The 70,815-nt window shown below is 48.0% G+C and overlaps 2 protein-coding genes across 3 annotated transcripts in view; both read left to right on the plus strand.

Annotated features, from left to right (window-relative positions):
• The first annotated feature begins 6,263 nt into the window (after nucleotides 1-6,263).
• LOC139159725 (major histocompatibility complex class I-related gene protein-like) lies at nucleotides 6,264-38,517 on the plus strand. Of its 2 annotated transcripts, none has more exons than XM_070737082.1 (9): nucleotides 6,264-6,375; nucleotides 23,770-24,045; nucleotides 31,118-31,393; nucleotides 32,795-33,076; nucleotides 33,814-33,918; nucleotides 34,408-34,440; nucleotides 35,683-35,715; nucleotides 37,295-37,331; nucleotides 37,601-38,517. In XM_070737082.1, the coding sequence occupies exons 1-8, from the start codon at nucleotides 6,306-6,308 to the stop codon at nucleotides 37,312-37,314; spliced, it is 1,095 nt and encodes a 364-aa protein (XP_070593183.1). In that variant the 5' UTR covers nucleotides 6,264-6,305; the 3' UTR covers nucleotides 37,315-37,331; nucleotides 37,601-38,517. The 2 variants fall into 2 exon arrangements, with proteins under 2 accessions (XP_070593183.1, XP_070593182.1); XM_070737081.1 differs by lacking the exon at nucleotides 6,264-6,375 and adding an exon at nucleotides 20,290-20,511.
• Nucleotides 38,518-49,187: 10,670 nt separating this feature from the next.
• The window catches only part of LOC139159719 (BOLA class I histocompatibility antigen, alpha chain BL3-7-like), a 27,420-nt gene continuing 5,792 nt past the window's right edge, over nucleotides 49,188-70,815 (plus strand). The window contains exons 1-4 of the mRNA XM_070737071.1: nucleotides 49,188-49,353; nucleotides 60,047-60,322; nucleotides 67,327-67,602; nucleotides 69,956-70,237. Coding sequence (XP_070593172.1) covers nucleotides 49,212-49,353; nucleotides 60,047-60,322; nucleotides 67,327-67,602; nucleotides 69,956-70,237 — 976 coding nt within the window. The 5' untranslated portion in view covers nucleotides 49,188-49,211. The remainder of the gene's footprint in view (nucleotides 49,354-60,046; nucleotides 60,323-67,326; nucleotides 67,603-69,955; nucleotides 70,238-70,815) is intronic.

Genomic DNA, 70,815 nt, shown 5'->3' on the forward strand with positions numbered 1-70,815 from the left:
AAACACTGACTGGTCCTCACACCTACAACCATTACAAAGTCCCCACTGTCATACCATTGTGATTCAAGTGCTTGGCAATTGTTACACACCTATAATGGTTTTCCTGCTGTCACATGACTGCTATTTGTGACTTTCCAGCTTTGGTGTAATTTTGTACACAAAAAGAATGGAAGGGTAGTAGTAAAAGTTATGGGAAAATAATATGGAATAAGAAAAATGGAATATAAGTATGAATATATTTATTTGTATTGAATTGTACGATACTCCAATACCACACCATTCACAGGATGATAGGTATAAACTATACAAAATAAAAAAACTTGATTTTTTTTTTAAAAAGATGCTATTGGTCATTGGCTAGCAACAGAGTAAATGTTCTGATGAGTGACAGTTGGCTGCAGCCTACACAAGAGTATTCTTTTTGCGGGAAGCAGTATTTGGCTCAGGTATTTATACTGTATAATTTCAGTCTTGAACCTTAGACTCTTGATAACAATCTTTTTTTCCCCAATATATATTTATTAAATTTTTCCATTAAAAAAAAAATACATTATCATATTTACAGATGAATCTACATCATAGAAGCTGGTAACTACAGGCCAGTTAGCTTGACATCAGTTATAGTTAAAATGATGGAGACTCTACTCAAAAAGATGATAAATCAGCACCTAAAAAACAATAACTTATTGGACCCAAACCAGTGTGGCTTTACTGAAGGCAAATCATGTCAGACTAATCTCATTGATTTCTTTGACTATGTCACAAAGGTGTTGGATCAAGGTGGTGCCGTGGATATTGCCTATCTGGACTTCAGCGAAGCCTTTGATACGGTTCCATATAAGGAGCAGATAGATAAATTAGTGAAGATTGGACTTAATCCCTGGATAGTTCAGTGGATTTCAAGCTGGTTGAAGCGTAGACATCAGAGAGTTATTGTTAATGGTGAGTATTCTGAGCAGAGACAGGTTACAAGCGGTGTGCCACAAGGGTCTGTTCTGGGTCCTATTCTTTTTAATATGTTTGTGAGTGACATAGGGGAAGGTTTGGTAGGGAAGGTTTGCCTATTTGCCGATGACTCTAAAGTGTGCAATAGGGTTGATATTCCTGGAGGGGTCTGTAATATGGTAAATGATTTAGCTTTACTAGATAAATGGTCAAAGCAATGGAAACTGCAGTTTAATGTTTCCAAATGTAAAACAATGCACTTGGGGAAAAGGAATCCTCAATCTGAGTATTGCATTGGCAGTTCTGTGTTAGCAAAAACTTCAGAAGAGAAGGATTTAGGGGTAGTGATTTCTGACAGTCTCAAAATGGGTGAGCAGTGTGGTCGGGCGGTAGGAAAAGCAAGTAGGATGCTTGGCTGCATAGTTAGAGGTATAACAAGCAGGAAGAGGGAGATTGTGATCCCCTTATATAGAGCGCTGGTGAGACCACATTTGGAGTACTGTGTTCAGTTCTGGAGACCTCACCTACAAAAAGATATTGACAAAATTGAACGGGTCCAAAGATGAGCTACAAGAATGGTGGAAGGTCTTAAGCATAAAACCTATCAGGAAAGACTTAATGAACTCAATCTGTATAGTCTGGAGAACAGAAGGAAAAGGGGGGACATGATCGAAACATTTAAATATGTCAAAGGGTTAAATAAGGTCCAGGAGGGAAGTGTTTTTAATAGGAAAGTGAACACAAGAACAAGGGGACACAATCTGAAGTTAGTTGGGGGAAAGATCAAAAGCAACATGAGAAAATATTATTTCACTGAAAGAGTAGTAGATCCTTGGAACAAACTTCCAGCAGATGTGGTTGGTAAATCCACAGTAACTGAATTTAAACATGCCTGAGATAAACATATATCCATCCTAAGATAAAATACAAAAAATAGTATAAGGGCAGACCAGATGGACCATGAGGTCTTTTTCTGCCGTCAGTCTTCTATGTTTCTATGTTTTCCTATCGATATTATCTTTTAATTGTTTTTAAATTAATATTTTATTTCAATGCTTCTTTTAAGTTTCTTTTTTTTGTCCATTGGTACCATTTTGTCCAGGTTTCATAATACAGTAGTCCGATTCTTTTCGATTATTAAGCTCCATTGTCAATCTGTCCATCTCTGCACAGTCGTATATTTTCTTCATGATCTCATTGTCTTCAGGTATTTGCGGATTTTTCCAGTTCTGTGCAAATACAATGCTTGCAGCTGTTGTAATATGCAAGCTTAAATATTTTACATTTTTAGAATAGGTACCTCTCATAATACCCAGTAGAAAAAATTCTGGCGTATATTCTATTTTTGTATTTGTTATTTGACACAACCAATTATTTATTTTTTTCCAATATTTTCTTGTCTCTGGACATAACCACCATAGGCGAAAGAAGGTGCCTTGAGTGTTATTACATTTCCAACACATTGGACTGTAATTTTTGTGCATTTTGGCTAGTCTTTTGGGTGGAAGATGCCAACGGTATAGCATTTTATATTGGTTTTCTTTATATATTGTGGATTTTGTTAATTTGATATTTCTCTTCCAAATCTGTTCCCATTCCTCTCTCTATATATATATTGTGGCCAATGTTTTTCACCCAGGCAATCATTGTACCTTTGACTATCTCCTCTGGTCTTTCATATTCCATTAGATATTTATATATTTTAGATATTGCTTTTTCTTCCGGGCCTGTCAATAGTTTGTCTAGTGGTTGGGTAGTTCTTTCTATACCTGATTGTTCCATATCCTTTTTATATCTAGATTTGATTTGTAGATATGTCCACCAATCTATATGTATGTTTTGTATTATTAATTATTCCCTGCTTTTGAGTTTACAGTTCATATCTAATATTTCTTTATATTTGATTTTTTTTGTCGTTTCTATTGTATTTGGGTATATTAGAGCTTCCATTGTGGATAGCCAATTTGGTATTTTTATATAATGTTTATGTCTTATCTCTTTCCATGTTTTAAGTAAAGATTGTCTGATTAGATGTCTATTAAAATATTTTGGTATTTTATCTCCTATGTCCCATAAGTAGGCATGCCAACCTTTCTCCAAATCATGGCCTTCCAATTGTAAAATTCGTTTATTATCAAGATTGATCCATTCTTTTATCCACATCAATGAAGCTGCTTTATAATACATTTTCCAATCTGGCATTCCGAATCCCCCTCTGTTTTTTATGTCTTGTAAATCTACTATCTTTATTCTCGATTTTTTACCTTGCCATATGAATTTGGATATTATTTTATTTAATTCCTTAAAAAATTTAGTTCAATTTTATTGTTATGGTTTGAAATAGATATAGAAATTTCGGAAGTATGCTCATTTTAATTGATGCTATTCTTCCCATCAATGACAATTGTAGGTTACTCCATTTTCCTAATTCTACTTTGGTTTGATTTACTAGTTTTATATAATTGTCTTCTTTTACTTTAACAATCTTAAGCTGGCCCTTGGACCATGATTCTTGTAAGGTTTTGTATAGTATAAAGGCAGACTAGATGGATCATGAGGTCTTTTTCTGCCATCAGTCTTCTATGTTTCTATGTTTGCAAAACAGGTTTTGCATGCAAAGCTTTGCTTTGGCTAGCATTGCTGGGGACATTTCTATTAGCTGAAAATAAAATTAACATAATGTGTAGTTTTCTGTGGAACTACATTGACATGGAGGGAGGTAAGCTGTGGGATGCCCCATGTTTTAGGTCCAGTATTCTTCAATATCAGACTGGCAGGAGTAGCCAACACTCCAGAAGATAGCCTCAAGATACAGAAGGATCTTGACAGACTTGAACATTGGGCGCTATCAAACAAAATAAAATTCAATGGTGAAAAAAGTAAGGTTCTATATTTAGGCAAGAAAAACAAAATGCACAGGTACAGTATATGTGGTAGCGTGCTCAGTAGTAGTAATTGTGAGAGGGATCTTGGAGTCCTAGTGGACAACCATTTAAATATGAGCCAGCAGTGTGTAGCAACTGCTAAAAAAGCCAACACAGTTCTAGGCTGCATTAACACAGGGATAGAATCAAGATCATGTGAAGTGTTAATACCACTTTATAATGCGTTGGTAAGGCCACACTTGGGATACTGCATTCAGTTTTGGTCGCCACGATGCAAAAAGGATGTTGAGGCTCCAGAAAAAGTACAGAGAAGAGCAACAAAGATGATGAGAGGACTGGAGGCTAAAACATATGAAGAACAGCTGCAGAAACTGGATATATTTAGTTTAATGAAAAGAAGGACCAGGGGAGACATGATAGCAGTGTTCCAATATCTCAGGGGTTGCCACATCTAAGAAGAAATCAACCTATTCTCCAAAGCACCTGAGGGTAGAACAAGAAGCAATGGGTGGAAACTAAACAAGGTGAGAAGCAATTTAGAGCTAAGGAGAAATTTCCTGAGAGTTCGAACAATTAATCAGTGGAACAACTTGCTTCCAGAACTTGCTTCCAACACTGGAAGTTTTAAAGAAGATTTTTGGATAACCATCTGTCTGAAGTAGTGTAGGGTTTCCTGCCCAAGAAGGGGGTTGGACTAGAAGACCTCCAAGGTCCCTTCCAACCCTTTGTCGTTGCTGTTGTTGTTGTTATAATTATAATTATTATTGTTTTAAGAGAATAACAGATAGTAGGGAATTAATGTCTTATATTTGCTAAGCTTAACACCCCCCCCCCAAAAAAGATACACCTTCATTTTGAAGATTCCACAAGAGCGAAGCTCATTTGGGGTTTCTGACCTGGAACACAGAATCCTTGGGCTGGAAGCAGTGATGGGCTCCTACGGATATGGTCAGGTATGCAGTACCAGTAGCAAAATTTTGATTTTTTTTTTCTTTTTTTCCCTTCTGGGCTCTGGGTATGCTATTCCCATTCCAGTAAAAGAGTTTAAATGTGTATAATTTTAGAAAAACTGTGTGTGTATGTGTGTACATACAATATAAAGTAGATAATCAGGGGTGGGCTACTGCCCCTACGGGGGAGAATGTAGTGGGGTAGTGAAAACGGAGCTCCACCCCAGAGTACCCAATGCATAAGCCACGCCCACAGTGTGGCAGTAAAAATTTTGGTAGCCCATTGCTGGCTGGAAGGTTTTCTAGTCTAACTCTCGGCTCAAGGAAGGAGAGACCTTATACCACCCCAATCAAATGGTTGTCTAGTCCATTTTTGAACATCTCCGGTGATGAAGCACCAACCAGCTCCAGGAAGGAAGCTATTCCATGGATCATCACAGATAATCCCCACTCTGTCAAGGACCTTGGGATACTAATAACTAAAGATCTAAGTGCCAAAGCCCACTGCAACAACATCGCTAAGAAGGCCTCAAGAGTTGTTAGACTAATCCTATGTAGCTTCTGCTCTGGAAATCTCACACTACTTACCAGAGCTTACAAAACTTTCGCCAGACCCATCCTCAAATACAGCTCATCTGTTTGGAACCCATATCGCATCTCAGACCCTTGAAAATGTTCAAAGATACTTCACAAGAAGAGCCCTTCATTGCTCCCTTCAAAACAGAATACCCTACGAAACTAGAATTACAATCCTGGGTCTTGAATGCTTAGAACTATGACACCTTAAACATGATCTAATTATTGCCCACAAGATCATATGCCTGTCAAAGTCTACTTCAGCTTCAACCACAACAACACAAGAGCACACAACAGATTCAAGCTTAATATTAACCGCTCCAAACTTGACTGCAAAATATATGACTTTAGTAATCGGGTTGTCGAAGCGTGGAACTCATTACCAAATTCTATAGTACCATCTCCTAACCCCCACATTTTACCCTTAGACTATCCATGGTTGACCTCTCCGGATTCCTAAGAGGTCAGTAAGGGGCGTACATGAGCGCACTAGAGTGCCTTCCGTCCCCTGTCCTATAGTCTCTCCTATATCTCATATTTCTTCTCTACTATATCCTCTATAACCTTCATTGTGTATTATTTGAATGAATGAATAAATAAATAAATAAATAAATAAATTTCAGGGTCGCTTCACTGTGCCTCTACACCCCCCCCCCGCACCTCACAGCGCCAAATAAACCTGCCACTTTTCCCAGCCCCGCAGTTCTACCCTCTCAGTCCCCAATAGGCGAAATCCCTGATGGTACTTTCGCTTTCTCCCCCACCTGTTGCGCACCTGGACACTTGCCAAGCAAATATAAGGAGACGGGAATACTTTTTTTCTATTGGTTGAGCTTGGCCAATCACCAGCCGGCTCTGGATTGCTGAACGGTTGATCAACAATCAACTGCCTTTTTTCTTTCTGTGCCACTTCCGCAATCCTGGGCACAGGTGGTGGATCGCCGTCAGGATGGCCCCGCGCCCCGCGCCCCTCCTGTTCCTGGTGTGGGTAGCGGTGGCATTCCCGGGGAGCAGCTGTGGTGAGTCTCTTTGGTGGGCGTCGGGGATTCCGCCCCTTTCTCCTGCTCAATCTCTTTTTCTCCCCCTCCCCGAAGGATTAAAGGGAATCTTGATTCGGTCCTCTTTCTAGTCCGCTCCCTTTTCCGACCTCAGAACTGGCCTTAAAGGCTGATTGGACTCTGTTGCCCCCCACCCCCAAGCACAGCGCCCCTGGGAACAGGGCAAGGGTCGCCCCTCCAAGGGGCAGTCAAGTCTACCTGGGCGACCCCACGCGCAGTTCTTTCCCTCTTTCAAAGTGGAGGCTGCCGGAAAGCAGCGTTTGCAGATCAGGTCGATTCACACACCCCTGGCTGCCTTCGCCACCCCAGCCCCTCCGCCTGGGTCGTCTTTCCTGCCTTTGGGGGTGGGGGTGGAGGGACTTTCTGGTTTTTTTCTCCCCCCTGACTTCTGGCGCTGGGAGGACCCGACCCGTGTCCCGGAACACTCGCGTATTATTTGCAGGCTTGGAGGTTGCAGTGTGAATGCTGCAGGGTCAGAGTCTAGAGAGAAACGGACCTTGGAATAAAAGGAGTGCCATAAAGATGTGCATTTGCTGCTCCTCGGCTCATAAAAGGAGAAATTCAGCATGTTGAGTTTCGTTGGTTCTCTATTTATGTTGCCTCCAAAGTGAAAACTCAGAAGAGGGGAAACACTTATCTTAAATTAAGTCTTTGGAAGGTGGGAGGTGTCTTCTTAGCTGAAATGATAAACATGGGGTGGGGGATAATACTCCCTCTTGGCTATGGAAGCAATGCCAAGCTTTCTGAGACAACCCAAGACAGGGATCTTGGGGTTTTGGTGGACAGCTCGATGAAGATGTCAACCCAATGCATAGCAGCAGTAAAAAAAAAAAAAGCATAATTCGGGGTTTTTGGCGTCAAGCTGTTACCAGGCAGCCTTCCTTTTCTCCGGGGGTTGTCCTGGCCTTTCGTGTGTTTTTTTGGTGCTTAACGGCGATCACTGACCTGGAGAGATGGTGATTTAATAGAGGAACTGCTTGTGTACCTGAGGGAGGTCGGCGGACCCACCAGGAAGCAGGGAAACCCCCTTTGCCAGCACACGAAGAATTGATCTTCAGATCGGCCTGAAGCTGTGACGCTCCGACTCCATTAAGGAATAAGTGAAGAGATTCCCTTTGATCGATCGTTGTTTGTGGATAATAGCAGATGAAAGACCCCCTGTTGTGTCCTTTGTATTGTTAAGGAAGAGTGCCAAAACCTTTGAGAAAAGCGGCGACTGCGATCCTTAATTGGCTGATGGCGGCAGAGAACAAACAAGACTAGGCAGATCGAGCAGATGTGATTTAAAACCTTATACCAACTGAACTTTTTCTGCTGGACTCTGTTTGTGACTTTGCAGTGAAAGATTGGAAACAACGTGTGATACACAACATTTGGGGGTGAGAAAGTTTTGGATGTCTTGATGGTAAGAGGAAGTTTTGAACAGATTAAGTGGATTAGAACGAACTGAGTCGGTGACAAGCCACAAAAATCGGAGGTTTTTATATACTTAATCTTTTTCCTTTTTTTTTTTACCCTCTCTTTCATCTCCTCCCCTCTGTCTAACCCCACTACTTCACCTCACTTTTGATTGCATATTGACTCTGCATTGTTGTTCCAGTTGTCAGAAAACAAACAAAAAATCTACAAACTTTGAACTTTGATTCCCTATTAACTCTACAACGCTGTTCTCTTACTGATAGACTGTCAGAGATTGTCAGAGACTTCCTTAATCATAGAGACTCTCAGAGACTGAACTGTGAACTGTGACTCAGCGCTATTGCATCAGCCCAAGAAGAGAGAAAAAGAAAAGGAAAGAAAAACATCCCTCAATATTATCTGCTCCTTATTAATTTCCTTCCCACTCCTGAATATTCCTGTCTACTGTTACTCTCCTTTTTCCAGTTACAGTTATCTTTCTTTTCTGAATACTCTATATGTGATTTGTTGCAATGTTGAGAATAACCCCTTGATTGTTTGATTTTTGAAAACATTCTACATTGATATATTGCCATTACATCTTTATACTGTCATTGATAATACTTTATACTGTTATATTATCATCACTACTAGAGATCTATTGAATCTATGAATTAATTGGATTACTGAGCTAGATTTACTTACGGATTTATATCTAAACTAATAATTTATTTATTTATTGACCTATATACATATATGCTGATGCGTTAACCTATTTACTTATTATATACTTATTTACCTATCTATCAATATAAACACTACAATTTGTCAAACAACTGTATTTAACTATTATAACTATTAATTATTATATATTAATTGAAAGTTATTTTTCATTACCTATTACTTACTCAACTCTTCTAACTTACCCTAACCTTCTTGAATACCCATATCTAGAACATTAATAATACTTATTAGATATTGATATAGAACTGTATATTGACATTTTTGAGTCTTAAGAATTGGATTATAGAGCCTATTATAATATTATTATAAGCTATCCTACTATAAGTTTACTATAAGTTATTCTATTAAGATTAATATAAATCAATAGTATCGAACATTTTGAGTATAAGCTAAACCCATATTTCTGTATCTCTTACTATACCCTGTCTGACTTTCCCATAAATATTCAAAATGTCATCTACTAATACAAATACAAGTACTAAAGCTTGGAAGAAGGCAGCACCTCAATCTTCAACTCCGACCATCCAGCGTAACTTAGAAAACTCTTCTACTGACAAAACATCAGCTGTACAATCAGACCAAGCTGCACCCATCACCCTAGCTTCCCTACAAGAGATAATGATTAATATGCAGAAATCAATGGATCGGAAGTATGAATTAATGATGGAAAATATGGGTGCAATGAAGGAAGAGATCAAGGAAGAGATCAAGAAAATTGACGATCGTGTTGGACATCTTGATGAGAAGATAGCGATGATGCATGGAACCCTCACAAAGAATGATGAAAAAATTCAAAAAATTGAGGAACAAAATGATAGAATGGAAACCAGGTTGCAATACGCAGAAAGTAGGACAGAATACATCAATACAAATCTGGAAGAGGCCATTTTAAATCTTGAGCTTGAAAAATCAGCATTCTTCTTGAGGTTCCAGAATATTAGCGAATCAAGTGAAGAGAACCTGCCTCAGATTATGTCAGAAATTCTTGCACCCATCACAAATAAAACCCCACAGGAAATGTATCAACAAATGGATGAAATTTACAGATTATCTACAAGTTACGCAAAAAGAAATCGCCTACCCAGGGAAGTACATATTAGATTCACTAAGCGTACTATAAGAGATGAAATCTACAATATGTCAAAGGAAAATCCTCCATCATATAAAGGAAAAGAGATCATAGTCCTTCGTCAAGTTCCTAGACGAGTGTGTGAAAAGCGAAAACCCTATCAAACCCTAGCTAATAAACTCAACAGAAACAAGATACCATTTAGATGGCTGACACCTGAGGGCATGCTTATCTCCTTAATTGACAAAAAATACAAAATAACTTCGATAGAAGATGCAAGGGACTTTTACGATCAAGTCATCAAAAAGGTAGATGAGGAATGTATTAGGGAGCAAGAATCAAAAGATAAATCTAGCCTGGATGAAATCAGCTCTGAAGACACTCTCGCAGATAAGGAAACTGGACTTAAATTAACGGAAGAATATGGCAGAGACGGCCCAACAACAAGATCTCAAGCGGAGGCGAGAAAGGAGAAAAGAAGAGAACCAGCAAACTAACTTACATCACAAAAAACCCTTACCGAATAATGAAATAAGACTATTCTCTATCAATATCAACGGCCTCAACTCTCCTAGTAAAAGGAAAAAAACATTCCATAAAATTGAACAACAAAAAGCAGATATAATCTGTCTCCAAGAAACGCATGTAAAAAAACAAGACCAATTAATCTTAAACCATCCCAAGCTTGGAGAAATCTTCTCATCCCTTGCTGAAGTCAAGAAAAGAGGAGTAGTACTATACATTAAACCTAAACTTAACCCTAAATTAATTTACACAGACGACAACGGACAGATATTAATAGTACAAATTACATCAGGAACAAAAAAAATACATATAATCGCAATTTATGCTCCCACAATAAATCAATCCACTTTTTATGCAAAGCTACATCAAAAAATCACAGAATTAAACTTAACAAATATAATAATAACAGGCGACTTCAATGCAATATTAGACAGGAAAAAGGATCATAAAAGCACTAAGCAAATGAAAAAGAGAAAACAACTACCGACAACTTTTGAACAACTTACAACTGAATTAGCACTAAAAGACATATGGCGTCACTTTAATCCAAACAATAGACAATATACTTTTTTCTCTTTTCCTCACAAGTCATGGTCCCGCATTGATATGGCCTGGGCGGATTTAGAATTTATCAATGAAGTAACAGACATATAAATACTTCCAAACTCCTGGGCAGATCACAACCCCATATTGTTAAAATGGAGAGATTCAACTAATAACCATTCAAGACGATGGACTATGAACCAAACAATATTTAAAGAAGAAAACTTTCAAAAAATGTTAAAACAACAATTGGGTGAGTTTCTCCAAATTAACAATGATGGTAACACTTCCACACAAAACCTATGGGACACAATGAAAGCTTATGTGCGAGGAACCTATATTGCATACCAAAACAAAAAGAAAAAACAGAAACAAAACAGCCTATCCACACTAAAAATAAAACTTCAGAACCTTGAAAAAACCCTACAAATGAAACCAGACAATGCCGAAATTTTAGGAGAATTGAATATTACAAAACATTACATAAACCTGCAAACTCAAGAAGAACTCTCACATAAATTAAGGATTGCTAAACAAAAGCACTTTGAATTTGCAAACAAACCTGGGCGATGGTTAGCCTCAAAACTCGCTCACCAAAAAGCAGATAAAATTATAGAGGCATTATATGATCATACAGATGCTTTAAAAACAACACTCAGCGATAAAAAACAAATAATTAAATCTTTCTTTGAGGAATTATATAAAAAAGATGACGTAAATGAACAATTAATAAATAATCTATTCAAGAACTTAGAAAATATAGAAAAAATAAATAAGGAAGATCAGGATATGCTAAATGTTCTATAAACAATTTCAAGAAATTCTGGAGCCTATAATGTTACCCCTTGTTAATGAAATTCTCGAGGGTTCAAAACTTCCTTCCTCCTGGAACAAGGCCTACATAACTTTAATACCTAAAGATACACAAAATAGAGCTCACATTCAAAATTATCGTCCAATATCCCTGCTTAACTCAGATTATAAAATCTTTGCATCCATCATAGCCGAAAGATTTAAACAAATATTAACTGTTAGAATACATACAGACCAAAATGGCTTCCTTCCGGCAAGAAACATAACAACAAACACAAGGATTATTTTGGACTCTTTAGAATACTACAATAAAAACATAGATAAACCAGTAGCATTCCTATTCGTAGATCTACAGAAAGCTTTTGATAGTTTATACTGGCAATTCTTTACAACACAAATAGCGTCAATGCAATTTGGTAATAAATTTACAGAACTCATTAAAACTATATACTCAATACAAACAGCCAAAATATTGATAAACAATGATATGACAGAAACAATAAGTATAAAAAAAGGAGTGAGGCAGGGCTGTCCCTTAGCCCCCCTAATTTTTATCTTTGCACTAGAAGTTCTACTAAATAAAATAAGACACAATAAGGAAATCCAAGGATTAAAAATTAAAAATGAACACTATAAACTTCAAGCTTTTGCTGACGACATGGTGTTCATTGTACAAGACCCCTTAAAATCTGCACCTATCCTAATTAATGAAATAAATAAATTTGGAGAGATTGCTGGATTAAAAATTAATAGAGAAAAAACAAAAATGATAACAAAAAATATGACAAAACAGCAGATATTGAAATTAGAAGAATCCACTAAAATAAAAACCGCCAAAAAAGTTAAATACTTAGGATTATGGATTACCGCAAATTGCAGCACTATCAAGAAAGACAATTACGATAAACTAATCAATGAAATGGACAAAGATTTTTGCAGATGGTCAAAACTCCCACTCTCTATAATGGGGAAAATTGCTGTAATTAAAAGCAATATACTTCCTAGATTTCTATACCTTTTCCAAACTGCACCCATTAAACTAAATAGGACCTTTTTCAAAAACGTACACAAAAAAATTCGCAAATTCATATGGACAAAAAAAAAGGCCAGGATAAAACTTAAGGACCTACAAGACCATAGGTCAAGGGGTGGATTTGGGTTACCAAACATGGAACTATACTACCATGCCTCAATTGTAAACTTACTGAAAGAATGGATAATACTTAAAAATTCTAGAATATTAACACTTGAAGGCTATGACCTCCAATCCGGGTGGCACAAGTTTCTGATGACAGACATAGATAAAATACCAACATATTTCAGATCACACTACATCTGAAAAACCTTAATTAACACCTGGCACTTCATTAAAAAAACCCACTACCTCTGCATCCCAAAATGGATTTCACCAACAGAAGCCATTATATACCCGAATGCATTAACCCCTGATAAAATTATAACATACGACCAACTACTAAACGAAAATAATGAGCTAATCCCTAAGCAAAAACTCATGGAAAAAGGTATTAAAGTAGATTGGCTACACTACCTACAAATAAAATCAAAATATAATGAAGATAAGAACAAATCAGACTTCCAAAAAAATAACCCCCTCGATAAAATAATTTTTGGTCCACAAAAAAAGCAAATATCAAATATATACAATATCCTCCTTCAACACGATACTGTTGAAGAAATAGTTAAAGGATCTATGATAGCGTGGTCACAAAACTTTGGGTACACAATTTATTTAAACGAATGGGAAAAAATTTGGACTGCTAACTATAAACTAACGATGGCAACCGCATATAAGGAAAACCATTATAAAATGTTCTACAGATGGCACTTGCCACCTGCTAGACTTGCAAAAATGTATCCAAATCTATCACCATTATGTTGGAAATGCAGAGAAAAACCAGGTACATATTACCACATCTGGTGGACATGTGAAACCACCCAAAAATATTGGGAAAAAATTAAAACTATACTAGAACAAATTACTTCTCAGACTATCCATGCGAAACCCGAACTATTTCTACTAGGAATCACAAGACAAAATTTTAGTAAAGAAAACAGATATATTATAATCCATATTATTACAGCCGCACGGATTTTATATGCACAATTTTGGAAGCAAGAAAAAACCCCAACTACTCTATCACTCTTGATTAAAATAATGGAATGCGCAGAAATGTCCAAACTAACAATGGAACTGCAAAACAAAGATGAGACAGATTTCTACAAAGCTTGGGATAAATGGTATCTCTGGTTAAAAAAAAGGAATTATCTAAAAATTACTCATCAAGAAAAATATCCAACAAAAACAACCTGAAAAAATAGCAATTTACATCACAAATCATAACATCAAACTGAAACAACAAACTGTAAACATCGATCGACACGAACTCCAACTTTACAAAGAAAATAAACCCCTAAATCAATTATACATATTGGCACTAAAAACTACATTCAAAACATATCGATAAAGCCTTAGGGTAAAACACACCAACTACGAGCTCAAACTACAGGCCGCAAATCATGAAAGACCCAGCTCTAACGCTGGTTTTCGCTTCTCTATCCCCCCCTCCTTCTTTTCCCTATCCCCCTTCCTTCTATATCTACTTCCCTCCCTTCACAACTCCCTTCTCCCACTCCCCAATTACTACATAAGTAGAGTGTAAAAATGTACAATATGCATATCTCTTTTGTCTTTTTGTATTTGGTTTTTATTGTATATATTTAATAAATTTATTTCTTAAAAAAAAAAAAAAGCATAATTCCATTCTTGGCATGATTAGGAAGGGAATAGAAAATAGGTCAGCAAGTGTTGTGTTGCCTCTGTACAAATCAATGGTGAGACCACAATTGGAGTACTGTGTACAGTTCTGGTCACCTCAACTCAAGACGGATATAATGGTACTGAAAAAGGGCAACAAGAATGATCAAGGAAATGGAGCACCTCCCTGAAGAAACCAGGTTGCAACGCCTTTGTTAAGTCTGTAAAAAGAAATTCTGTAAAAATACTGTCTCTGTCAATTTAAAATGTGAATAAATCAAGGTCGCGTCTGATTGGTTAAGACGCGCGGCCGTTTCTTTTAGGCGCGAGCCTTTAAAGTATAAATAGGGCTGTTTTGACACTGACAGCCAGACGCGTTCCTTGCTGAAGTCACTTGCAAGAGAGCTGAATAAACGGAACCGTCTTTAAGGATTCCTGTGTGGTCTGCTTCATTTCACTGGCGACGAGAGAACGACGAATCCACGTGTCAAGCATGAATAACCTCCAGATCGGCCGGGCTCCCGACTACTTCGACCCCGAAAAGTCATCATGGGACGCCTACATGGCAAAATTCGAGATTTTCCTCGAAGCTGCAGGAATGGGAGAAGCCGAAGCCGACAGGAAGCGGGCGATTTTTCTCAATTATTGCGGTACAGAAATTTTTGACCTCGTCCAAACGTTGACCGACCCGCTCCCGGCTAAAGCTGTTCCGTGGGACGACCTTCAAGAAAGACTCGCCAATCACTTTAAGCCAACAAAACCTGCCGTAGTCTACAGACACCAATTTTCCAGAATGACACAACGTGAGTCGGAATCCATAAACCAATTCGCCATTGCAAGAGAGCTGAATAAACGGAACCGTCTTTAAGGATTCCTGTGTGGTCTGCTTCATTTCAGCCTTGGTCTCTTCAGCCTTGAAAGGTGGTGTTTAAGGGGTGACTTGATTGAAGTGTATAAAATCATGCATGGGATAGAAAAGGTGGATAGAGAAAAAATCTTTTCTCTATCACGCAATACTAGGACGAGGGGGCACTCCCTAAAGCTCATAGGTAAATAAGTGAGGACAAATAAAGGGAAATATTTCTTCACCCAGAGGGTCCTTGGTTTATGGAATTCACTTCCAGAAGAGGTCGTGACAGCTGTCAGCCTGGATAGTTTCAAGGCAGGATTAGACAGATTCAGGGATGCCAAGTGTATCGGTGGTTATTGAAATGGATGTCCAAGTGCCGCCTTTATGTTGGTTGAGGCAGGCAGGATTCCCTTGGGCCCCATTGTCGCCAGTGTTATGTTCTGGAAGTAATTCACCAGCTGTGCTAAAAGGAACACAAGTTTATTACAATACAAGTAAGAAGCATGCAACAAACCACGATGATGCTCTATAGGCACCTATACTAAATGAGGTAGCCAATCGTGTTCAGTCAAGGGTGTGGCTAGCAAATGAGAGCTGAGGTTGGCTAATTATTCACACCCTAGGACAGGGGTAGGCAAAGTTGGCTCTTCTATGACTTGTGGACTTCAACTCCCAGAATTCCTGAGCTAATCATGCTAGCTCAGGAATTCTGGAAGTTGAAGTCCACATGTCATAGAAGAGCCAACTTTGCCTACCCTGCCCTAGGACATTACACAAATTTCCCCCCATTCTGTTAAGCTTACTGAGTGACCAAAATTTTGGGCCCAAACAATCATGTTGCCTTTAACTTCTTCATCCAGCAGTTCCTATTGTAGTAAGAAATTATATAGTTTCAATATTATTTGTTTATCTGCACCCATTAGAGGTTTGTCTAGACTCTAGTGTACTTGTTTTTTGAAAACCATATTTTACCTTATCTTTATTATATCTCGATTGAATCTGAAAATAGTGATACCAGTCCAAATTTATAGCTTTTTCTTGAAGTATTTCTTTTGAAATTAATTGGTCTTTTTCATCCATTAATAGGTCATATGTAATAATTTTGGTTGGAACTAAGGTGTTTGGATGAAATATGTTGGAGCGAACCATTTGGGCATTTGAATGTAATGGTACTTTCTTATTTGGGTCCTTACTCTAGTAAAGTTTTTCTAAAGTAGTGTTGTTTGAAATGTGAGTACTTTTTATCTTTATCCCTGAAAAGGAAAGCATGCCAGCCCATGTGTAGATCCGAGCCTTCGAGAGTTAAAATTCTTCTGTCTCTAAGAAGGATCCATTCCCTCAACCAGGTTGGAGCTGCTGCTTTGTAATATATTTCCCAGTGAGGACGTCCCAGTCCACCTCTCACCCTGTGGTCTTGCATTAATTTTAATTTTATTCTTGCTTTCCTTTTCAGCCAGAGAACTTGTGTATTATTCTGTTTAAGTCAGTGAAGAAAATTTTATTTAATTTGATTGGAAGAGTCTGAAAAAGAAATAATATTTTTGGAAGAATATTTATTTTTACGACAGCTACTCTGCCCATCAGAGAAAGCTGGAGTCTGGATCATAATTCTAGATCCGTAGCTATTTTCTGGATTTGAATATTATAATTGTCCTTTTTAAGAGAATTACTTCTTGCGGAAATTGTAATTCCTAGATATTTTACTATTTTAACTATTCTAAGACCTAATTGCGTTTCTAAACTAGCACTTTGATTGGGAGTCATATTTTGGGTTATTGTCTTTGTTTTGGCCTTGTTAATTTTTAAGCCAGCCACTTTGCCATTTTTTTCAATCTCATTGGTTAAGTTTAAAGCAGATTCTACTGTGTCCTTTGGACGAGTGTAGACAATGGGGAAGCCAGCTTCACTTAACAACTGTGTTACTAACTTAACAATCTCAGTGATTCACTTAACAACGATGGCAAGAAAAGTCGTAAAATGGGGCAAAACTCACTGAACAAAAATTTCGCTTAACAGAAATGTTCATCTTAATTCGGATCGTAAGTCGAGGATTATCTGTACCGGGCTAGAAACCAGGAGTGAGTTCAAGTCCCACCTCGTCTCCTCCTGTGGGAGGAAAAGGAAGGAGTAGCAACTTTGACATGAGAGCATCTGCAAAGGGAGGGATACAGCTGGCTACTCGGTTTTGACCACCAAGCTCTGGGGCAAGAATTAAAAGTCCTGTTTGAATGACAAATTTAATTTCCTCAAAAGGATCTCCGTGCCTTTGTTGATGGATGGACCGTGTGTACGGATGAGGCTGGTGTGTGTGTGTGTGTGTGTGTGTGTGTCAGAGGAAGGCACCTATGTGGAGATAGGACCCAGGTGTGGGTGTAATGGACGTGAGAGTGAGGAATATGAATTCTGAAAAACATCCACTCTCCAGGACGACCGTATTCTCCTTTATTGGGGCCCTCTGGATGCTAAGCAGGGCCACAGCTGTGGGGTCCTTGGTCGCTCTCTGAGCCTGGTGGCTTTCCTGCAGACGGTTCATTACCAGGTAGTCCTCGAATTATGAACACAATTGAGCCCAATATTGATGTTGTTGATACTTGTTATTAAATGAGGTTGTGCCATTTTACACCTTTTTTTGGACAGAGTTGTTAAATGAATCATTGCAGTTGTTAAGATAGTAACCCAGTTGTAAGGCGAATAGCAATAGCATTTAGACTTATATACCGGCTTCACAGAGCTTTTACAGCCCACTCTAAGCGGTTTCCAGAATCAGCCTCTTTCCCCCAACAATCTGGGTCCTCATTTTACCCACCTGAAAAGGATGGAAGGCTGAGTCAACCTTGAGCCGGTGGCGAGATTTGAACCGCTGAACTACAGCTAGCAGTTAGCAGAATCAGTTAGTTGAAGTAGCCTGTAGTGCTGCACTCTAACCACTGCGCCACCCCGGCTCCCCTTGACTTTGCTTGTCAGGTGGTCACAAGAGCAAATCACGTGACCCCAGGACACTGCAGTCATCATAAATACGAGTCCTATGAATTTTGATACTGTGATCATGGGGATGCGGCAACAATGGTCATTAGGGTGAAACGGTCATAAGCAACAGTCATAATGGTGAAAAATGGTCATGTCATTTTTTTCAGGGCCGTTGTAACTTTGAATGGTCATTAAGTGAACTGTTGTAAGTAGAGGAGTGCCTGTGCTTGAAGCAAAGGTGACATTTACTGGTAGTCCATGATTTGGAAACGTTTTTTAGTGACTAATATTACAACCGCACTGAAAAAATGGCTTATGACCATTTTTCACACTTATGACTGTTGCAGCATCCCCATGGACGCACAATCAAAGTTCAGACTTCCTTGGTAAATGGTTCATATTTATGACGGTTGCAGAATCCTGGGATCACGTGGTCACCTCTTGCGACCTTCTGACACGCAGTCAATGGGGAAGCCAAATTCGCTTAACGACCATGTTACTAATTTAATAGTTAGAGTGACTCACTTAACTGCAGTGCCCAGAAAGGTAATAAAATGGGGCAAAAATCTCTTAACAAATGTCTCGCTTAGCAGTGGAAATTTTGGGCTCAATGGTGGCCATAAGTGGAGGACTACCTGTATTCAAGAGGAAGGCACTGGCAGGCACAAGTGTCGAAGGCACCCACACATTCTTGTTTTGAAGCACTTTCTTCTTGTACAGGAAGTCCTTGACTTACAACAGTTCACTTAGTGACCATTCAAAGTTACAATGGCACTGAAAAAAGTGATTTGTGACCATTTTTTCACACTATGACTATTGTGGTATCGGCAGCATGTATAGATAAAAGTAATGCAGAAGAGAGAAAGAATTTCTCGTCCTCCGCAGCCGTCAATATTGCCTCCTCTCCCTCCATTTAATGGAGAGTTTGAGTTGCTGGTGACTGGATGGTTAGTGGGGAATTCTGGGAGCTGAAGTCCACACCTCCTAAATGTCCATGGAGATTCTCAGAGAAATTGAAGTCTGAGCAACAAGGAAGGTAAAATCCTTTGTTATTTCCAACTTCCCCAAACAGGAAGCAGTTGGACAAGCCCTCTTCTCCTTCTACAAAGGCCTGTAACCCCTCCCCCCTCCTAAAACTCACCCAGTCTCTCTAGAACCCATAAGAGATGAGTCCATGGGCTGTGTGTGGGCCACACTTTTGGTCACTCTGCCCTACCAGATTAACTCCCTTTTCCAAATTCAGACCTAAAACCCCATTGTAATTTTTTATTTTCTGTTACAATAGCTATGCTCTCCCCTCCTCCAGGTCCTCCTCTCCCCTCTTCTCTTTCCCTCCTCCTCTTCTCCACTTCCCTTCTTCCTTCTCTCTGCTCCTTCCCTCCCCTCCCTCCTCCTCTTTCTCCTCTCTCCTTCCCCCTCTTCTCCCACTCCTTCCCCCTCCTTTCTTCCTCTCTAGTCCTCCTCCTCCTCCTTTCCTTTCCCCTCCCTCCCCTTCTCTTCTCCTCTTCCCCACTCCCTCCATCTCTCTCCTCCTCTCTATACCTCTTCCTTCTCCCCTCTCCCTTCAACCCCTTCTCTTCTCCTCCTCTCCCCTCAGTGCATCTCTCCTCCTCTCCATCCATTTTCCTTCTCCTCTTACTCCTCTCCTCCCCTCATTTTCTTTCCTCCTCTCCCTTCCTCCCCTTTGCCTTCTTCACTCCTCCCCTTCTCTGCTCCTCTCCTCCTCCACTCTAGTCTTCCTTCTCCTCTCAGCTTCTCATCTCCTCTCCCTGTCTTCTCCTCCATTTGTTTGTTTGTTTATTTATTTCGATTTATAAGCCACCCTCTTCTGATGGACTCAAGGCAGGTTACAACAATAAAACCAAGTACAAAGTTTAAATGGGCAAAGCCAAGTTTTTAAAGCCTTTTGAAAGGCCAGGAGGATGGGGGCAGTGCAAATCTCTGGGGAGAGTGGATTCCAGAGGAACAGGGCGGCCACCGAGAAGGCCCTTCCCTGCAGTCCTTGGACATTGCTCGGCTGGCGGGACCTGGAGAAGGCGGACTCTGTGCAATCTAATGAGTCGCTGGGATGTGTGAGGCAGAAGATGGTCCCGTAAATAATCTCCCCTCCATCCCCTCCTCCTCTCTACTCTCCCTCTTCCTCTCTTCTCCTTTTGTCTCCACTCTTCCTCTCCCCCTCCTCCTCTCTAGTTCTCCTCTCCACTTCTTCCTTCCCCTCCTCTCCCCTCCCCTCCCCTCCTCTTTTCCTGTATGGTTGATCTGTTGATTGCACGTGGGGCACCTCTTCCTCCGCCTGCGACTTCAGGAGAGCGGAGCGGCGCTTGAGGATGGCGGCCAGGATGGCTCTGCGCCCTGCGCCCCTCTGGCTCCCGGTGATGGTGGCGGTGTCTCTGCTACGGGGGAGCTGCCTTGGTGAGTCCTTTGGGGGGGCTCCGGTCCCTTTTCCTTCCAGGGAATCTTCCTCTCTCGCTCGTCCCCAGAAAGTTTAATCCCAGAAATAGAAACCCGATTCAGTCCTCTTTCGAGTCCGCTCCCCCTCCCCCTCCGGCCACCGTTTGATTAGGTCCCACAGCGTTGATGGGACTCTGCTGCCCCTCCCCCAGGAGAGCCCCTCTGGGGACAGGAGGAAGGTCAATCCCCGGGTGTCAGTCAAGTCTATCTGGGCGCCCCAAGCGCAGTTCTTTCCCTCCCCCAATGTGAAGGTTGTCGGAAAGCGGCGTTTGCAGGTGATCAGGTCAGATGAAGAACTTCCTGGCTGCCTTCGCCCAAGCCCTCTGCCTGGGTCCCCTTTCCCGCCTTGGGAGGGGCTATGGGGCTTCTGGTGCTGGAAGAACCTGGATGGTTTCTCTAATCGGATCCGTGTCTTGGCAGATGCTGGTGTAGTGGATCAGTCCGGGCTAAAGTCCTGTGAATACAAGAGTCTGGAGAGAAGGGCTTCTTAATAATCTTCCTCAAGATCCCTCCTTCCTGATTGTTACTTTCTCCTGATCCCCCCCATCACTTGGTCCTAAATGAACCCCAATATCTCCAGAGCTTTTTTGGGGATGGGGCAGGCAGAGATTTGCCCCCCAAGAGTTTCCATGAAATGAGCCGCTTGGTTGGACACAGACAGGCCCAAACTCACCAGCCCTTCCTGACTGGAGGCACATTCAGGATTGTGAGGATGCCAAACCTATGCAAACCTGTGTTACAGTCACACGTGTCATTTCTGACTTGAGGAGGATTCAGGATTGTGAGTTACATTCACACGTTTCTCCTCTCAGGCAGACTTCAGCCTTGCTCATTGCTCAGCCCCACAAGGGAAAGAAGCGGGTTCTGGATCACGGAGGGTCCAATCTGATCCATTTGGATTCTGAAATCTCCCCAGAGCAGGAAGTGGATCTGGGGATCCCCAAAGGTTCTGAGCAGCCCCTGGGATTGTGGGGAGGAGCAGGAAGGAGGAGGCCCAGGCCTTTGCCTTGAACTGGGAAGGACTGGGGGACCATACTGGAGGGAATGGGCAGAGGGACTGTTTATTTCCTGTGTAGACGCAGGTTCTGACCAAATAAGTCCTGTGAATGATCCTGAAAGTGATCTTTAAAATATTTAATGCTCTGGAAGGATTTTTGCCCTGAAGAGCTTTCAGAATAGACACCAACAAAGGGGCCTTGGAGATTTCCCAGGCGTTTCTGGGGTGAGGGGAATTCTGGGAGTTGTAGTCCACACTGAAGCCCAAGTGGCTGAGTTAGAGAAACTCTCAGTTAAGACTTGAAAGTGGCTGGTGGATAATTGAGATGACCGACAACTTCTGCACCAGAGACAAATTCCTTGTTTGTCCAATAAAGAATTCTATTCTGTTCCATTTTATATCCTATTTTATTCTTATTCCTATACACACCGTCCTCCCAAGTTGGCTGACAAAGTTCAGGATCAGCTTCAAAACAGGAAAAGTGTCAGAGAAATTGAGATTCAGAATAAATCTGGTGCCTTTCTTGCACCTGGGAATTATGGCTTCTGACCCTAATTGGGTGGCTGGAATTCTTCATTTATTCTCTCTTGGGATAATCACAGGTTTTCTGTGGCACAGCAAGAGCACCAGCACTTAGACTTATATATCTCCCCAACTTGCAACCATAACTGACCCCAGAATTTATGTTGCTAAGTGAGAAATTTGTGCGTTTTGCCTCAATTTATGACATTTGTTAAGGAAATCACTGTAGTTGTTAAACTTGTAACATGGTTTGTAAGTGAATCTGCTTCTCCATTGAATGGTTGTCAGAAGTTGCAAAAGGAGATCACATGATCCCCAAGACACTGTGACCGTGATAAATATAATTGATCATGTGAAGAACATGGAGATGCTACAGTGGTCGTAAGTGTGAGAAATCACCATCAGTTAGTTTTTTCACTGATGTCATAACGTTAAACAGTCACTAAATGAACTTTTGGAAGTAGAGGACGACCTGTAGTCCACTTCATAGTGTTTTTAAGGCCACTCAAAGCTCTTCGAAATTTCAGCCTTTGGCCCCAACAATCTGAGTCCTCATTTTACCAGAAGGAATCGACCTTGAGCAGGTCAGGATTGAACTCCCAGCTATGGGCAGAATTAGCCTGCAATGCTGCATTCTAACCAGTGGGCCTCCATGGCTCAAGGTGTGGGGTTCAGCCCCACTGAGTCCTGGGTTCAAAGCCAAGTCCTGTTCGGATTCCTGAACTCTGGGATGGGAGGGGGAATTTCCCAGTCGGGGGGTGGGGGTGAGGGGGAAAATGCTCCCTTCGCTCCCCCCTTTGCCTCCCCATAACTCATAGGGAAAGAGTTTGGGTTTCCTGTAAGGATCCCACGGCCTCTGGTCTCACCCCAATTCCCCCCTCCCTCCCCCTATTTTATAAAATCCCCCCCTCAAATCTGCACCTATTCACAATCCATGTTGGGTCTCACTGAAGTCAGAATGTTATTTTCTTTCTCTTGGGGGGACCAGATGGGGATGGAGCCCCCCTTCTTCCTGTGGGCCCCCTGCAGCCTCTCTGGGACAGAGACTGAGCAAGGCAGAAGGGGGAGGGGGGAGGGAGGCCTTGCTGGAAGGGGGGAAGAATTGGAGGGAAGCACATAATATTTGGGGATCCTGCTCTCTCTGTCTCTGCTTTCCCTTCCTTTCCTCTCTGCCCCCCAACCTCTCTGCCCCCTCCACCTCTCTGCCCCCCAACCTCTCTGGCCCCCCAACCTCTCTGCCCCCTTCACCTCTCTGCCCCCCAACCTCTCTGCCTACCCAACCTCTCTGCCCCCCGACCTCTCTGCCCCCCGACCTCTCTGCCCCCCCAACCTCTCTGCCCCCTCAACCTCTCTGCCCCCCCCAACCTCTCTGCCCCCTCAACCTCTCTGCCCCCCCAACCTCTCTGGCCCCCCAACCTCTCTGCCCCCTCAACCTCTCTGCCCCCTCAACCTCTCTGGCCCCCCAACCTCTCTGCCCCCTCAACCTCTCTGCCCTCTCAACCTCTCTGCCCCCCAACCTCTCTGCCCCCCCAACCTCTCTGCCCCCTCAACCTCTCTGCCCCCCAACCTCTCTGGCCCCTTCATTTTCTCTTCTTCTTCCTCCTTCTTTCCAGACCTGGGAATGGGGCCTTCCGTGCCCCATAGAGCATCAGGGTCCTTGACTGAAGCCCCCTAACTCTGCCCCTCTGGGTCCCTTCCAGGTGCCTCCTCCCACTCCATGAAGTATTTCGTCACCTCCATCTCGGAGCCCAGTCAGGGGCTGCCCCACTTTGTCGAAATGGGGTTTCTGGATGGTCACGTCTTTGTTCACTACGACAGCCACAGCCGGAAGGAGCAGCCTCGAGTCTCCTGGATGGAGAAGGTGGGGAAGGAGGATCCCCAATACTGGGACAGAGAGACCCGGAGAGCTCGTGTCACTGAGCAGGTGTTCAGACATCACCTGGAGACTCTGAGGAATCGCTACAACCAGAGCGAAGGTGAGTGATGGGTGGGGTGGCTCCTCCGGCCCCATATTCCCCTTCCCCGGAACCAGAGGGGGGAGAAAGGGGGGGTCCCTTCAAAGGGAAAGGCTACACCTTTTAAAAAGTATTTCTTTTAATTTTTATTCTTTTTTAAAAATCCATATAAATTGTCCTTGCCACTATAGCTGACATGTTCTGTCAATTGCAGTTAATGAAAACTTGCTTAAATTTATCCGTCTGTCTTTCTGAATGTTGATATTGATGTAAACTGAGATAAAGAGACTGAAATCTCCCCTCCCCCCCATGAAAGTTGGAGGGTCTGACCTCAGTGTGTCTCCTGCTGTGGGGGAGGAAGGGAATCAGAGGTCTCCCCCCACCAAAAGGCAGTGGATCCTAATTAAATTATACAGCAAGGAGGTCCTCATCCTTTTCTCTGTTTCCACCACAGAGAAATAAGGGATCAAGTGCAGATCCACCTGGGATGACCAGATCCCTTCACCCCCTTTTTGGAGGGACGAGAGGGCTCCCCAAAGGCCGGGAGGTTCTGATCACCCCCCCAGTTGGAAGGAGGGGCCAGGAAGACCCAAATGGGGTGGGGGCTCTTGAGGGAGGGGCACAGGGCCAGGATCCTCCCAATCTTGAGAGGGAAAGACAGAGAAGAAAGGATCCTCCATTTCGGGCCCTTCCAGAGTCTCTCAGAGCCTTCGTGGCTTCCCATCCTTGGTCCCTCAGGCTGAACTCCTGCCCTGCGCTCTTGGTGGGGCTGCCCTGGAGGGGGGGAGGCCTTCTTCAGCAGCCCCCCCTTCTGCCATCTTTGGGGGACAAGATTCACCTTCAAGGAACCTTGTTTGGGGGCAGGGGCTGAAAACACCTGTGGGTCTAGTGGGAGCCTCCTTTCCAGGCTAAAGAGCCCCAAATGTCCCAACCTTTCCTCAAAGGGAGGCTGCTTCCCCCCTCCCCTCACCTGAGTCGCCTCCTCTGGACCTTCTCCAGCTCCCTCCTCTCCTTTTGGGGGTCTCTGGGCCACAACTGCTCCCAGTATTCCAGATGTGGTTGCTCTGCCTTGATTCATGTAAAGGCTTTGGGACATCAGCCTCTCTTGGGTTCTCAATACAATTTTAATGATACCTTCTTTGCCTTTTAAACATTTGAATATAATTTGCATTAAACCTTTTGAAAAAAAAGATAAAAACTAGTAGAAGGTAACATAGCAAAAGGAAACTGATCAAAGAAAATCAGGGAATCTCCTCTCTAGGGAAGGATCAGGCTGGAGCTCATGAGGATCTTCCTCTTCCTCCAAAGGGAAGATCTCTGGCTGAGCAGAAGATGCAGAGAAAGGATCCCCTCCCCCGACATTCCTGGGTGGGGAAAGGGAGGGAAAAGGCTGGTCAGTTAGTTCAAGTGTACCTCCAGGTGATTTTTCCCTTAGATTTAAGAGTTCCTGGCGTCCTCCCTCCCTCTCAAGCTCAAACGGGAGTGAAAACATTTCAGGATTTCTTTTTAGTTTTTTTTCAAACATTCAGTTTTCTTTTAAATCCAAAAATCTGGTCACTTGAAGTCTAAATATCTTCTCCAGGGCCTTGCAAAGACTGTGGACTTCAAGCTCATTTAAAAGGCCAATAACCCTTCAGGTGTCCAGATCAGACTGGGTCACTTGCTGCTGTTGCTGAGGAAAATATTCTTTTGTGGCCCTTCAAGGCTTCATTCCCACATTGCACTAAACCATGGTTTGTTTCTGGTTAGACCAAAGTGGGAACCACCTCTTGTGACTTGATACTATTTGTGAACACAGACCAAGATTTATGGTCACAGGGATCCCTGCAAGCTTTTAGGTCGATCAGTCATATCCTCTTTGAGACCACAAGATTCTCAGTCCCTGTTTGCAGCCGCAGATCCAGGCTCCTATTCCCTCTCTGGGATCCCTTCCTTTCCCCCCAGAGGAACAGCAGAGAGAAAGATGGAAGGATCTCCGTCCCTCTGTTTCTTTTCCCCCTCCTCCTTCTCTCCGTCTCCCTTGGGATCCTCTGCTGCCTTTTCCAGATTCCCTTTTCCTGGGAAGGTTCAGGGACTCCGTCTGGGGGGAGGTGTTAAATCAGGGGTTGGAGGCCGATGAAGAGGACAACAGCTCTTTATTTAATAATCAGGAACATCTAAAGTGACCCGCTCACAGGCAGGTAGCGATTTAGGAAACAAGCGGCCACAACCGCACCTTATATACATTATTACTAGCGCAGGGATTGGTGACAATGTTTCAAGACTTCGTGCTGGAGCTTCCTATTGGTTGAGCCCGGAGGCTCCTTATTGGTCGTGCCCAGGCTTCCCATTGGTTGTGCTAGCAGGCTTTTTATTGGTCGCCCTGCTCCAATCAGCGATCACCTTTATTCTAACAACTTGCAAACATAACACCCCTCTCCCCATAGGTCGAAATGACTGTCAGTCATTTAGGTAGGTTATGTAATCCTGTAACCTGATTGGTGGCTTGGTTGTTCGCCCAGACCTGCGCAGTTCAGTTTGTTGGGAGTTGTCCTCCTGGTTGGCTGGCTCCTGTGCGGCTCCCTCCGGGTAAAGGTTGCCTTGGCCTATGGACGACGATGCAGCCATACCAACGCCAGCCGCCAGGGCTCCAGGACAGCTGTCGCTGGATGCCTGAAGATGTTGCGGTGAGTCGAACGGTTGTTCTTGTTGGTTTCTTGTGGTGTGATCTGTGGGGAGAATGTCATTGTTATTTTGGGGTAATTCTGTGGGATGTCGTTTTCTTATTTGGTCGACGTGTCTTCGCCAAATCCTCCCATTGTGAAGGAGGATTGTATAGGATTTGGGACTGGTTCTATGTTCTATGGTCCCCTCTCTGCATTGGAGGTTGGAGTCAAAGTCTTTGGCATACACTGGGTCGCCCGCTTTAAAAGTCCTTTCGGGCTCCCCCATTGGTTTGTCTCTTTCTTTGGTGTATTCCGGGTGAAGTCTGTCCAGCTGGGAACGGAGTTTTCTTCACATGAGAAGTTCCGCTGGACTTTTCTTGGTGCTGGCCGAAGGGGTAATGTGTTGGGCCATCAGGAACTCGTCCAGCTGTTGTTGCCAGTCTCCGGGTGCCGATCGGTGGAGGGTTTCTTTCGTGAACCTCACCATGCGTTCAGCCCGGCCGTTAGTAGCCGCGAAATGGGGTGAAGTTAATGCATGGCGGATCCCCCGTTCGGCTAGGAAGACTTCCATTTGCCTGGATGTCAGTTGTGGGCCGTTGTCGGAGACCATGACGTCAGGTAGGCCGTGTGTTGCAAAAATTTTGCGGAGTGCCTTTATTGTAGCTGCCGTTGTAGTTGAGGTCATTAGAACAACCTCCAGCCATTTTGAGTAGGCATCAACTATGATTAGGAACGATGGGCCTGCTAATGGGTCTGCAAAGTCTATATGAATACGCGACCACAGTCCCTTTGGAGTTTCCCACTCCGTTGGCTTAGTCTTGGGCGGGTTTGGGCGAGTTTGTTGGCATGGATTACAAGTTGCCATCCATGTTTCTATGTCCTGATCCAAACCCGGCCACCATAAATGGCTCCTAGCCAGGCTTTTCATTCTCACCATGCCTGGGTGACCCTGATGCAGCAATTTTAATGCTTTCTTCTGTAGTTTGCTTCGGAACTATTACCCGGTCACCCCACAATATGCAATCTCTTAACACGCTTAATTCCATTTGTCTACTTTTAAATGCTTGACAAGTCTCTTTTGGTATTTCTTCCGGCCACCCCCTTAGAACCCATTGTTTGACTCGGGATAACACGGGGTCTATATTTGTTTCTCTGGCTATTTTGTCTGCGGATATTATCGGGTTTTCCTGCATTTCAATTAGTAATACATCTGAGGCTGGGGCTGGGTCTTTTACCAAGTCTGCCTGGGAGCATCTGCTCAGGGCATCCGCATGGCCAATTTCCTTCCCTCCCCTGTGCTTCAGGACATAATTGTAAGCCGCTAAGAATATTGTCCAACGGGTCATCCTTGGGGAGAGGAAAGTGAGGGTCTGTCTATCCCCCGCTAAAATTCCCAATAGGGGTTTATGGTCCGTAATTAATGTAAATGAGCGGCCGAACAAATATCCATGAAATTTTTTAACACCTGCAACCAATGCTAGCGCCTCTTTGTCTAATTGAGAGTAATTCCTTTCTGCCGGAGCCAGGGTTTTTGAATAAAATGCAATGGGAGCATCGGTGCCGTCTGGAAATGTATGACTGAGGACGGCTCCTATCCCGAAGGGGGAGGCGTCGCATGTTAAGGTTACAGGCATGGTAATATTATACTGTACAAGAACACTGTCTGATGAGAGTACTTTTTTAATTGCTTGGAAGGCATTGTGTTCGGTGGGTCCCCATGTCCAGACTGTGCCTTGTTTAAGTAGACGATGGAGAGGCTCCGCTACCGTGGCTTTCTGTTTGAGAAATATGGAATAAAAGTTTAGTAAGCCCAAAAATGATTGTAACTCAGCCTTGTTTGTCGGGACAGGGGCATTTTTTATTGCTAGTACTTTCTCTTCTGTTGGATGGATACCTTCCTTGTCTATGGAGAACCCTAGAAATTCAACACTGGGGACTGCTCACGAACATTTATCTGGTTTTATGCAGAGACCCGAATCCTGGAATTTTGTTAGTACTTGTCGGATTCTTTCCCATAATTGGGGAGCTGATGTTGCAGAGATCAGCACGTTGTCGAAATATGGCACCACCCCAGGGATTTTATTTAATAGGCGCTCCATTAGGCTTTGGAAGATGCCTGGGGCGATTGCAACTCCGAATTGTAATCGGGTGCATTTAAACGACCCCCGGTGCGTTAGTATTGTTTGAATTTCCGCTGTTTCCTCTGAGACAGGTAATTGCTGGTATGCCTGGGCTAAATCGATTTTTGCGAAAATGGAGCCATTTCCTAATGTGTTCAATAGATGTTGCACTACTGGTATAGGATAGGCATTGTGTTGCAAAGCTCTGTTAATCGTTGCTTTGTAGTCAGCACAAATTCGGACTGAGCCATCTAGTTTTAAGGGAAGGACAATTGGGGTCTCCCATTTGGCGTGATCAATCGGTACTAGGATTCCTTGGGCAATTAATTTGTGTAATTGTTGGTCGACTTTTGGAAGCAGCGGTAAGGGTACCCTCCGGGGTTTGAGATGAACTGGGGCCACTGTGGGGTCAAGATTAAATGAGATTGGGGTGCCCTTGTATGTGCCCAGCCCTGGTTCAAATACCTAAGCAAATTCCCTCATTATATCCATCGGGGGTAAATTCGAGTTGGCAATGGAGTGAATTCCCGTAATGCCCACACCAAGCGGCTGGAACCAATCTAATCCCAACAAAGTATGTTTAGGCCCGTGTACAACAATTAGTGGCAACATTCCATTAAACCCTTCACAACATACAGCTACATTGATAGACCCCAACACAGGAATAGCATTTCCCTGAAAATCTGAAAGTCCGGAAGTCCAAGGAATTAATTGTTCCTTTTGGATGTGTGGCAAGTATAGGTGAAATTTATGCCACACCATTATGGAATGGTGGGATCCCGTATCAATTTCCATTTTGCAGGGTCGATTGTTAATCAAAAGTGAGGTAAAAAGTTTCCCCTGCGTTGGTAAAGAGTTATAGTTAATGGTGAATGGGGAACTACCTTTGCGGAATCCTGGGCGGAAACCGGTGGTCTGTTTGAAGTTCCCGTGTTGAAATTTCCAGACGCGGTTGGTTGGCGCTGCCAGGGTTGGGCAAAATCCCCTGGCGAAGGTACTCGGCAAACCTCAGCGATGTGCCCCTTTCTATGGCAACGACGGCAGAGGGCATCCTTGAATGGGCATCTGGATCAGGCGTGTGAGCTGTTGCAACTGAAGCATGGAGGAAAAGGTCACCTTGGGTTGTTGTATTGCGGTGGGCGGCGAATCTGAAGACAGTAGTCCTCCTCTGTCGCTGGGTCGGGAGGTTGTGCAGGAATGTCTTCGATGGTTGTAGGGTTGTTTTCGGCTACCTTCTTTACTGTTGGTTCTGATCGCTTGAGTTCGGCGGCAGATGCGTCGGAGACTTCCGCGGCTTTGACAGCTTTTATGATGTCTTGTAAGGAGGCGTCCTCATCGATGAGGTATTTTTTGTGAAGATTCAGATTGCTCATGCCGAAGATGAGACGGTCGATTAACTGTTCTTCTGGGTCTTTGTATTTGCATTTTGCAAGTAAGGCCTGTAGTCGGGTGACAAAGTCATTGATTGACTCACCTTCAGCCTGCTTCAACTGGGAGAATTTGTTTCGGCTGATGCGAGCAGGAGTCGTTGGCTGGAAGTGGTTCGCGAGTTTTTCCTGCAGAGCCGTCCAGGAGATGCTCTCGATGGATTCTTCATCTGCGAGCGTAGTAGCTAGGTTGTAGATCGCTGGACCGCAGTAATGGAGGAATATAGCTCGTTTTCTGTTCTCCAATGCGTCGTCTAGGTTGCTTGCTTGGAGGAAGATGCGAAATTTGGACATATATTCCGTCCACGTATCCTCATCGGGGTTGAAGAAGGGCAATGCGTGCGGCATTGCTGAAGCCATCTCTGGAATGCGAAGGCTCGAATCCCTCATCGCCACTGTTAAATCAGAGGCTAGAGGCCGATGAAGAGGATAACAGCTCTTTATTTAATAATCAGGAACATCTAAAGTGACCCGCTCGCAGGCAGGTAGCGACTTAGGAAACAAGCGGCCAAAACCGCACCTTATATACATTATTACTAGCGCAGGGATTGGTGACAATGTTTCAAGACTTCACGCTGGAGCTTCCTATTGGTTGAGCCCGGAGGCTCCTTATTGGTCGCGCCCAGGCTTCCCATTGGTTGCGCTAGCAGGCTTCTTATTGGTCGCCCTGCTCCAATCAGCGATCGCTTTTATTCTAACAACTTGCAAACATAACAGGAGGGGAATGCAGGGAGGGAGGGGGAAGGAGGGGAGAAGGGAGGTTAGTGATGGGGGCTTCGTTTCCCTTGAACTCTAGAGGGGAAATGGGGTGTCAGTGCCTCTGTCAAAGTCCCTGCAGGAAGGGGGGCAGCTCTGTCTATCTTCAGGATTCCGGAAACCATCCTCCTCTCTTGTCTTTCAGGCCTTCACACATGGCAGTGGATGTATGGCTGTGAGCTCCGGGGAGATGGGAGCAAAGGAGGCTTTATGCAGGATGGCTATGACGGGAAGACCTTCCTCACGTTCGACAAGAAGACCCTCACTTGGGTGGCTCCCGACCCCCAGGCCCAGATCACCCAGAGGAAATGGGATGCTATTCCAGGATATAATCAGAGAGAAAAGGCCTACCTGGAGGAAACCTGCATTGAGTGGCTGGAGAAGTACCTGTCCTATGGGAATGAGACGTTGCTGAGGACAGGTGAGCATCTGAATGAAGACTGGACTTTCCTCCTTTATGGCCTGATCTCTTGGACACATTCAGCCCCTTTGAGTCCCTGGTCTATGGCCTGTTTGCCCTGATGGGAATCCTTCCCCCCCTCCAGCCTCTCTCCAGGACACGGGAAGCTCTGATTGGTTCTCACTACCAGGCAGCCATTCAGTGGACCAGGAAATGCAGCCTCTGCCTGGCAGGTGTCTGGTTGGGTCAGGCAAGAAAAGCCCTTGAGGGTGTCCTCTTCACTGCCCACAAGGAGGGAACCACTTGGGGCCATTCAGTGAAACCTCCAATAGCCAAACTGTAGTCAAGAGTGGTGGGCACCCTTAATTCTCCCCAATTAACTCTGCTTCTCCCCACATCCCATAGGGGGCTCCCTCCCTGCCTTGCACCTGATGGTCCACCTCCCACCCCCACCACTAGAAGGCTCCACTTCTACCATTAAGAAGATATTATCAGTGTCCCCACTTCGGCAAAAAGGGCCATGGATGAAGGGTTATTTATTTTCTTTCTGGGGGGTGGGGTTAAAGGGGGAGCAAAGTTTCTGTCAATCTTTCTTTTAAGCCTCAAACAGATTCCCACAATTCTCAGTCAGCCTTTCTCAAAACAACCCCCTCCCCACCTTCAGGAACCCCCCCTTCCCCCACAGGGGGACTCACATTATAATCTTTCCCAAGGACTTTTTATTAATTTACCATCTAGAACACCCCTCCCCCCTCAGTCTCTCCCTTCCCCCCTGGGGTCCTTGATCCCTCCAGGATTACCTGCATGAGATTAGGATCAATGGGGGAATCCCCCTCACTGATTATCACCAACAGCCCCTCTCTGCTTGGGGAAGAGGACCTCCTCTCTCTTCCCATTGACATCAATCTCTCCCTGCCCCCCACTCTTTTCAGAGACAAAATCTCTTTTCCAAATTGATGAGTGTGAGATTCCCTTTGATATCTCTTCCCCTCAAAATTGGGGTTGTGTCCCTTGGAAAGAGGCCTGGAACAGCCTCAGATTCAGGGGAGCAGAAGAGGATGCAGAAAGTAGAGAGAACCTTCTGTGTTGTGGCTGTTTTGAGAGGGAACCTAAGAGACCATCTCCACTCTCCCTCCCCTGAAGGAAGCAGCCCAAGATCAGCCAGAGTTCAAAGCAGACAGAGAGGAATTTCCTTGGACCCTCAATTTGCTGCTGGAGGTTTTTCAGGCTGAGTCCCTGGGAAGGACTCAAAATCAGGAGTTCTTGTGGTTGAGCGTTTTCCAGATTGGGAGCATTTCCCAAAACCCCTTGAGATGCTTCAGGTGTGGAGGGGGAAATAGGGGGAGAGTTTCCTGCCCCTGATTTTCTCACCCCCCTTTCAGTCTCTGGAGGGGCTCAGAGTCAATTCCGGTGTTTCCGCAGAGCCTCCAGTGGTGACGATGAGCAGCAGGACGGAGGTGGAGGATGGGATGGAGACCCACATCTGCCGGTTCTACGGCTTCTACCCCAGGGAGATCGATGCCTTCTGGACGAGGGACGGGGAGGTCTGGCTGCAGGACACCTTCCATGGGTTTCTGGCCCCCAATGTGGATGGGACCTACCACTACTGGATCAGCATCCAGATCGACCCCAAAGAGAGGGGCCGCTATCGGTGCCACGTGGAGCACGACGGCCTGCAGGATCCTCTGGACGTGGAGCTGAAGGGTGAGAGGCTGCAGGGAGGGAAAGGCCGGGCTCTTTGGCAGCCTGGAGGGGGGTGGGAGAGAAATCTGACCCCAGGTGTGTCCAGATGTGAACATACCTGAGCTTTAATACATTGGTTTTTCCATTGTTTGAGGTTGGTGAAGCTGCAGGGACCAGACCCTAGAACTGACTTCAGGGGATAGAAAGGAAACTACAGAATCCCATCACAATACTTGGCCGATCCTGATGAAACGTCCTTAGATCCTCTCTTAGGCCTCCCCTGGTTCTTCCTCCCAGCAGAAAAGCAGCAGTTACACTGAGCACCAGAAATAGATTTGCTTTTGTTTATAATTCCTAAAGTAGAAGAATCGGGAGGAGTCTGGTAGCCTCTTTTCTGAAGGCAGATTTTGGCTGGACTGATGGACATCAGGAGTCAGAAAAGAGGCTCCCAAGTCTGAGCTTTTTCCCATCAGAGACTGACAGAGTTTCCTGCTATAAAGGTCAAAAGGTCACTCTGTGTTGCTTTTGTAAGAAAGAAATTGCACATTATATTATGATATGTGAATTCCTGAGGCTCAGCATTAAACCCAAGGAAAAAATCCCCCCCTCAAAGAACTCTGCATATGCTCAGAAGTTTCCCTATCGTACACCAGATTTCCAAAGTTTCAAAATTCAAATTGAAATTCAATTTTTTTATTGATGATTGTCACCATGATGCAGGAAATAATCAAATTTAATTGCTCTTTCTCCCAATTCAGAACCCACCAATTCAAAATCCAACCTTTGGCTCATCATTATCGGCTGTGTTGTGGCTGCTCTGGTTGTGGTGGGTGTGATTGCTGGGATTGTGTTATTCATCATCAGTAAGTATTTTTGGTGGGGGGGGGGATGATGGAAGGAAGATGGGGGATTCCCCCCAAGTCTTTCCCTTTGGGGAGCTCCTTCTGGGCCTCCTTCTGTCCTGTTGTCCCAGCCCTCTTGGGGAGCATCTGAGATCTCAGCCTCTTGCTGGGACTCCAGTCTTGCTTCAGCTGAGTCTGAGATTCAGGCAGTCTGAGGTTCTTCTGAGTTGGGAAGAGGCCTCCCAGTTCCTCTGTCCCCCTCAAAAGCTTTGACCAAAGAGCAGCAGAGAAGGATTTCCATGGGAACCTCCCTCCCCTCCCAACTGTTCCGGCTGCTTCCCCTCTTGGGACAAATCAGGAGATACATTTGTATTTTGAAGATATTGCTGTCTTTATTGATGGGACAAAGTGACTGTGAAATATCTCCTGGGGTTCTTCCATCTACGGAGGGAGAGTTTGGATGATCTCTGGTGGATTATTTTGAGCTTTCACTGATTTTTGTCCTTGCAGAGAAAAGTCAAGATGGCTACAGAGCAGCATCAAGTGAGTGAATTGAGCTCTTTCCATGTAATCTCCAACTTAGAGCAGGGACCAGAGGCACCATCAGTTGGGGGGGGGGGGTGTTTGTGTGTGTGCCTGCTACCTTCCTCTTCCTCCTAAGAACCAGGCTGGGGAAGATGGGCCCCCTTTTCATTACAGCCAGGCTATTCTTGGGAGTGGAGTCCTCAAGGAGAAACATCTGGGAGAAGGAACCTTCAAGAAGGTGAGAAGATCCAGCTGGTGGAAGGTCCCTCTGACTGAGAACATACTCTGTTTCCCAAGTAGGCAGAAGGGAAAAGCTTGGCCAAATGAGAGTCAGTAGCTCCATAAAATTAGGCCTCAAAAGGGGTCATATTGAGGGAATAGGAGCTTTGGGGGATGCAAGCTAGATCTCCTCTTGGTCTCCCATCACAAAGGCTCTTAAGTATGAACTGGTTACAAAAAGAAGGATCCATCTGTATCTTTTTACGTCAGTTCTGCCTTCTGGCTTTGTGTCATATACATACAAATTTTAAGAATTATTTTCGTTGCCTTTTAGTCAAAGCAATTTGATCCAAACTCTCTCCATGTGAGTCTTTGATTGGGTGTGAGAGAGAGAAAGGAAGGGAGAGGGAAAAGGAGGGAGGGAGAAAGGGAGGGAGATGGAAAAGGAGGGAGGGAGAAAGGGAGGGAGATGGAAAAGGAGGGAGGAAGGGAGGGAGAGGGAAAAGGAGGGAGGGAGGAAGGGAGGGAGAGGGAAGAGGAGGGAGGGAGAAAGGGAGGGAGAGGGAAAAGGAGGGAGGGAGAAAGGGAGGGAGAGGGAAAAGGAGGGAGGGAGGAAGGGAGGGAGAGGGAAGAGGAGGGAGGGAGAAAGGGAGGGAGAGGGAAAAGGAGGGAGGGAGAAAGGGAGGGAGATGGAAAAGGAGGGAGGAAGGGAGGGAGAGGGAAAAGGAGGGAGGGAGAAAGGGAGGGAGAGGGAAAAGGAGGGAGGGAGGAAGGGAGGGAGAGGGAAAAGGAGGGAGGGAGAAAGGGAGGGAGAGGGAAAAGGAGGGAGGGAGGAAGGGAGGGAGAGGGAAAAGGAGGGAGGGAGAAAGGGAGGGAGAGGGAAAAGGAGGGAGGGAGAAAGGGAGGTGGAGGGAAAGGGAGGGAGGGAGAAAGGGAGGAAGAGGGAAAGGGAGGGAGCTGGGGTCAGAAAGAGCTGAGCTTCTCCACCTCTAAGCCAAGAGAGAGACTTTCTCACCCTCTTTTTCTTTCCTTCTTTTCCAGCAAGTGACAAAGGATCCAGCAGTTCAGACCAGGGTAAGTGGGAGGGAGCGACTCCTGCTGCTGCCTCAGCCATTCTGTCTCTTTGCAAGACTTTGGGGGGATGGAAAGAGGGAAAGGCCCCCACTTTTTAAATCCCCCCCCCCCAATAACCCTCCCTGGGGGCCCTCTGAGTCTCCTTCTGGTGGAATAATAAGAATAATTGTAGCCACTGGCTTAGTGGTGAGGGCACCAGATCAGGGCATGAGTTCGAGTCCTGCCTTAGGCATGAAAGCCGGCTGGGTGTCACAAAATCCTCTCTCCTCGCACTGGTTCATTCTGCAGAGGAGAAGGGAAACTCTCCCTGTTGGATTCAGGCAGGGGAATTTAGGCAGCCCGGAGTCTGCATGGTGGAGCCTTCACCCCCATTGGAGGAAAAAGCCCTCAAGTCTTTGAGGGGAAATAGGGAAACCACTGGCAATGCCACGATCCCTAGTGGTTAGAGACTCTTCTGGTGGCATAGCTGAGACCTGGCTGACTCTGGAAGGGGTGGGTGTCCTTCTCTCAGAGATGTCCTCACCTGGGTTTAATGTTTGGCCCCAAACTGAGAGTCCAGGGCAGAGGAAGTGGAATGCAGTGGTCATCTGAGAATCTCTTTTGGCCCTCGGGTTTTTGAAACATAGAAACATAGAAGATTTACAACAGAAAAAGACCTCTGGTTCCATCTAGTCTGCCCTTATACTATTTCCCATATTTTATCTTACAATGGATATATGTTTATCCCAGGCATGTTTAAATTCAGTAACTGTGGATTTACCAACCATGTCTGCTGGAAGATTGTTCCAAGCATCTACTACTCTTCCAATAAAATGATATTTTCTCACGTTGCTTCTGATCTTTCCCCCAACTAACTTCAGATTGTGCCTCCTTGTTCTTGTGTTCACTTTCCTATTAAAAACACTTCCCTCCTGAACCTTATTTAACCCTTCCACATATTTAAATGTTTCGATCGTGCCCCCCCCCCCCTTTCCCTTCTGTCCTCCAGACTATAGTTTTGCTTCCCAGGTTTCTGGTTGTGACTCTTTGTTTCTGACTTTGGGCTCAGAGGACCAGTTGGGCCTGTTGCTTATGTACCAGCCTCTCTGATGCATGGCCACCTCCCTGCCTCAGCTGCTGGGGACCATCTCAAGGTTGGCATGGAGTTGCCCAGGATTATGATTCTCCTGGGAGACTTCAACCGGCCATCCGTGGGTTTGGCCTCGGAAGCAGCCCAGGAGTTCATGGCCTCCCTGGTGTCTCTGGGTCTCTCCCATATCGTCCTGGGTCTGATTCGAGACCCCAATCACACACGGGATATGATCTTGTTGTCAGACCAAAGGCAACATTGATCTGATGGGGGAATCTGGTTTTTATTTATTGATTTAAATGTTCTACATGGCAGTTTATTGAATTTTACTGTGAGCTGCCCAGAATCACCTTAATGGGATATTTGGGGTGGAAGCTCAATTAATTAATAAAAAGTTTTACATCCTCTGAGAAGTTTGTGAAGCTGAAGAAGTTTAATGGTGAAGAGAGAGATTTGTCCTCCTCACAGGAAAAGTCATTGATTCATTCTGTGTCTTTCTCTCCAATCCAGGGAGCAACCAGGCCATTTAGCAGCCCCCCCCTTGCAGGTGAGTGGAGTGGTGGGGGCCATGAGAGGGGGGGAGAGGGAGGAAGGGAGGGGAAAGATTTGGAGTCCAAGGACCAAGTGGGGGTGAAGATACTTTGGAAGTCCCTCTTCTCTCTCCTAGTCACAAACACTGGAAGGGAAGGGATTTGGGGGAGAGGGCTCTGGGGAGGGGTTTTCCTGCCCCCAAACTCTGATCCTCTGGCAGCTCTCAGGCTCTGTGACTGTCTGGATCCAACTAACCCTTGGATACTTTCTCCTTCTTCTTCATAGTGGACATAATGAGAGAGGAAGGAAGATGGATCTGCCTTATTCTGAATTGCACCAGACTCTTAGGAGACCCTTCCTGCATGCCGGAACCAGGACAGATTTTGGGGTCTTTCATCATTGAATCAGTGACCTTTTAAAATTATGATTGAAGAGCAGAGGAGAAAAGAATATATTATGTGTTTCTAATTGTTGGATCAAAATATTTCAAATTGGATTTTGTAGATAATAGTTTAGAATAGGTACTGTAGGTTGCATAACCCCCTTAATGGGCTTCTGCTGATTATTCTTACTGAAGAAAGATTAGAGGTTAAAGATGAGATTTTAGAGATGCGTTTATAGAGAATGGGGTGAGGAAGAGGATGAAGAGTTTCTTGGTGTTACTTCAAGAGAGATTTCTAAGTTGTTAATTTCATTATGCTTGTGGGGGATAAAGGTGGAGGTTTCTATCTTTTTTCCTTGTGTGTGTTTTATGTGTTTAACGCAGGAGTCCTCAAACTTGGCAACTTTAGGACTTATGGACTTCAACTCCCAGAATTCTCCAGCCAGCTATGCTGGCTGTTGAATTCTGGGAGTTGAAGTCACAAGTCTTAAAGTTGCCAAGTTTGAAGAGCCCTGGTTTAACATAATCTCCCATAAAACTATTACTATTTCTGAGATTTTTGTCACTAAAATAGTTGATGCACTTTTAAGCGATTATTGCACAGTTAATTGACAGTTATAGGGCAACACCCAATTTGACAAATAATCAGTATGCAGAGTGTAGCGTTTGACACTTATTTTTTATAGATTGCCATTTATGGATTTTCATGATTTAGAAAAATGGACCGTGAGATCAATTGCACTGTCAGGCTGCTACCTCCGCATATATTGTAATTTTGCCAAAATTGTTTTCTGAAAATAAATGATTTCTTCTATTCTTACTTGAGTTGCATGTCTGAGGAGGTTGAAATTAGGAAGCATTTTACTCTTCCTGTTGATCAGAGACCCCGATTCCAATTTCACTTTGAGTGGGAGGAAAGGGAGAAACTAAGACAAAACTTGGAAGGAGGGAGAACTTGGAGGGGGGGGGGGGCTCCTGTGTGCTCCTTTGGGGAGGAGGCAGCCATTTTGTTCCTGTGTCTAGATGTTTCTCTGCAATCCCCAAGGTGATCTGTAAAATGGCTTTGTGGTGGCAACAACAGAGGCTGCTTTTCCCTCATATCCACCTTTGGCTCAGGCTGTTGGTCAAGTGGCTGGTCTTTGAGTCTCATCCAGGGGCTCTTCAGGAGACAGGGGGTTCAGTGACCAGCCAGAGCCGTCCTGGTCCCCTTGCAGAAGGGCAGCTTCTCCTGCTTCTGGGAGGTCATCTCTGGGCTCCTCAGCTGCCTAATATGATGTGGTAGGGGAACCCTGATTGATGGGAAAGTTGTCCCCCACATTACAGGGGATGTTTTAGGTGCAGGGAGGAGTGAAAAGGGTGGGGGTCTTCCCTCTCCCTCCCTTTCGACTGGCCATCTTTGAAAGCTTAAAAGGTAAACTTGAAAGCACTTATTCTGTGAGCCCTCCTGAGTTTTCGGAGAAGGGTGGCATACAAATCTAATTGAATTGAATTGAATTGAATTTGAAAGAATTCAGTGCATATTTTCGCGTCTTCTACTGATTCAGAAGTTTTAAACATTTATGTCTTAAGTAGAATATATGACTGCCCAGCTCACATAAGAGCCTCTGGTCAGCCAACACAATAAAAATATCAATACAAGAACCAAAATCCTCAGAGGGGGGGCATCAGGGATGGGCCACACCCCAGAATGCGGGAACCACCATTCCAGTGGCAGAAGTGGAGCGTGTAGCCTCCCTCCATTGCCACCAGGCATCCATGCACCATGCACATGCAACCGTTATGATTCTGGCGATTCCGGCGTGGTTTTTGTGCGTGGCCTGCCTACTGCTACTGCTGGAGCTCGGACCCTGCATGGTGGCCCATCTTCTCAGCAGGAGAGCAGTGCACTCAAGGTAAGGCCGGATGCCGGGCAGTGGCACAATGGAGCTGATGGGAGACAAGTGGACTACCCGATGGGATGAGCAGTGAGGTGAAGCAGGCAAGCAGACGGGATGAGTGGTGGCTGTCTACTTACCTGCCGGTTTCTGTGGGTTTTTGTGCTTCTCCGTGAGATTGAGCTTCTGCGCATGCGTTCTGGTAGCGTCGGGAATGGTGGCTGGGTAACATATAAATCCAAAATAAAATAATAAATAAAAGACAATAAATAAAATGCATGAAAGAAAAATGAGCACCAAGGATAAACCAGTCAGCCACAAATTCATTCAGTTTAGTCTACAGGGAGTCCTCGAATTACAACGGTTCATTTAGCGACTGTTCGAAGCTACAACAGGATTGAAAAAAAGGGTCTGACAGTTTTTCACCCTTAGGCCCGTTGCAGCCTTTCTGTGGTCATGTGATCAAATTTTGGATGCTGGGCAACTGATTCATATTTATTGCGGTTGCAGTGTCCTAGTGTCACGTGACCCCTCCTGTGTCCTTTTGACGAGCAAAGTCCATGAAAGAGCCAGCTTCACTTAACAACCCTGTTACTAACTTAATAATCTCAGTGATTCACTTAACAACTGGGGCAAAAAATAGTCATAAAATGGAGCAAAACTCACTGAACAAAAATTTCACTTAAGAGAAATGTTGTGCTTAATTAAGATCGTAAATTGGATTAGTTAATTATATTAATTGGATTTCAGATGCATTATTATATATTGTTGTTTTTGATATGTTGTGAGCCGCCACGATTCCATGGAGAGGGGCGGGATAGAAGTCCAATAAATACGTAAGTAAATAAGTAAGTAAATTCCGATTGTTTTGTCTTTTTAGAAGCATAAATATTACACTAGTAAACATTGTTTAGAATGTTATGTTCTCCCACTTCCCCATCTGTAAAATGGGCATAATCATCACTATTTAGTATAACTGACCACAGTTTCATTTAGTGATGATTCAGAGTTTACAAGGGCACTGAAAAAAGTGATTTAGGTCTGTTTTTCACACTTACGACCATGGAAGCATCCCCATGGTTATGTGATCAAAATTTGGATGCTTGGCACGTGGTTCATATTTATGACGGTTGGAGTATCCTGGGCTGACGTGATCTGCTTTTGCGACCCTCTGACAAAATCAATGGGGAATCCGGATCCAATTAACAACCGTGTTACTAAACAAAGGCAACGATTCTCTTAACAACTCTAGCAAGAAAAGTCTGAATTGTTAAGTGAATCGTTGCCTTTGTTAAGTTAGTGACCCAATTGTTAGGCGAATGTGGCTTCGCTCTGGACTTTGCTTGTTATGTGGGTCCAAAAGCGGATCATGTGACCCCAGGACATGGCAATCATCATAAATGTGAGTGGTCTGAATTTTGACAGCGTGACCATGGGGATGCGGCAACAATGGTCATAAGGGTGAAACGGTCATAAGCAACTGCCATAATGGTAAAAAATGTAATTTTTTCAGGGCCGTTATAACTTTGAATAGTCAGTAAGTGAACTGTTGTAAGTAGAGGAGTACCTGTACTCGAAGCAAGGGTGACATTTACAGGTAGTCCTTGATTTACAACCTTTCTTTGGTGACTTATATAAAAACCACACTGAAAAAATGACTTATGACCATTTTTCACATTTATGACTGTCGCAGCATCCGCACGGACGCACAAGCAAAATTCAGACTTTCTTGGCAACTGGTTCATATTTATGATGGTTGCAGAATCCTGGGATCACGTGGTCACCTCTTGCGACCTTCTGACATGCAGTCAATGGGGAAGCCAAAGTCGCTTAATGACCATACTACTAATTTAATGGTTGGAGTGATTCACTTAACTGCGGTGCCCAGAAAGGTCATAAAATGGGGCAAAATTCTCTTAACAAATGTCTTGCTTAGCAGTGGAAATTTTGGGCTCAATGGTGGCCATAAGTCGAGGACTGCCTGTATTCAAGAGGAAGGCACTGGCAGGCACAAGTCTCGAAGGCAGCCACACATTCTTGTTTTGAAGCGGTTTCTTCTTGTACAGGAAGTCCTTGACTTACAACAGTTCACTTAGTGACCGTTCAAAGTTACAACGGCACTGAAAAAAGTGATTTGTGACCGGTTTTTTTCACACTACGACCGTTGTGGCATCCCCAGCATCTATAGATAAAAGTAATGCAGAAGAGAGAGAGAGAGAAAGAACTTCTCTTCCTCCGCAGCAATCAATATTGCCTCCGCTCCCTCCTAAATGTCCATGGAGATTCTCAGAGAAATTGAAGTATCTGAGCAACAAGGAGGGTAAAATCCTCTGTTATTTCCAACTTCCCAAAACAGGAAGCAGTTGGACAAGCCCTCTTCTCTTTCTACAAAGGCCTGTAACCCCTCCTCCCTCCTAAAACTCACCCCATCTCTCTAGAACCCATAAGGGATGAGTCCATGGGCTGTGTGGGGGCCACACTTTTGGTCCCTCTGCCCTACCAGATTAGCTCCCTTTTCCAAATTGAAACCTAAAAACCATTTCTAATTTTTTATTTTCTGCTGCAATAGCTATGCTCTCCCCTCCTCCTGGTCCTCCTCTCCCCTCTTCTCTTTTCTTCATCCTCTCCACTTCCCTTCTTCCTTCTCTTCCTTCCTCCTCTTCTCTCTGCTCCTCCCCTCCCCTCCCTCCCTCCTCTTTCCCCCCTCTCCTTCCCTCTCTTCTCCCACTCCTTTGCTCTCCACTCTTTCCCCCTCCTTTCTTCCTCTCTAGTCCTCCTCCTGCTCTTTTCCTCTCCCCTCCCTCCACTTCTCTTCTCCTCTTCCCCACTCCCTGCATCTCTCTCCTCCTCTCCATACCTCTGCCTTCTCCCTTCTTCCCTTTCCCTTCAACCCCTTCTCTTCTCCTCCTCTCCCCTCCCTGCATCTCTCCTCCTCTCCATCCATTTTCCTTCTCCTCTTACTCCTCTCTTCCCCCATTTTCTTTCCTCCCCTCCCCTCTGCTTTCTTCACTCCTCCCCTCCCCCTCTTCTCTCCCCTCCTCCCCTCCCCCTCTTCTCTCCCCTCCTCCCCTTCTCTGCTCCTCTCCTCCTCCACTCTAGTCTTCCTTCTCTCCACTTCTCCTCTCCCTATCTTCTCCTCCATTTATTTGTTTCTTTGTTTATTTATTTCGATTTATAAGCCACCCTCTTCTGATGGACTCAAGGCAGCGTACAACAAAAAAACCAAGTACAAAGTTTAAAACCTCAATACTGTACTAAAAAAAACATTCACCCATTTATCATTCATACTACTGGCTGGAGCACAGTGTTGCTGCTCAATGGGCAAAGCCAAGGTTTTAAAGTCTTTTGAAAGGCCAGGAGGATGGGGGCAGTGGAAATCTCTGGGGGGAGTTGATTCCAGAGGACCAGAGCAGCCACTGAGAAGGCCCTTCCCTACAGTCCTGCCAGTGGACAGTGCTCAGCTGGTGGGACCTGGAGAAGGCCGACTCTGTGCAATCTAATCAGTCACTGGGATGTGTGAGGCAGAAGATGGTCCTGTAAATAATCTCCCCTCCATCCCCTCCTGCTCTCTACTCTCCCCCCTCCACTTCTCCCCTTGTCTCCACTCTTCCTCTCTCCCTCCCCTCCGTAGTTCTCCTCTCCACTTCTTCCTTCCCCTCCCCTCCTCCTTTTCTCTCCCCAATTCCCTCCCCTCCTTCCTTCCCCTCCCCTCCGCCCTCCCCTGCCCGTTCTCCGGCCCATCAGTTCTCCCGCCCCTCTTGCGTCCTGCCAGCCGTTACTCCTGTCTGGTCCCACCCGAGAGCAAAGACGTGAAGGCCGCCAAGACGTCGGTTTCTCCCTTGTTGCGAAGGAAGCGCCGAGTGCCTGGGAAGGGAGGAAGGCGGGCGGCGTCAGAGGGACAGAGAGGCCGCCATTTGTCCCCGGGCCTTCAGCGGGCTCCTTTAGGCATGGAAAATATCGGGAGACTTGGATCCCGTTCGTCTCTCTCTCAGCCCAACCTGCCAGCACAGCTCCCGGCTGAGGAATTCCGACACTTAACACTTGGCCTCTAAACCAGGGAAAGAAATCTACCTCAAACGACCCTTTCAGCAGCCAAACCGTCACTCAGCCTTCGCTCCACCCCAGCCCTGTCTGTGGGAAGCTTTACTAGTGCGGCAGCGCCTCCCGTGGCCACTGCGAGAACGGCGCTTCTTTTTTACCACTTGATTTCTCAGAAAAGGCAACTGTCGGTCGGCGGATCCCATTGGCTCCCATCAGGGCATCACGTGCTCTCTGTGGGAGGAGTTGCCGAGTCCCCGCGCACGAGACCAAGAGTGTTGCATCCGCTCTCAGTGCTTTTTCCCTTCCAACCGCTGTTGCTTTTTTTTTCTAATTGTCCTTTGCAAGGCAATACCTGTGCACGCCTCCTTCCGACTAACCTTCCGTAGTTCAGTGGAGTTTGCTGCCAAATCAGTGGGTTTAATAATTTCAAATTAATTTAATTAATTCATTGCAAATTGATTAAATTAATTCATCGCAAACGGATTAAATTAATTAAACGCAAATTGATTAAATTAATCAATCGCAAATTAATTAAATCAATTAATTGCAAATTAATTACAATTGTAAATTAGTTAATTACAGCCAGAACAATTCTGATGGCTTTCTCTTTTTAGATGGAAGCATAAATATTATACTAGATATTAAGCATCACTTAGAATGAGGTTATGTTCTCTGACGTCTCACCTGTAAAATGGGCATAATCAGCACTGCTAAGCCTCACTTAGAAGGACACTACGTTCTCAGACTTCTCATGTCACTATTAGGTATAACTTAAGAGTGATGATTATACCCATTTTACAGATGGGGGAAGTCAGAGCACCTAACCTCATCCTTTCTCTACACTTTCCTCCTTACTCCTAGTTGACAGTTTCTCAAACATCTTAAAGCTCGATTAAAAATCCATCCCCCACCAATTCAGTTTATTTTTATTAATCCAGAAGAGCCAACAAACGTTGTAATAATCCTCATGCGCTCCTCAGTTTCATGTGAGTGTCGTCGAAAGCGGACTCTTACTTCCAGTCATTACTTTCGAGTAATTTTGAGCCATTTGTCTGAAAGGTTTTTCTCCTCCAGCCACAGGATTGGACTAGAAGACCTCTAAGGTCCCTTCCCTTCATTCCATTAGTTTGAGTCATCAGGAAACATGGAAAAATGCCAGAAATCGGAGGATTAGTCCACATGGGATGGGAAAGACCTTTGGGCCTCTCAGGATGCTGCCCCGGAGGGTCCCAAGTGTCGGATGCTCTTCCCCTTGGGAGCTGGGGTGGGGGGCAGATTGGCTGCATGGGACTTTGATCTGTGGTGAGAGCAGCCAGTCCAGTGGCTGGAAGCTGAAAGGAGGATCCAACAGGAGGAGGGCACTTAGTGCTACTAAGAAGTGGGGCTTGTTCTCGTCCTGCCCCACCAGCCCTCTGGGAACCCCTCTGGGAGGGCTCCTCATTGCTTTCTTTTCACACAGACGTTTCATTACCCAACTAGGTAACATCATCAGTGCTAGTAAAAAGTGGGGCTTGCTCTCTGTTTCTATTCATTTCATATTGTAGCCCAGAGTTGACATGAGGGATCCTGCCCCTCCTCCCCAAGGCTCCCTCTGCATTTGTTAAAGGTCTTATGACATTCTTTTGGTCTGAGTGGTTAAGTGAATTGTTGCATTTATTAAGTTTGCAACCCAGTTCTTAAGTGATCTTCTAGCTTCTCCCTTGACTTTGCTGGTCAGAAGGTCGCAAAAGCTGATCCATGTCATCCCAGGACACCACAATCGTCATAAACACAAGGGATTTCTGAATATTGATCGTGTGACTGTGGGGCTGTTTGAGGTAAAACACAGACACAAGGACTGGAAAGGACCTCAGAGGTCAGCTAGTCCAACCCTCAGATCCAGGCAGGAGACTTAATACCATCCCAGTCTAACAGATGTCCAGCCTGTTTTTGATGGAGCTCTCACAATTCCTGGATGTCAGTAACGTCACTGATTAATTGTTCTCACTGTTAGAAAATTTCTTCTTCCTTCTGGGTTGGATCTCTCTTTTACAAGCTTCCACCCATTGCTTCGTGTCCTGCTGCCTTGTGCTTTGGAGAAGAGGTCCATCCCTTCTTCTCTGGGGAAGCCCCTCAAGTGCTGGAAGACAGGTGGAAGGTCCTAAGCATAAAACTTATCAGGAAAGACTTGATGAACTCAATCTGTATGGTCTGGAGGACAGAAGGGAAAGGGGGACATGATCGAAACATTTAAATATGTTAAAGGATTCAATAAGGTTCAGGAGGGAAAGTGAACACAAGAACACAGGGCTGCCATCAGGAATTTTGGGGCCCCATACAGCCTGTCTGCCCCCCCCCCGCCGCCATTTTAAAACTTCTTTATTTTGCGACATACCAATTATGAATTAAATTTACCTTTTACAAAAAAAATTTAAACCCTGCCACTACAACAAGGTACACTTGTTTGACAGATTAATAATATGAGTCATTTTGTTAAATCTTTTGCTCAAGTATGTTTATTACTACGGGTATCGTGTAAATATGACATCATAAAGGAAAGCACAGTGAACTATAAACATATACAAATATTTACTAGACAACACAACATATAACAAATATAACATTATAAAGTGCAGCTGCTAGGGCCACCAGTTCTGTCATATATTCAGCTTTAGTAAAGCCGCGCTGATTCCACATGTCTCTTCGGTAGCCTCTCAGTTTTTGACCAATGTGTTAATAACGCAGAAAATATATTCAAGTCACATCAACATATTACATACATATAAATAAATAACCAGAACAGTGCAAATACACCAAATTAACAAAATATTATTAATTTTGCCAAAAACAATATTAAAAGCAGCAATAAGATGGCACAAAGGATAAAGACAAAATACTCCTGCACCACACTAGAAAAATATTTGTTTTCACAATAATACCAATAAACAGGTAACCAGAAGATAAATTATACGCAATAATGCTTAAAACTATACGTAAACTCCACCATAGGTGTAAAAAAAAGTCAACCAACTCAAATCACATAGAACCTCTATTGCAAGAAACAGCTGGCTCCAAAACAAAGGTGCAGTTCATGCAACAGAGTCTGTGTGCTGACCGCACCACAAGGACTGCACTTGTGCATGTGAGTGGGGCTCCCCACATCATAACTGCACTGCCACTCCAAGCGCTGAGGAGCTCCACGCTTCATAGCCATGCACATTCACATGCATAAGTGCAGTCCTTGTGATGAGGTGAACACATGGACTGTGTTGCACGAACTGCACTCTGGCTTGAACATCAGCTAGATCAGGGTCACTAGAGTAAACCTGGACCTGTATTTAGCTGTGAAGTCCACAGCTGAATGAAAAACAAAGTCCCATATGATAACATTTTCCTACGTGTCTATGTGGGTAAAGTAAATCTGTCCTTTTCTTCAAGTAAATAAACGCCTGATTGGTCAGAGTGTAAAAACATGTTCCAAGGCGCCAGAATAGAAAATTTAATTACTAACACCATGGGAAATTTGTCTTTTCCCATGGTCTTAGCTGACCCCTGTGAAATGGTCGTTCGATCCCCAAAGGGATCCCGACCCCCAGGTTGAAAACCACTTTGCTAAGAAAACTGTTCGATCCAACACAACTCAATGGAGATTTTTACCATTTGGAAATAATTTGAACATTATTCATGAAAAGCAGAATGGGTGGGCGGGTGAGGGGGTCAGTTTTAATTTTATACAGGAATTGCAAAGGCGGAAACCCCAAAATCAATCTGAGTGGTGCAGATCAGGACTTCTATGACTTTTTTTTAATGTTCATCACAAAGGTTGTTCTAGAAAATATACTGCTCAAAAAAATAAAATAAAGAACACATCCTAGATACGAATGAGTGAAATATTTCCATTGAATGCTTTGTTCTGTACAAAGTTGAATGTGCACAACCAGCATGTGAAATGGATTGTCAATCAGTGTTGCTTCCTAAGTGGACAGTTTGATTTCACAGAAGTTTGAATTACTTGGAGCTATATTGTGTTGTTTAAGTGCTCCCTGTATTTATTTATTTTTTTGGAGCAGTGTGTTTCTGACGGCTTTCACTTCTGACTGCGCCCTTTCCTTAGATTCTTAGTGTTTCCCAAAGTGTGGCACGTGTACCCCCAGGGGTACGGGGAGAGTTTGATGGGGGTCCACTTTCAGAAAAAGCTCTGAAACACATCTTGCCTTTTCCAACTTTTTATTTATGTGAAGTTGCTTTTTCAGCATTTGTAGACATGAAGTCTACAAGGAACAGACTATTGGACGTGGAACCGCATCTCAGATTAAAATTAACAAACAGGGAACCAAATTATGACAACCTGTCATCTCAGCACAAACAATTTCATCCTTCTCATTGATCCAAATAAGTGTTATTTACAATATAACTTTTATAAAAACATAGAAACATAGAAGATTGACGGCATGGTCCATCTAGTCTGCCCTTATATATTTCCTGTATTTTATTTTAGGATGGATATATGTTTATCCCAGGCATGTTTAAATTCAGTTACTGTGGATTTACCAACCACATCTGCTGGAAGTTGTAGCCTGTCTTATTTATATTTTATTATTAATAATTTTTTTGCTTATTTTGTTTATTATTATTTTGTGTATGTACCAAAAAGAGAAAAAAAATAAATATATTTTGATTTTTATTAAAATACATCCAAGGGTACACATGTCAAAGTTTGAGAAAAACTGCCTTAGAACAGTGGGACGACGCTGGAAGGAAGGGGGGGGGAATGGGGGTGGCAAACGGCGTTTGTCCAGCGTCTGCTTCTTTCCCACCCTCTCCGGATCACGGGGCGGCGTAGCCCCGGGCAGCCTCTCAGTTCGGGCACCTACCGGTGGTGAGCTTCTTCTCTCGCATGGGGAGGACGCGCGCCCGGGCTCTGCAGAAGCCCACGTCCCCCGAGTTGAGTTAAAGCCTCATTCTCCTCCTGCGATCGCGGGTGGAAAGAGGGGAGAGAACGACCCCCCTCCGGCTGGGGCTGCAAGAAGAGGCTGCCTTCTTTTGGAACTTCCAAGCCGGCTTTTTGGAGCGCACAGGGGCAGGGCCACCGATAGGCCAGCTCCTCGCACAGGCGCAGTGTGAGTAAGTGTGTGTGTGTCAACGCCTGCCCTCGTCTCCCTCCCGCATTGTCACCCTCAGCTCCATAGCAACCCCGCATGGCTGCCGGACCAAGAGGGCAGGCGTTGACACACACACTTGCTCACACTGCGCCTGTGCGAGGAGCTGGAGCTCGGCGCTGCTGCTAGGCACAATGACTGCTGCGGGCGGCAGGGGGCCGGCACGGTGGCGGGCCAAAACCGCCCCCCCCCCCCCATTTTTCAATTTGGCCGGCCCCCTGACGCCAGTAGCAGTAATACTGGCCTATCCGCGGCCCTGCTCGCAGTTCCGTCCCTCCCCCAAAGAGGCGGAAGGCCCGGAAGTGGATTTCCTGACAGAACTTTCGCTTTCCTTTTCTTTCCCCTCTGGCCGGTTGCGCCTCCACTTCCGCCTAGCAACAGTGACGAAAGGGGGAGACCTTTTTCCTATTGGTTGAGCTTGCCCAATCGCCGTCTTTTCCTGTATTGTTGAGCAGTTGATCATGCGGGGCGCCTCTTCCTCCGCCTGCGACTTCAGGAGAGCGGAGCGGCACTTGAGGGTGGCGGCCAGGATGGCTCTGCGCCCTGCGCCCCTCTGGCTCCCGGTGATGGTGGCGGTGTCTCTGCTACGGGGGAGCTGCCTTGGTGAGTCCTTTGGGGGGGCTCCGGTCCCTTTTTCTTCCAGGGAATCTTCCTCTCTCGCTCGTCCCCAGAAAGTTTAATCCCGGAAATAGAAACCCGATTCGGTCCTCTTTCGAGTCCGCTCCCCCTCCCCCTCCGGCCACCCTTTGATTAGGTCCCACAGCCTTGATGGAACTCGGCTGCCCCTCCCCCATGAGAGCCCCTCTGGGGACAGGACGAGGGTCAACCCCCCGGGTGTCAGTCAAGTCTACCTAGGCGCCCCAAGCGCAGTTCTCCCCCACCAAAAAAAGTGGAGGTTGTCGGAAAGCGGCGTTTGCAGATGATCAGGTCAGATGTAGAACTTCCTGGCTGCCTTCGCCCAAGCCCTCCGCCTGGGTCCCCTTTCCTGCCTTGGGAGGGGCTTTGGGGCTTCTGGTGCTAGAAGACCCTGCTGGTTTCTCTAATCTGATCCCTCTTGGCAGATGCTGGTGTAGTGGATCAGTCCGGGCTAAAGTTGTCCTGTGAATACAGCAGGATAAGAGTCTGGAGAGAAGCTCTTCTTAATAATCTTCCTCAAGATCCCTCCTTCCTGATTGTCAATTTCTCTTGATCCTCACCATCACTTGGTCCTGAAATCACCCCCAATATCCCCAGAGCTTTTTGGGGGGGGGGGGGGTCAGGCAGAGATTTGTCTCCCAAGAGTTTTTTCTTCCATTTCAGAAACTCCCAACATGGGACAGTTTGCAAAAGTAAAAAAATGTATTATTTATTCTTTGGTAATGGGGAACGTGGGGTGTTCCTGGCTGTTTGCGATGAGAAGTTATCAATATAGCAACTTTTCAAAAGACATTTAAAAATATTGGCAGGAATTTAAGGATGAAATAAGCTGCTTGGAGGTAAAAGGAGAGAAGACCTCTGGGTGGGGACCATGAAATGAGCCACTTGCTTGGACACAGAGAGGCCCAAACTCACCAGCTGTACCTGACTGGAAGCACATTCACAATTGTGAAGATGCCAAACCTATGCAAACCTGTGTTACAGTCACACCTGTCATTTCTGACTTGAGGAGGATTCAGGATTGTGAGTCACATTCACACGTTTCTCCTCTCAGGCAGACTTCAGCCTTGCTCATTGCTCAGCCCCACAAGGGAAAGAAGCGGGTTCTGGATCACGGAAGGTCCAATCTGATCCATTTGGATTCTGAAATCTCCCCAGAGCTGGAAGTGGATCTGGGGATCCCCAAAAGCTCTCAGCAGCCCCTGCGATTGTGGGGAGGAGCAGGAAGGAGGAGGCCCAGGCCTTTGCCTTGAACTGGGAAGGACTGGGAGACCATACTGGAGGGAATGGGCAGAGGGACTGTTTATTTCCTGTGTAGACGCAGGTTCTGCCCAAATAAGTCCTGTGAATGATCCTGAAAGTGATCTTTAAAATCTTTGGTGCTCTGGAAGAATTTTTGCCTTGAAGAGCTTTCAGAATAGACACCAACAAAGGGGCCTTGGAGATTTCCAAGGTGTTTCTGGGGTGAGGGGAATTCTGGGAGTTGTAGTCCGCACTGAAGCCCAAGTGGCTGAGTTAGAGAAACTCTCAGTTAAGACTTGAAAGTCGCTGGTGGATAATTGAGATCACCGACAGCTTCTGCACCAGAGTCAAATTCCTTGTGTGTCCAATAAAGAATTCTATTCTGTTCCACTTTATATCCTATTTTATTCTTATTCCTATACACACCGTCCTCCCAAGTTGGCTGACAAAGTTCAGGATCAGCTTGAAAAGAGGAAAAGTGTCAGAGAAATTGAGATTCAGAATAAATCTGTTGCCTTTCTTGCACCTGGGAATTATGGCTTCTGACCCTAATTGGGTGGCTGGAATTCTTCATTTATTCTCTCTTGGGATCATCACAGGTTTTCTGTGGCACAGCAAGAGCACCAGCACTTAGACTTATATATCTAGTCCCCGACTTGCAACCATAACAGACCCCAGAATTTATGTTGCTAAGTGAGAAATTTGTGCGTTTTGCCTCAATTTATGACATTTGTTAAGGAAATCATTGTAGTTGTTAAACTAGTAACATGGTTTTTAAGTGAATCTGCTTCTCCATTGAGTGGTTGTCAGAAGTTGCAAAAGGAGATCACATGATCCCCAGGACACTGTGACCATGATAAATAGAATTGATCATGTGAAGAACATGGGGAGGCTACAGTGGTCGTAAGTGTGAAAAATCACCATCAGTTAGTTTTTTCACTGATGTCATAACATTAACCAGTCACTAAATGAACTTTTGGAAGAAGAGGACGACCTGTAGTCCACTTCATGGTGTTTTTAAACCCACTCAAAGCTCTTCAAAATTTCAGCCTTTGGCCCCAACAATCTGAGTCCTCATTTTACCGGAAGGAATCGACCTTGAGCAGGTCAGGATTGAACTCCCGGCTGTGGGCAGAATTAGCCTGCAATGCTGCATTCTAACCACTGGGCCTCCATGGGTCAAGGTGTGGGGTTGAGCCCCACTGAGTCCTGGGTTCAAAGCCAAGTCCTGTTCAGATGCCTGAACTCTGGGACGGGAGGGGGAATTTCCCAGTCGGGGGGGGTGGGGGTGAGGGGGAAAATGCTCCCTTCGCTCCCCCCCTTTCCCTCCCCATAAATCCCAGGGAAGCAGTTTGGGTTTCCTGTAAGGATCCCAGGGCCTCTGGTCTCACCCCAATTCCCCCCTCCCTCCCCCTATTTTATAACACCCCCCCTCAAATCTGCACCTATTCACAATCCATGTTGGGTCTCACTGAAGTCAGAATGTTTTTTTCTTTCTCTTGGGGGGACCAGATGGGGATGGAGCCCCCTTCTTCCTGTGGGGCCCCTGCAGCCTCCGTGGGGCGGAGACTGAGCAATGCAGAAGGGGGAGGGGGTGGAGGGAGGCCTTGCTGAAAGGGGGGAAACAATTGGAGGGGAGCACAAAAAGTTTGGGGGTCCTGCTCTCTGTCTCTGCTTTCCCTTCCTTTCCTCTCTGCCCCCCAACCTCTCTGCCCCCCAACCTCTCTGCCCCCCCACCTCTCCGCCCCCAACCTCTCTGCCCCTCAATCTCTCTGCCCCCCATCTCTCTGCCCCCTCAACCTCTCTGCCCCCCAACCTCTCTGCCCCCCCAACCTCTCTGCCCCCCCAAACCTCTCTGCCCCCATCTCTCTGCCCCCAACCTCTCTGCCCCCCATCTCTCTGCCCTCCCACCCTCTCTACCCCCTCAACCTCTCTGCCCCCCCCAACCTCTCTGCCCCCCAACCTCTCTGCCCCCCAAACCCTCTGCGCCCCCCACCTCTCTGCCTCCCCATCTCTCTGCCCCCTACCCTCTCTGCCCCCCCACCCTCTCTGCCCCGCCACCCTCTCTGCCCCTCAACCTCCCTGCCCCCCCAGCCTCTCTGCCCCCCCAACCTCTCTGTCCCCCCAACCTCTCTGCCCTCTCAACCTCTCTGCCCCCCAACCTCTCTTCCCCCCCACCCTCTCTGCCCCTCAACCTCCCTGCCCCCCACCTCTCTGCCCCCCCGCCTCTCTGCCCCCCCAACCTCCCTGCCCCCACCTCTCTGCCCCCCCACCTCTCAGCCCCCAAACCACTGCCCCCCAACCTCCATGCCCCCCAACCTCTCTGCCCCCCCAACCTCTCTGCCCCCCCAACCTCCCTGCCCCCCCCAACCTCCCTGCCCCCCCCAACCTCCCTGCCCCCCAACCTCTCTGCCCCCCAACCTCCCTGCCCCCCACCTCCCTGCCCCCCCACCTCTCAGCCCCCAAACCTCTGCCCCCCAACCTCTCTACACCCCAACCTCTCCGCCCCCCAACCTCTCTGCCCCCCCAACCTCTCTGCCCCCCACCTCTCTGCCCCCCCACCTCTCAGCCCCCAAACCTATGCCCCCCAACCTCTCTACACACCAACCTCTCTGCCCCCCCACTCTCTGCCCCCCACCTCAGCCCCCAAACGTCTGCCCCCAACCTCTCTACACCCCAACCTCTCTGCCCCCCTGACCTCTCTGCCCCCAACCTCTCTGCCCCCCAACCACCCTACCCCCAACCTCTCTGCCCCTCCAACCTCTCTGCCCCCAACCTACCTGCCCCCAACCTCTCAGCCCCCCATCCTCTCTGCCCCCCAACCTCTCTGCCCCCCAACCTCTCTGCCCCCCACCTCTGCCCCCCAACCTCTCTGCCCCCAACTTCTCTGCCCCCCAATCTCTCTGCCCCCAACCTCTCTGCCCCCCAACCTCTGCCCCCCAACCTCTCTGCCTCCCCCAACCTCTCTGCCCCCCAACCTCTCTGCCCCCCCAACCTCTCTGCCCCCCCAACCTCTCTTCCCCCCAACCTCTCTGCCCCCCCAACCTCTCTGCCCCCCAACCTCTCTGCCCCCCAACCTCTCTGCCCCCAAACCACTCTGCCCCCCAACCACTCTGCCCCCCAACCTCTCTGCCCCCCAACCTCTGCCCCCCAACCTTTCTGCCTCCAAAATCTCTGTGCCCCCAACCTCTCTGCCCCCAAACTACTCTGCCCCCAACCTCTCTGCCCCCCCCAACCTTTCTGCCTCCCCAATCTCTGTGCCCCGCAACCTTTCTGTCCCCCCAACCTCTCTGCCCCCAAACCACTCTGCCCCCCCAACCTCTCTGCCCCCAAACCACTCGGCCCCCCAACCTCTCTGCCCCCAACCTCTCCCTCAACCTCTCCCCCCAACCTCTCTGCCCCCCAACCTCTCTGCCCCCCAACCTCTCTGCCCCCCAACCTCTCTGCCTCCCTCAACCTCTCTGCCCCCCAACCTCTCTTCCCCCAACCTTTCTGCCCCCCCAACCTCTCTGCCCCCCAAACTCTGCCTCCCCCAACCTTTCTGCCCCCCAACCTCTGCCTCCCCCAACCTTTCTGCCCCCCAACCTCTTCCCCCAACCTCTGCCTCCCCCAACCTCTCTGCCCCCCAACCTCTCTGCCCCCAACTTTCTGCCTCCAAAATCTCTGTGCCCACCAACCTCTCTGCCCCCAAACCACTCTGCCCCAACCTCTCTGCCCCCAACCTTTCTGCCTCCCAATCTCTGTGCCCCCCAAACTTTCTGCCCCCCAACCTCTCTGCCCCCAAACCACTCTGCCCCCCCAACCTCTCTGCCCCCAAACCACTCGGCCCCCCAACCTCTCTGCCCCCCAACCTCTCTGCCCCCAACCTCTCTGCCTCACCCCAACCTCTCTGCCCCCCAACCTCTCTTCCCCCAACCTTTCTGCCCCCCCAACCTCTCCCCCCCAACCTCTGCCTCCCCCCAACCTCTCTGCCCCCCAACCTCTGCCTCCCCCAACCTCTCTGCCCCCCAACCTCTCCCCCCAACCTCTTCCTCCCCCAACCTTTCTGCCCCCAACCTCTTCCTCCCCCAACCTTTCTGCCCCCCAACCTCTCCCCCCCCACCTCTTCCTCCCCCAACCTCTCTGCCCCCCAACCTCTGCCTCCCCCAACCTCTCTGCCCCCCAACCTCTGCCTCCCCGAACCTTTCTGCCCCCAACCTCTGCCTCCCCCAACCTTTCTGCCCCCCAACCTCTCCCCCCAACCTCTGCCTCCCCCAACCTCTCTGCCCCCCAACCTCTCCCCCCAACCTCTCTACCCAACCTCTCCCTCCCAACCTCTGCCTCCCCCAACCTCTCTGCCCCCCAACCTCTCTGCCCCCCAACACCTCTCCCCCCAACCTCTGCCTCCCCCAACCTCTCTGCCCCCAACCTCTCTGCCCCCCAACATCTCTGCCCCCAACCTCTCCCCCCCAACCTCTCTGCCCCCCAACCTCTCCCCCCCAACCTCTCTGCCCCCCAACCTCCCTGCCTCCCCCAACCTCTCTGCCCCACAACCTCTCTGCCCCTCCAACCTCTCTGCCCCCCAACCTCTCTGCCCCCAACCTCTCTGCCCCCCAACCTCTCTGCCCCCAACCCTCTCCCCCCAACCTCTCTGCCTCCCCAACCTCTCTGCCCCAACCTTTCTGCCCCCCAACCTCTCTGCCCCCAACCTTTCTGCCTCCAAAATCTCTGTGCCCCCAACCTCTCTGCCCCCAAACCACTCTGCCCCAACCTCTCTGCCCCCCAACCTTTCTGCCTCCCCAATCTCTGTGCCCCCAAACTTTCTGCCCCCCAACCTCTCTGCCCCCAAACCACTCTGCCCCCCAACCTCTCTGCCCCCAAACCACTCGCCCCAACCTCTCTGCCCCCAACCTCTCTGCCCCCCAACCTCTCTGCCTCCCCCAACCTCTCTGCCCCCCAACCTCTCTTCCCCAACCTTTCTGCCCCCCCAACCTCTCCCCCCAACCTCTGCCTCCCCCAACCTCTCTGCCCCCCAACCTCTGCCTCCCCCAACCTCTCTGCCCCCAACCTCTCCCCCCAACCTCTTCCTCCCCCAACCTTTCTGCCCCCCAACCTCTTCCTCCCCCAACCTTTCTGCCCCCCAACCTCTCCCCCCCACCTCTTCCTCCCCCAACCTCTCTGCCCCCCAACCTCTGCCTCCCCCAACCTCTCTGCCCCCCAACCTCTGCCTCCCCGAACCTTTCTGCCCCCCAACCTCTGCTCCCCCAACCTTTCTGCCCCCCAACCTCTCCCCCCAACCTCTGCCTCCCCCAACCTCTCTGCCCCCCAACCTCTCCCCCCCAACCTCTCTACCCAACCTCTCCCTCCCCAACCTCTGCCTCCCCCAACCTCTCTGCCCCCCAACACCTCTCCCCCCAACCTCTGCCTCCCCCAACCTCTCTGCCCCCCAACCTCTCTGCCCCCCAATCTCTCTGCCCCCAACATCTCTGCCCCAACCTCTCCCCCCCAACCTCTCTGCCCCCCAACCTCTCCCCCCCAACCTCTCTGCCCCCAACCTCCCTGCCTCCCCCAACCTCTCTGCCCCTCCAACCTCTCTGCCCCCCAAACCTCTCTGCCCCAACCTCTCTGCCCCCAAACCTCTCTGCCCCCCAACCTCTCCCCCCAACCTCTCTGCCTCCCCCAACCTCTCTGCCCCCAACCTTTCTGCCCCCCAACCTCTCTGCCCCCCAACCTCTCTGCCCCCCAACCTCTCTGCCTCCCCCAACCTCTCTGCCCCCAACCTTTCTGCCCCTCCAACCTCTCTGCCCCCAACCTCTCCCCCCAACCTCTGCCTCCCCAACCTCTCTGCCCCCCAACCTCTCTGTCCCCCAACCTCTCTGCCCCCCAACCTCTCCCCCCAACCTCTGCCTCCCCCAACCTCTCTGCCCCCAACCTCTCTGCCCCCAACCTCTCTGCCCCCAACCTCTCCCCAACCTCTCTGCCCCCAACCTCTCTGCCCCCCAACCTCTCTGCCCCCAACCTCTCTGCCCCCAACCTCTCTGCCCCCCCAACCTCTCTGCCTCCCCCAACCTCTCTGCCCCCAACCTCTCTGCCCTCAACCTTTCTGCCCCCCCAACCTCTCCCCCAACCTCTGCCTCCCCAACCTCTCTGCCCCCAACCTCTCTGCCCCCCAACCTCTCCCCCCAACCTCTCTGCCCCCAACCTCTCTGCCCCCAACCTCTCTGCCCCCCAACCTCTCTGCCCCCCAACCTCTCTGCCCCCCAACCTCTCTGCCCCCAACCTCTCCCCTCCAACCTCTCTGCCCCCCAACCTCTCTGCCCCCAACCTCTCTGCCCCCAACCTCCCTGCCTCCCCCAACCTCTCTGCCCCAGAACCTTTCTGCCCCTCCAACCTCTCTGCCCCCCAACCTCTCTGCCCCCCAATCTCTCTGCCCCCCAATCTCTCTGCCTCCCACCCTCTCTGCCCCCCAACTACCCTGCCCCCTACCTCTCTGCCCCCCAACCTCTCTGCCCCCCAACTTCCCTGCCCCCCAACCTCTCTGCCCCCAACCTCTCTGCCCCCCCAACCTCTCTGCCCCCAACCTCTCCCCCCAACCTCTCTACCCAACCTCTACCTCCCCAACCTCTGCCTCCCCCAACCTCTCTGCCCCCCAACCTCTCTGTCCCCCAACACCTCTCCCCCAACCTCTGCCTCCCCCAACCTCTCTGCCCCCAACCTCTCTGCCCCAACCTCTCTGCCCCCCAACCTCTCTGCCCCCCAACCTCTCTGCCCCCCAACCTCTCTGCCCCCAACCTCTCCCCCCCAACCTCTCTGCCCCCCAACCTCTCTGCCCCCAACCTCCCTGCCTCCCCAACCTCTCTGCCCCCCAACTTCCTGCCCCAACCTGTCTGCCCCCAACCTCTCTGCCCCCCCAACCTCTCTGCCCCCCAACCTCTCTGCCCCCCAACCTCTCTGCCCCCCAACCTTTCTGCCTCCAAAATCTCTGTGCCCCCAACCTCTCTGCCCCCAAACCACTCTGCCCCCAACCTCTCTGCCCCCCAACCTTTCTGCCTCCCCAATCTCTGTGCCCCCCCAAACTTTCTGCCCCCCAACCTCTCTGCCCCCAAACCACTCTGCCCCCCCAACCTCTCTGCCCCCAAACCACTCGGCCCCCCCAACCTCTCTGCCCCCAACCTCTCTGCCCCCCAACCTCTCTGCCTCCCCCAACCTCTCTGCCCCCAACCTCTCTTCCCCCAACCTTTCTGCCCCCCCAACCTCTCCCCCCCAACCTCTGCCTCCCCCAACCTCTCTGCCCCCCAACCTCTGCCTCCCCAACCTCTCTGCCCCCCAACCTCTCCCCCCAACCTCTTCCTCCCCCAACCTTTCTGCCCCCAACCTCTTCCTCCCCAACCTTTTCTGCCCCCCAACCTCTCCCCCCCCACCTCTTCCTCCCCAACCTCTCTGCCCCCCAACCTCTGCCTCCCCCAACCTCTCTGCCCCCCAACCTCTGCCTCCCCGAACCTTTCTGCCCCCAACCTCTGCCTCCCCAACCTTTCTGCCCCCCAACCTCTCCCCCCAACCTCTGCCTCCCCCAACCTCTCTGCCCCCCAACCTCTCCCCCCCAACCTCTCTACCCACCTCTCCCTCCCCAACCTCTGCCTCCCCCAACCTCTCTGCCCCCCAACACCTCTCCCCCCAACCTCTGCCTCCCCCAACCTCTCTGCCCCCCAACCTCTCTGCCCCCCAATCTCTCTGCCCCCCAACATCTCTGCCCCCAACCTCTCCCCCCCAACCTCTCTGCCCCCCACCTCTCCCCCCCAACCTCTCTGCCCCCCAACCTCCCTGCCTCCCCCAACCTCTCTGCCCCTCCAACCTCTCTGCCCCCCAACCTCTCTGCCCCCAACCTCTCTGCCCCCCAACCTCTCTGCCCCCCCAACCTCTCCCCCCAACCTCTCTGCCTCCCCCAACCTCTCTGCCCCCAACCTTTCTGCCCCCAACCTCTCTGCCCCCCAACCTCTCTGCCCCCCAACCTCTCTGCCTCCCCAACCTCTCTGCCCCCAACCTTTCTGCCCCTCCAACCTCTCTGCCCCCCAACCTCTCCCCCCCAACCTCTGCTCCCCAACCTCTCTGCCCCCCAACCTCTCTGTCCCCCAACCTCTCTGCCCCCCAACCTCTCCCCCCAACCTCTGCCTCCCCCAACCTCTCTGCCCCCAACCTCTCTGCCCCCAACCTCTCTGCCCCCAACCTCTCCCCAACCTCTCTGCCCCCCAACCTCTCTGCCCCCCAACCTCTCTGCCCCCAACCTCTCTGCCCCCAACCTCTCTGCCCCCCCAACCTCTCTGCCTCCCCCAACCTCTCTGCCCCCAACCTCTCTGCCCTCAACTTTCTGCCCCCCCAACCTCTCCCCCAACCTCTGCCTCCCCCAACCTCTCTGCCCCCCAACCTCTCTGCCCCCCAACCTCTCCCCCCCAACCTCTCTGCCCCCCAACCTCTCTGCCCCCAACCTCTCTGCCCCCCCAACCTCTCTGCCCCCCAACCTCTCTGCCCCCCAACCTCTCTGCCCCCAACCTCTCCCTCCAACCTCTCTGCCCCCAACCTCTCTGCCCCCCAACCTCTCTGCCCCCAACCTCCCTGCCTCCCCAACCTCTCTGCCCCAGAACCTTTCTGCCCCTCCAACCTCTCTGCCCCCCAACCTCTCTGCCCCCAATCTCTCTGCCCCCCAATCTCTCTGCCTCCCAACCTCTCTGCCCCCCCAACTACCCTGCCCCCCTACCTCTCTGCCCCCAACCTCTCTGCCCCCAACTTCCCTGCCCCCCAACCTCTCTGCCCCCAACCTCTCTGCCCCCCCAACCTCTCTGCCCCCAACCTCTCCCCCCAACCTCTCTACCAACCTCTACCTCCCCAACCTCTGCCTCCCCCAACCTCTCTGCCCCCAACCTCTCTGTCCCCCCAACACCTCTCCCCCCAACCTCTGCCTCCCCCAACCTCTCTGCCCCAACCTCTCTGCCCCAACCTCTCTGCCCCCCAACCTCTCTGCCCCCCAACCTCTCTGCCCCCCAACCTCTCTGCCCCCAACTCTCTCCCCCCCAACCTCTCTGCCCCCCAACCTCTCTGCCCCCCAACCTCCTGCCTCCCCCAACCTCTCTGCCCCCCAACTTCCCTGCCCCCAACCTGTCTGCCCCCCAACCTCTCTGCCCCCCCAACCTCTCTGCCCCCCAACCTCTCTGCCCCCCAACCTCTCTGCCCTCCAACCCTTCAGACCCTCCATATTCTCCTTTGTCTCTTGGTCACTCCCCTCTTTCCACCCTCTGTTTTATTTCTCTCCCATCATCTCCCCTTCATTTCTCATCTTCTTCTTCTTCCTTCTTTCCATATCTAGAAATGGGGCCTTCTGTGCCCCATAGAGCATCAGGGTCCTTGGCTGAAGCCCCCGAACTCTTCCCCTCTGGGTCCCTTCCAGGTGCCTCCTCCCACTCCCTGAAGTATTTCTTCACCTCCATCTCGGAGCCCAGTCAGGGGCAGCCCCACTTTGTCCTTGTGGGTTATGTGGACGATCAACTCTTCAGCTACTACGACAGCAACAGCCGGAGGGAGCAGCCTCGAGTCTCCTGGATGGAGAAGCTGGGGAAGGAGGATCCCCAATTCTGGGAGAGAGAGACCCAGATATCTCGTGGCTCTGAGGAGGCGTTCAGAAGAGACCTGGAGACTCTGAGGAATCGCTACAATCAGAGCGAAGGTGAGTGATGGGTCAGGTGGCTCCTCTGGCCCCATATTCCCCTCCCCAGGAACCAGAGGGGGGGAGAAAGGGGGGGTCCCTTCAAAGGGAAAGGGCTGCTTCCACACCTTTTAAAAAGTCTTTTTTAATATATTTATTTTTTTTCTAAAATCCATATAAGATTGTCCTTGTCTCCATAGCTGACATGTTCTGCCAATTGCAGTTAATGAAAACTAGTTTAAATTTATCCCTCTGTCTTTCTGAATGTTGATATTGATATTGATCTAAAATGAGATAAAAAGAGACCGAAATCTCCCTCCCCCCCATGAAAGTTGAGGGTCTGACCTTGGTGGATCTCCTGCTGTGGGGGAGGAAGGGAATCACAGGTCTCCCCCCTCCAAAAAAAGGCAGTGGATCCTAATTAAATTCTATGGCAAGCAGGTCCTCATCCTTCTCTCTGTTTCCACCCCAGAAAAATAAGGGATCAAGTGCAGATCCACCTGGGATGACCAGATCCCTCTTTCCTTCACCCCCTATTTGGAGGGACAAGGGGCCCCCAAATGCCGGGAGCTTCTGTTCACCCTCCAGTTGGAAGGAGGGGCCAGGAAGACCCAAATGGGGTGGGGGCTCTTGGGGGGGCAGAGGGCCAGGATCCTCCCAATCTTGAGAGGGAAAGACAGAGAAGAAAGGATCCTCCACTTGGGGCCCTTCCAGAGTCTCTCAGAGCCTTCGTGGCTTCCCATCCTTGGTCCCTCAGGCTGAACTCCTGCCCTGCCCTCTTGGTGGGGCTGCCCTGGAGGGGGAGGCTTCTTCAGCAGCCCCCCCCTTCTGCCATCTTTGGGGAACAAGATTCACCTTCAAGGAACCTTATTTGGGTCAGGGGCTGAAAGCACCTGTGGGTCTAGTGGGAGCCTCCTTTCCAGGCTAAAGAGCCCAAAGGTCCCAACCTTTCCTCAAAGGGGGGCTGCTTCCCCCCTCCCCTCGCCTGAGTCACCTCCTCTGGACCTTCTCCAGCTCCCTCCTCTCCTTTTGGGGGTCTTTGGGCCACAACTGCTCCCAGTATTCCAGATGTGGTTGCTCTGCCTTGATTCATGTAAAGGCTTTGGGACATCAGCCTCTCTTGGGTTCTCCATACAATTTTAATGATACCTTGTTTGCCTCTTAAACTTTTAAATATAATTTGCATTAAACCTTTTGAAGAAAAGATAAAAACTAGTAGAAGGTAACATAGTAAAGGAGGAAAAGGAAACTAATCAAAGAAAAATAAATAAAAGTCCATTTTCCCCATGGGGAGATCAGGGAATCTCCTCTCGAGGGAAGGATCAGGCTGGAGCTCACGAGGATCTTCCTCTTCCTCCAAAGGGAAGATCTCTGGCTGAGCAGAAGATGCAGAGAAAGGATCCCCTCCCCCGACATTCCTGGGTGGGGAAAGGGAGGAAAACTCTGGTCAGTTTAGTTCAACTGTCCTTCCAGGTGGTTTTTCCCTTAGATATGAGAGTTCCTGGCGTCCTTCCTCCCTCTCAAGCCCAAACAGGACTAGAAACTGAAGTAGACCCACAGACAGGGTTCAAACAAATCGGTACTTTTATTTAGCTCAGAGAACAAGTGACAGCTCAGCAAGACAAGTGACAATTCAGCTAGTACCGACTGACTCTGCTTGGAGAAACCGCTTCTTCTATACTTTTGCGGCTCCCGCCAAAGCAAGAGCCAGCCGCGTCTGAGCCAATCAGGAGCGACTTCCTGCTTTAGCTCAGACAGCGCTGGAAGACGGAACAAACTATCTACAGGAAATACAAGGTAGCCATTTCAAGATACAACACCCCTCCCCTCATAGTTGGACACATCCATCACGATAGCCATGTGACAAAGTCGTCCAATCGGTGGGGTCTCCGTGAAGCTCGCTCTGACCTGCGCAGTTCAATTTCCCCTTCGACACCGACTGTGGAGGATGGCTCGCCGTTGTTCTCCCGGTGCGGTGGACTTGGCCTGGCGGGCCCAACGAGGACCTCGGAGGAGGAGGATGGCTCGGCGTCGCTGGATGGCTCTCCCTGGCCCAATAAGTTCCTTTGCGTGTCTCTTAATTCGGGCAATGTGTTAAAGTCTGTTGAAGGGGAGAGTCCATGTCAGCGGTTTGTGGCAAAGGATTTTCTGTTCGTTTCCGAATGTGGTCGATGTGTCGTTTCCACAGTCGACCATCCTCTAGTTTTACCATATAAGTCTTTGGTGCATTTTGTTTAACAACAATTCCCTTCATCCAGTTACACCTCCATCAAAATTTTTACATATACATTTTGTCCCAAGTACATTTCTCTTTCAGGTTTACAAACATTTGATTATTAACACAGAATCTTGGGTTCAACCTATCTAGTGGTGACCTTAATTTCTTCCCATTAATAACTCTGCTGGCTCTTACATGTGTGTGAGAGTTAGGGGTGATGTGTTGGGTGAGCAGAATTGGTCCAAGTTTTGTTGTACATCCCCAGGGCCTGACCTGTGCAATGCCTCCTTTGCCACACGAACGTAACGTTCTGCCAAGCCATTAGCCCATGGCGAGTAAGGCGAGATGAGGGCATGCCTGACCCCTAGGCCGTCTAGGAACAATTCGAATTGCCTGGCTGTTAGCTGTGGCCCATTGTCAGACACTAAGATATCCGGGCAACCATGGGTGGCAAACAGTCTACTCAATACCTTGATGGTGGCACTTGTGGTTATGTTGTTCATTGCTATTATTTCCACCATTTGGAGAACGCATCAACCACTATTAGGAAATATTGGGATCCCACTGGACCAGCAAAGTCAATGTGGATTCTTTGACCAAGGCCAGCAGGCTGCTCCCACTCTGCTGGAGTTGTTTTGGGGGGATTGGCCGTGATTCTTGGCATGGGTCACACTTTGATACCCAGTTTTCAATATCAGCATCCAAACCTGGCCACCATAAATGCCCTCTTGCTAGGCTCTTCATCCTGACAATCCCAGGATGGCCCACATGTAACATTTTGAGTACCTTTACCCTTAGGCTTTTGGGATGATCACTCTATCTCCCCACAGCAGGCAACCTTTACATATGATAACTCAAGTCTTTTGGTTTTGAAATCACACAATTCAGGTTTCACAGAGTCATTTTTCCATCCCTTAAGTACACAGTTGACCACTTGTTTAAGGATTTGATCTTGCTGCGGTGTGTGCAGCTACCTCTTTGGCCGTGGTTAGTGGGTTATCCTCGAGCTCTATCATTAATACATCTGTGGAAGGAGCAGGTCCTCCACTAAGTCTGTTATGGGGCACCTACTGAGGCCATCTGCATGATTGATTTCCTTCCCCCCTTGTGGGTGAGTTCATACTGGTACCCTGAGAGGAAAAGGGCCCACCTGATCAGTCTTGGAGACATAAATGGCGGAGTGGCTTGTTGGGGGCTAGCAGCCTATGTGGTCTGTAACCAATTCAAAACTTCTTCCAAAAATGTAATTGTGAAATTTCTTCACCCCTGCCACTAAAGCTAGAGCCTCTTTATCTAACTGGCTATAATTCCTCTCTGTGCTGTCATGGTTCTGGAAAAGAATGCGATTGGGGCCTCTGTATTATTAGGCAGAACGTGAGCTAGGACTCCTCCTACGCCGTACGGTGAAGCGTCGCACGTGAGCCTAATGGGTAGTGAAGTACTGTATTGGACTACCACACTTTTAGAAGTTAATAATTGCTTTACTTGGAAAAAGGCTTCACGTTCAGTTTTCCCCAGGTCCAACGGGTTTCCTTCTGGAGTAAACGATGTAGAGGCTCTGCTACTGTTGCCTTCTGCTTCAAAAAAACGGAATAAAAATTAAGGAGGCCTGCAGTTCATTCTTATCTTGTGGCTCTGGGGCTTCCCTAATGGCCCTCAGTTTCTCTGTTGTGGGTGGATACCTTCTTTGTCCACTTATATCCCAGGAATTCTATACTATTGGTTCCCCAGACACATTTGTCAGGCTTGATCCTTAAGCCTTTATCCAGTAACCTCTTAAGTACTTCCCTTATTCTTTTGTTTACTTGTTCTTGGTTTTCCCCTGCAATTAAGATGTCATCAAAAATATGGGATGGCCCCATTTACCCTGACAATAGGCGTTCCATAATACTCTGGAATATCCCTGGGGCTATGCTTACCCAAACTGTACCTTGTGCATTGAAAGCCCCCCTGTGTGTTACAATCATTTGTGCGTTTGCTGTTTGTTCATCGACCGGAAGCTGCTGGTAAGCCTGCGCGAGGTCGATTTTGCAAACCTTTTCCCTTCCCCAGGGAGTGTAGGAGTTGTTGTACCACCGGGATGGGGTAGGGTGATGTTGGAGAGCCTTATTAAGGGTGGATTTATAGTCAGCGCAAACCCTTAAAGAACCATCTGGCTTTAGAGGCGTAACTATGGGCGTTTCCCATGGCCCTTGTTCCACAGGGACCAAAAATACCTTGGCTTATAAGTTTATCTAGCTGCAGGTCTAGCTTGGGGAGAAGCGGGAGGGGTACCCTGCGAGGTTGAGCCGGACTGGTGGGACCTTGGGGTCAATAGAAAATGATATAGGGGGCCCCTTATACGATCCCAAGGTGGGGCTGAACACTTCAGGGAACTCTTGCACGAAGTTAGGCATATTATCACAGTTTACAGTACAAACACCAGAAATTTCAATCCCAAAGGTTCCATCCAAGCCAAACCCAGGAGAGAGTGCTTAGCCCCTGTGACAATGAGCATGGGTAGGGTACATTTGACATTCTTGAATACAATAGGTACATTTGCTGTTCCCAAGGACCGAGATTACCCCCCCTTGAAAATCCCTGATTACTAAAGAGGTTTGCCTTAGATCAGATTTAGACAGGTTAGGCATGTACAGTTTAAACTTCTCCCATGGCATAATGGTATACTTAGACCCTGTATCAAGCTCCATCGAGCATGGTTGGTTGTTAAGTAACAGCGAGATAACAATTTTGCCCCCTTTTTTGGTTGCCGTGTTGTTCACGGAAAATTGAGTGTTACCTCTTGAGTAGTCGCGGTTAGCGGCTGAGTAGTTCCTTTGACCCGAATAGCGGAACGGTCGGTTTTCTCGCGGCTGGGGCGTTTGGTTTTGTGGCCGTTGGTGGCGCGGTGTGGAGAATGTTTCCTCTGGTGCCGATGCTCTGCATGCGATGGCGATGTGGCCTCGACGGTTGCAGCGGTGGCATGTGGCGTCCCGGAAGGGGCATCGATGGCGCTGGTAGTTCCCTCGGCAGCCGGCGCAGGGGGCTGGGGGGTGAGTAGCTCTGTGGTGTCTTGGCTGGTCTTGTACCAGGAAGCAGTTGTCCACGTTGTGAGCTGGTTGGCTGAGGTCGTCTGATCCCTCGGTGCGGGGAGACGCGGAGTCTATCTTGGCGATGAGTTCTCGCCTTCCGTGTTCTTTTAATTCCTTAGCCGCTGCGTCGGCATCTTCTGCGGTTTGCGCTAGTTTAATCACGGTTTGTAGAGTCGGTTCGTCTTCGGTGAGGAGTTTGTTCCTCACCGTGGCGCTTCTCATGCCGAAAACCAAGGCATCGGTGAGGCGAGCTTCCGGGTCTTTAAACTTGCATTGTGCAAGTACCGTCCGAAATCGCATTGTAAACTGGTTGATTGATTCTGTTTCCTTCTGAGCCATCATGGAGAACTGATGCCGAAAAACCATGGCTGGTTTGGTCGGCTTGAAGTGGCTCGCTAGCTTGGCTTGTAGGACGTCCCAAGCGACGGTTCTTGCTGGCTGCGGGTCGGTGAGAGTCTGGGCAAGGTCACGGATTTCTGGGCCGCAGTAATTTAAGAAAATAGCCCATCTGCGATCGGCGTCGGCGTCCTGTATTCCTGCTGCCTCGAGGAAGATCTCGAAGGTAGCCAGGTATTCGTCCCAGGACGTTTTTTCGGGGTCGAAGAATTCTGGAGCCCGGCCGATCTGGACGTTGCTCATGTTGCACGCGAGGTTTCTTCCGTCCGTCGTCGCCAGTGAAGTAGACCCACAGACAGGGTTCAAACAAATCGGTACTTTTTATTTAGCTCAGAGAACAAGTGACAGCTCAGCAAGACAAGTGACAATTCAGCTAGTACCGACTGACTCTGCTTGGAGAAACCGCTTCTTTTATACTTTTGTGGCTCCCGCCAAAGCAAGAGCCAGCCGTGTCTGAGCCAATCAGGAGCGACTTCCTGCTTTAGCTCAGACAGCGCTGGAAGACGGAACAAACTATCTACAGGAAATACAAGGTAGCCATTTCAAGATACAACAGAAACATTTCAGGATTTCCTTGTGGTTTTTCCAAACATTCAGTTTTCTTTTACATCCAAGAATCTGGTCACTTGAAGTCTAAATATCTTCTCCAGGGCCTTGCAAAGACTGTGGACTTCAAGCTCATTTCAAGGGTCAATAACCCTTCAGATGTCCAGATCAGACTGGGCCACTTGCTGCTGTTGCTGAGGAAAATATTCCTTTGTGGCCCTTCAAGGCTTCATTCCCACGTTGCACTAAACCATGGTTTGTTTCTCGTTAGCCCAAAGCGAGAACCTGCCCTTGTGACTTGCTGCTATTTGTGAACATGGACCAAGATTTATGGTCACAGGGATCCCTGCAAGCTTTTATGTAGATCAACCAGATCCTCTTTGAGACCACCAGATTCCCAGTCCCTCTTTGCAGCCGCAGATCCAGGCTCCTGTTCCCTCTCTGGGATCCCTTCCTTTCCCCCCAGAGGAACAGCAGAGAGAAAGATGGAAGGATCTCCGTCCCTCTGTTTCTTTTCCCCTCCTCCTTCTCTCCGTCTCCCTTGGGATCCTCTGCTGCCTTTTCCAGATCCCCTTTTCCTGGGAAGGTTCAGGGACTCCGTCCTGGGGGGAGGGGAATGCAGGGAGGGAGGGGGAGGGAGGGGAGGAGGGAGGTTAGTGGTGGGGGCTTTCTTTCCCTTCGACTCTAGGGAGGAAATGGGGGTGTCAGTGCCTCTGTCAAAGTCCCTGCAGGAAGGGGGGCAGCTCTGTCTATCTTCAGGACTCCAGAAACCATCCTCCTCTCTTGTCTTTTAGGCCTTCACACATTGCAGAAGATGTATGGCTGTGAGCTCCGGAGGGACGGGAGCAAAGGAGGGTTTCGGCAGTTTGGCTATGATGGGAGGACCTACATCACCTTCGACAAGGAGACCTTCACTTGGGTGGCTCCCGACCCCCAGGCCCAGATCACCCAAAGGAAATGGGATGGTTTACCAGGATTCAATCAGAGAAAGAAGCTCTACGTGGAGGAATACTGCATTGAGTGGCTGAAGAAGTACCTGTCCTATGGGAATGAGACGCTGCTGAGGACAGGTGAGCTTCTGAATGGAGACTGGACTTTCCTCCTTTATGGCCGGATCTCTTGGACACATTCAGCCCCTTTGAGTCCCTGGTCTGCAGCCTGTTTTCTCCCTCGTGGGAATCCTCCCCTCCCCCTTCCAGCCTCTCTCCAGGACACGGGAAGCCCTGATTGGTTCTCACTCCCAGGCAGCCATTCAGTGGACCAGGAAATGCAGCCTCAAACAGTGGCTGTCAGTCAGCCTTTCCTCTTAACCCCCTCCCCACCTTCAGGGACACCCCCTCCCCCCATAGGGGGACTCACATTATAATCTTTCCCTAGGATTTTTTATTAATTTACCATCTAGAACACCCCTCCCCCTCAGTCTCTCCCTTTCCCCCTGGGACCCTTGATCCCTCCAAGATCAGCTGCATGAGATTAGGATCAATAGGGGAATCCCCCCCACACTTATCATCACCAACAGCCCCTCCCTGCCTGGAGAAGAGGACCCTCTCTCTCTTTCATTGGCCTCTATCTCTCTCTGTCATTCCCCCCCACACACACACACTTTTCAGAGACAAAATCTCTTTTCCAAATTGATCAGTGTGAGATTCCGTTTGATCTCTCTTCCCCTTAAAGTTGGGTTTGTGTCCAATTTCTGAGCCGCAGTCCCTTTGGGACTGGGCAGCATAGAAGTATGTATGTATGTATGTATGTATGTATGTATGTATGTATAAAGAAAGAAAGAAACAAGAAAAAAAATCCCTTCTTTTTTATTAAAAGAAATTAATAATAAAACAAAAGCAAAATCTATTACTATTATTACTATCTTCTCCTCTTTTTCCATCCCCGTCTCCTCCCCCCTGGTGTGTGTGTGTGTGTGTATGTGAACTCTTGAACCATTTCCAGTAACAGGTGAAGGCTACTGGAAATGGTTCAAGAGTTCACACACACACACACACACACACACACACAAGGCTGTTTTTTTTCCTCTGTTTTTATTTGGGTGCTTTTTACCATATGCTTTAAATCAAGAGTCATTTCTCTCTCTTTCTCTCTTCCCCTCTTGCTTTCTCTCTCTTTTTCTCACTTTCTCTCTCCCTCTCTCTCTACCTCGCTCTGTCTGTTGCTCTGTCTCTCCCTCACTCACTCTTCCCCTCTTGCTTTCTCTCTCTTTTTCTCACTTTCTCCCTCTCTTTCTACCTCGCTCTGTCTGTTGCTGTCTCTCTCTCCCTCACTCTTTCTCTCTTGTTTTCTTTCTCTCTTTCTCTCTCTCTTGCTTTCTTTCTCTCTCTTGTTCTCTCTCTCTTGCTATCTCTCTCTCCCCCTCTCTTTCGCTCTCTCTCTCTTTCTCACTTACTTTCTCTCTCCCTCTCTCTTTCCATCTTGCTCTGTCTGTTGCTCTCTCTCTCTCCCTGTCTGTCAGAGAAGGAGTTGCGAGAGCACTTTCTCCAAGCGCTTCGGGAATGCCTGCCTGCCTCTACTGCAGCCCCCTTGCTGAAAGCTCGGGATGAAAGCACTCCCAGCGAAGGGGCTGCAAGAGGGGCAGGGCAGGCATTCACGAAGCACACGGAGAAAACCCTCTTGCAGCCCCCTGGCTGGGAGCGCAGATGATGATGATGAGAAGTCATAGCCGCCACCGCCGCGGGAGAAGTTGCGCCCCATGGCGGCAGGCGGAGAAAGCCGGAGAGGGGGCGAATCAGGGGGGCAGCGGCGAGAGGCCAGGGGCGCGAGGGGGCCAGAGGCACCGTGGGGAGGCGGGGGCGGCCGCGGCTCCCTTTCCTTCCACCCATGTCTACTGCGGGCTGGCAGGGGAATGGGGAGCGCGCACGGCGGCTCTGCACTTTTGTCACTCCCTGCCCCCAACTCCAACACCCGGCTCCTTGCGTGCCCTTGGAAAAGGGTGTGTGGGGGGAGGTATTTTGGAGTGCGCACTAGCGCGTGCGCGCAACCTACACAAGGCAGTGGTTTTGTCCCTTGGAAAAAGACCTGAAGCAGCCTCAGATTCAGGGGAGTAGAAGAGGATGCAGAAAGTAGAGAGAATCTTCTGTGTTGTGGCTGTTTTGAGAGGGACCTTAAGAGACCATCTCCACTCTCCCTCCCCTGAAGGGAGCAGCCCAAGATCAGCCAGAGGTCAAAGCAGACAGAGAGGAATTTCCTTGGACCCTCAATTTGCTGCCGGAGGTTTTTCAGGCTGAGTCCCTGGGAAGGACTCAAAATCAGGAGTTCTTGTGGTTGAGCGTTTTCCAGATTCGGAGCATTTCCCAAAACCCCTTGAGATGCTTCAGGTGTGGAGGGGGAAATATGGGGAGAGTTTCCTGCCCCTGATTTTCTCACCCACCTTTCAGTCTCTGGAGGGGCTCAGAGTCAATTCCGGTGTTTCCGCAGAGCCTCCAGTGGTGACGATGAGCAGCAGGACGGAGGTGGAGGATGGGATGGAGACGCACGTCTGTCGGGTCCACGGCTTCTACCCCAGGGAGATCGATGCCTCCTGGACGAGGGACGGGGAGGTCTGGCTGCAGGACACCTTCCGTGGGTTTCTGGCCCCCAATGCGGATGGGACCTACCACTACTGGATCAGCATCCGGGTTGACCCCAAAGAGAGGGGCCGCTATCGGTGCCGTGTGGAGCACGACGGCCTGCAGGATCCTCTGGACTTGGAGCTGAACGGTGAGAGGCTGCAGGGAGGGAAAGGCCGGGCTCTTTGGCAGCCTGGAGGGGGGTGGGAGAGAAATCTGACCCCAGGTGTGTCCAGATGTGAACATACCTGAGCTTTCATCCATTGGTTTTCCCAGTGTTTGAGGTTGGTGAAGCTGCAGGGACCAGACCCTAGAACTGACTTCAGGGGATAGAAAGGAAACTACAGAATCCCATCACAATACTTGGCTGATCCTGATGAAAAGCCCTTAGATCCTCTCTTAGGCCTCCCCTGGTTCTTCCTCCCAGCAGAAAAGCAGCAGTTACACTGAGCACCAGAAATAGATTTACTTTTGTTTACAATTGCCCTCATCACCTGCTCCCATCACCTCGAGGCTCGACTACTGTAACGCTCTCTACATGGGGCTACCTTTGAAAAGTGTTCGGAAACTTCAGCTCGTGCAGAATGCAGCTGCGAGAGCAATCATGGGCTTTCCCAAATATGCCCATGTTACACCAACACTCCGCAGTCTGCATTGGTTGCCGATCAGTTTCTGGTCACAATTCAAAGTGTTGGTTATGACCTATAAAGCCCTTCATGGCACCGGACC

Source organism: Erythrolamprus reginae, chromosome 2, assembly GCF_031021105.1.
Source record: "Erythrolamprus reginae isolate rEryReg1 chromosome 2, rEryReg1.hap1, whole genome shotgun sequence".
In the NCBI taxonomy this organism is placed as follows: Eukaryota; Metazoa; Chordata; class Lepidosauria; order Squamata; family Dipsadidae; genus Erythrolamprus; species Erythrolamprus reginae.

Bases quoted from the DNA above. Each gene is read 5' to 3' on its own strand.
- LOC139159725 (XM_070737081.1), top strand. From the start codon at position 20,427: ATGGCGGCCAGGATGGCTCTGCGCCCTGCGCCCCTCTGGCTCCCGGTG. The intron at 20,512-23,769 runs GTGAGTCCTTTG...GGTCCCTTCCAG, and splicing joins GCTACGGGGGAGCTGCCTTG to GTGCCTCCTCCCACTCCATG. The intron at 34,441-35,682 runs GTGAGTGAATTG...CTTCTTTTCCAG, and splicing joins TGGCTACAGAGCAGCATCAA to CAAGTGACAAAGGATCCAGC.